The sequence below is a fragment of the Lampetra planeri genome, chromosome 30, assembly GCF_965212315.1.
Source record: "Lampetra planeri chromosome 30, kcLamPlan1.2.h2, whole genome shotgun sequence".
Lineage (NCBI taxonomy): Eukaryota > Metazoa > Chordata > Hyperoartia > Petromyzontiformes > Petromyzontidae > Lampetra > Lampetra planeri.
In genome coordinates, this window is record NC_136136.1 from 8,591,859 (window position 1) to 8,652,806 (window position 60,948).

The window sequence follows — 60,948 nt, forward strand, 5'->3', positions numbered from 1 at the left end:
GGCTGAGATCAGAAACTCACTCCGCTTGAAACCCCAGTTTAGGCACGGGCGGTTTAGTCACAGGCAGTTTAGTCACATGGGGTTTAGTCACAGGCAGTTGAGACATGGTCAGTTTAGTCACATGGGGTTTAGTCACAGGCAGTTTAGTCACGGTCGGTTTAGTCACATGGGGTTTAGTCACAGGCAGTTTAGTCATGGTCAGTTTAGTCACATGGGGTTTAGTCACGGGCGGTTTAGTCATGGTCAGTTTAGTCACATGGGGTTTAGTCACAGGCAGTTTAGTCATGGTCAGTTTAGTCACATGGGGTTTAGTCACAGGCAGTTTAGTCATGGTCAGTTTAGTCACATGGGGTTTAGTCACAGGCAGTTTAGTCATGGTCGGTTTAGTCACATGGGGTTTAGTCACAGTCAGTTTAGTCATGGTCAGTTTAGTCACATGGGGTTTAGTCACAGGCAGTTTAGTCATGGTCAGTTTAGTCACATGGGGTTTAGTCACAGGCAGTTTAGTCATGGTCAGTTTAGTCACATGGGGTTTAGTCACAGGCAGTTTAGTCACGGGCAGTTTAGTCACGGTCAGTTTAGTCACATGGGGTTTAGTCACAGGCAGTTTAGTCACGGGCAGTTTAGTCACATGGGGTTTAGTCACAGGCAGTTTAGTCACGGTCGGTTTAGTCACATGGGGTTTAGTCACAGGCAGTTTAGTCATGGTCAGTTTAGTCACATGGGGTTTAGTCACAGGCAGTTTAGTCATGGTCAGTTTAGTCACATGGGGTTTAGTCACAGGCAGTTTAGTCACGGTCGGTTTAGTCACATGGGGTTTAGTCACAGGCAGTTTAGTCATGGTCAGTTTAGTCACATGGGGTTTAGTCACAGGCAGTTTAGTCATGGTCAGTTTAGTCACATGGGGCTTAGTCACAGGCAGTTTAGTCACAGTCGGTTTAGTCACATGGGGTTTAGTCACAGGCAGTTTAGTCATGGTCAGTTTAGTCACATGGGGTTTAGTCACAGGCAGTTTAGTCACGGTCGGTTTAGTCACATGGGGTTTAGTCACAGGCAGTTTAGTCACAGTCGGTTTAGTCACATGGGGTTTAGTCACAGGCAGTTTAGTCATGGTCAGTTTAGTCACATGGGGTTTAGTCACAGGCAGTTTAGTCACGGTCGGTTTAGTCACATGGGGTTTAGTCACAGGCAGTTTAGTCATGGTCAGTTTAGTCACATGGGGTTTAGTCACAGGCAGTTTAGTCATGGTCAGTTTAGTCACATGGGGTTTAGTCACAGGCAGTTTAGTCATGGTCAGTTTAGTCACATGGGGTTTAGTCACGGGCGGTTTAGTCATGGGCAGCTGAGACATGGAGTGTAAAGCCACGAACTCCGCTGACTCAACACCGGGGATCTCCCGGTCACCCAGCCACCTCGACCTCCCCCAGGGGGACCACGAGTCACGCTCAAATCTGCGTCCACGTGCAGAGGCTGCGTTTACGACCGGGAATGAGCAGATGTGGAATCACCCGCAGCTCGGTCGTGAGTTCGTTCGTTTATGTGTGTGTTTATTCCCAAAGCGTTCACAGAAGTTATGGCCACCACCGGTCGCCCCGCGTGACAAGGGGATTTTTCTGCGCGACTGTTCGCGATATTTCACCTCGTCGGATGTGGAACCCCCCCCACCCCCCCAAACCGCCTCCCCCCGCCCCCCGCTGCCACCCGTCGGCAGGCTGAGTCACGCAGTGGCCGCACGGCACCGTTGACAAACCCGGATTTGAAAACCATTTCGCATTATTAATTTTCCCCCCTCCGCTCCCCTGCTCCCTCCTCGTCACCTGCAGCGGGTGCCTGTGACGCAGTTGGTGCGGCTGGCACGGAAGATGATGAGTCGAGAGGCCTGCACGCAACACCACCGCCCGCCACGAAGTGACTCCGGCCGCAGGTTCAAAAGGTCAAGCAGGCGGCCGTTGTTGTAACGCCATGCAGAAGGGCGTTGTTGTAACGCCATGCGTTGGCTCGTAATATCGATCGCGCGTTTTTGCTGTGGTCGTTCAAAAGCTGGCAAGATGACATCGTGACATATATCGAAGCTGTTGAGTAAAACAATAAACGGGGCTTTGGCCATGACTCGAAACGATGGATGGGGCAAAGATGAATGACGGAATGGCAGCTGAAGATGGACGGACGAGAGGACGTGCGCGCGAGGTAGCCGGAGCGATTCAATCAATATCGCGTGCAAGTGCTGGGCAGATTGTTCCATCGCAATGTCGCGAGACGTGGTGGCCGCTTTGGAAGGCCTTCATCCAGCAGTGGATGGACCAAGGCTAATGGTGAACAGGACATGTGAAGACCACACGCAGGATATCTTACACCCGGCGGGCGAGTGAGAAGCTGATGCACGAAGGGCTGTCGTTGTTTTACGTAACTTGACTTTAAATCTGACCCTGTTCACGGCACGTCAACGCAAGGCGGACCATTGTAAAGCCACTTAATTGATTTTCTTTTTGCTCACCGTGAGTTCGGAGTTGAGGAATACACCATGCACGTCAATTGAGCGGCTTCTAATAGTCATACTTAATTGGGCGGCCCCGTTCATTCTCCGTGACGCAGGATTGTCAAGAGGCATCATGCTAAGGTGGTCGGGTCTATTGGCGTTCAAGGCATTTTCCAGAGACCACACACACACACAAAAATCATTGAGTTGCACAGAACCCACGTGGTAATTCTCGCAGGACAACTTCGCCCACGTGGGAGGCGGTCGAACGCGATACGCATCGTTTCTAGCTCGCAGTGCATCACGCGAAGCACACGATGCACTGTCGGCAACGGAAACTGCCGAAGTCACGTCTCGTGATGTTCTTCGTTGATCTTTACTCCGCGTGCTGAGTGCGCGCTTTGGCGCAGCGGTGTCTCCGTCGGTGATTTGTGCTAAAAAAAAAATATCTGTCGACGAATGAAGGGGGCGCTTGAAACTCCCGAACTTGTGTTGTGCCGACTTGAATCCGGGGCTTATAATCGCCCTTTGCAACAACAACAACAAAAACACATTTCGATTTAAAGCTTTCGTGACTGCAGGGATTCATCTTCTTGGTTCTTTCGGTAAAGTCACGTAGGAGGGAAATAATACAATAATATTTTGGAGCGCTGTCTTTCAGACAGCTATGTCTTCACCTAAGGACGGCTGCTTGTGTTGTGGCCGAAACGTCGTGAGAATTTTATATTATTATATTTTTTATCATGTTTTTTTTGTATTTCTCTTCTACGTGACTTTACCGAAAGAACCAAGAAAACAAAAACACAATCAAGTTGCCACCGCTCTTTACTTAGAGGCGAGTTTGTATGCGACCACAATCGCCGATGTTAATAACTACACAGACAACTACCCACAATCCACGATGTCCTCTCGTGGTGTGACCCAGCCACGCTCGGCTCTCCCTCGACCTTCAATCTTCTGCACTCCAAGCAAAAAGTCGACGAGCGCTCTTTAACCCTGACGCTTTGAAGATCAATTTCTGATGTTTTTTTTAGCTCTCATCTGGTTGTTTTAATGTTTAAGTCTCAAATAATAATAATAACTCGTTCCGTGAGGAATGAAGTCGTGGACGGATGAACGTAGAGCATCTTCCTGACTGACACTCACTCAGACCCACCACCACTACCCCCCCCCCCACTACCCCTCCACCACCCCGTCCACCACCCCCACCACCACCACCACCACCACCCCCCCACCACCACCACACCCCCCACCACCACCACACCCCCCACCACCCCCCACCACCACCACCCCACCACCACCCCCCCCACCACCACCCCCACCACCACCCCCCCACCACCCCCACCACCCCCCCCACCACCCCCACCACCTCCCCACCACCTCCCCACCACCACCCCCCCAACCACGACCACCCCCACCACCCCCCCCCTCCTACCACCACCCCCCCCCCCACCACCACCCCCCCCCACCCCCCCCCTACCACCACCCCCCCCCCACCACCACCCCCCCCCCACCACCACCCCCCCCCCCACCACCACCCCCCCCACCCACCCCCCCACCACCCCCACCCAATCAACTCCAAACAGTCTCAACCCCCCGCTCAGCAGCCAAGACGGAACGAGACCGGGCGCATTGAAAACCGCTTCGCTCGCGAGCGCCACGATGCTCCGTGTGCTGCAAGGTGCCCCGCCAGTGGCTGCTCGACGATTACCCCTGCCCGCATCCGCTCTCAGACGCCTCTTAATTTCGCTCTCCCGGCGATAAAACAACAATAAAACCCATCCGCGCTTATTTGTCTCGCGCGCTTGGTTTTATTTGCGTGCGGGGGGAGACGTGGGGGGCTGGAGGAGCGTTTGCTCGGCAGAGGAAGGAATGCGTGAGCCCCCCTTTAACGACCCCAGCCACTGCCCCCCCCCCCTCCTCGCCATGCGCTTTCTTGAACCCTGGGGGTGGAGGGCTGTGGTAATTGTAGGCGGACGAAAGTTCGAAATTGGGGTCACTGCGCTCAATGGGACTCATTCCCACGTAATTAATAATTAAGTGTTCGTAACGGGGCTTTGTGGCTTGTGCAGCACACGGAAGACGCGACGAAATGTCGGGTAACTTAGTGGCACTTAGCCATATTCTTCGGGTTTTTTCGGTAAAGTCACGTAGGTAAAAAAATAAAATTAATAAAAGTAAAATAAAAAATAAAATTAAATCACGACGTTTCGGAGGCAACACAAGCTTTCGTCTTCAGGTGGAACCGTCACAGCACGATTGCTGTATCAAGTAAGAGAAATTCCAAGAAAACAGTCCTTGTATATATACTGGTTGAGGGTGAGAGGAGCCAAGGCAGGCCCCTGGATATTATTATTGTGAGGTTCGGTGCGGCTGAAGCACGCTGCTAGGAATGAGCCTTTGTTGTGTAGACTGGTTGAACTGGGAGGTTCCAACAGTTGTTAAGGTGCGGCACTTAACCAATTTGTACAAATGTGTTAAACAATTGCTTTGTATTTTTCTGGAAAAAAAAGACTTAGCTTCTTGTAACTTTGACACAGTGCCAAAATTTACACATGCACATGAGCTTGTACATACAAAAGTCGTTCGAGTTTGAGTTGCGGTAACACTCACAAAAACATGAAACAAAATGGAACTTCCAATATGTTCTAAATGTTCCCCCTGCTACACGAATGTCATACTGCAATCCCTTAACGCCAAGAAGCTACGGATTCTTTAGGAACGTGAACACGTATCAAGGTGCTCACATCGTTAGCAACTCGATACGTGTTTACAACCAACCACCCTTCTACATTAGGCATGCACCATCCAACTGTTACGGCCACAACTATACCCTTAACGGCCTTAACATTTTTCTTCATCGGAAACTTTACGCACAACTGCTGCCCAACAGGACACACCATTCATTAGCCACCCTGGCGATTTGTACGACCGGTGCATTAACTTCTCACCGGAGTTATCAGATGTCGCAACGAACTTCGCATTCGGCAGTCAACCTCACCCCGATGAGCCGCAACAATTCGTGCAGGTTAACCTTTGGACCCAGCTTCACGGTTTTAAAACAAAATTATGAAATATCAAGTCCTCTTCTTCGCGTGCCATCATTGCCATCACTCGATCAATCCACTGCTGAACGAAGGCCTCCTCAAGCTACGTGCGGTGCGAAAGAAATTCAACATCATACATCCCATGACGGCCATGCATGTTGGAAAAGTAGAGGGTGCTATCGTGAAAAGATTTTTATACTTTAAATTTACACCGCTGCAGACACCCCCCAGGCTGACGGGGAGCAGAATTCCATGCATCAAGTGCTTTAAAATATTATTTATCCCACAGCAATTTCGAGCTTGCTCAATCTTCGTGGCACACCAAGCCAACATATCACCGTGGGCCCTTCATCCAGTAGTGGATTGATCATGGCCTACCATGGTGTGCGCGTATGTTGCTATTTCTCAAGTGGCACGCCATCCATGATCTCGGTCTCGCCATAGAAACGTGTAATTCTCCAAATCGCGTGTCGCACTCCACAGACCTTTTTTGGCGACTCAATTAGAACCGCAGACGCGCGAGGCTCAGGTATTGGGGGGGGGGGGGCGGATTTCTAACGGTGTTCATTTCAACACCAACTTGTTTCACATTGGCGCGTGTCGGCGTTTGCTATATTGTTGCAGTCTTGATCAATTTTAAAAATACCGCAGCACACCTGGGGCACTCTTGCTGCCGATTCGGCACAACGGTTGCAAAGTGGCAACAAGATCAGTCCTTGTGGCACGGCTTTCCAAGGCAGGCAGCACAAAACCACGTGGTATGCATACATGAAAGTACTTTTTTTAAAAATCACACGCAATTATCACGAAAATACAAAATCAAAGAATGTTAACTTTATCTCTTTATTGTATTTAAAAGGAAGAATTTCGTATGCACATGCAATTTGTTTACAATACATTACATGAAAACCAATAAATGTTGTTATGGTCTGAGAAAAGACTGAGCTAGCACATGTATTTCATACAATATTAAACACTCCGATACTGCATGTAGGTAGAGCTCAAAAGAATGTACAAAGCCCTTAATGAAGTCATCACCTCCTAGAGTAAAGCTTATGCTCGTACGCATAATTGCACCAATTGTTTGACCAAGTCACTTTCAAACAGTATAAAACTGGCCGTGTTGGAACGACCCCTCGTCAAGGGCACGGGAGACCATCCAAGTGGGAAGAACACATCCCTTGCAATTTCAAAAATACTTCACGATCAGCTATCATCTACAGTCATCGCCATTTTCACAAGTGTGCGACGGCATGAAATGCTGACATGGCTACGCGTCTTCGTAGGCTTGAGGCTTTTTTACCAAATACGTTTTATTTATTCATTCACTTTGGTGGGGGGGGGGGGGCGGTGTTGTTTTGGGAGTGAATTTGAACGCGGAGGGGAGGGAAAGTGGAGGCACGAAACAGACGGCACACCTTTTATGAGGACGCTTGTGAACACTCATAAAAATACAAGAACGAGGCCAAAATGAGTGTTGCCCGGTCAACATGGGCCGTGCAGTATGGATGGCTTTGGCAAGGGAGGGGGGGCACGGCGAGGAGGAGACGCCCTCCTCCTCCTCCTCGCTATTCGTCGGCCCCATGGTCGCACCCCTCGGCGTCGCGGCTCTGCCCGTCGCCCGTCCCTCGCGGCTGCTCCTCTGCAGAGTCGGCTCCCCTCGTCTCCAGCTGCCTCAACTGAAGCGCCAACGTTCACGGGCGGAGGCGGCGGGCACGAGAGACGGCGAACGTGCGAGCGACACGAACGCAGGATGATGCACGCCACCAACACAAAACACACACGTGGCAACACAAAATCGTGACCAAGACGAACACTCCATCCCGGGCAGAACACAAAAACCACACACACACACACGACCAACGCAAATGCGTGATCAACTACTTAAAATGCATGAGGAACGCAAATGCATGACCAACAGAAGCACAGGCACAACAAAAACACCACCAACGCACAAAGCATCAGTCTGTCCTGTAGTAGATCTCATGAGATTATCATTGCAGAGTTTTTATTCGTACATCTATAGTCTATGGCCTGAATAAATTGTGCAAAAGTGCAGCAACAAATTCCATTTTAATGACCATTGGCTGCTCGGTTCTGTTTGAATTGCACCGTGAAATATCACCAATGTGGCAAAGCACGACACTAATACCAAAGAGACTAAATATTCTAAATAATGGGGGAAGTTGTTATGTGTGGGTGTGGAGCTGGGCAGCAGTGCAGCAGAATCCACTGTTGTTGTTTCTATACCGCTATACGCCCTACCGCCTTCACAAAACCGAACGGTGAAAAATGCACAGATAACCCCCCATAACCTGAATGGCCCTCATTCAGCAGTGGATTGACAAGAGGCCTCAGTGTACATATACAATAGAGAACGAATCTAAACCTTTCAAAAAATATATGAATCTGGATTTGTTTTTTTTTATATCAGAATCTCTATTTAGACTGGAGGAGGAATCCTGATGAGTTATGAAGCTCATTTTCACAGATGTCCAGTAGTGGTGGGTCAGCAAGTTACAACAAAACAATACAAAAACCTATGGGAGGACAAAATCGAGAAAAAGTTAAAATTTATAACAAAAGGCATATGGTGATACTCTTAGGTTGTTTCTGTAAAGTCACGTAGGTAAAAAATTATAATAAAATAAAGTAATAATAAATGAAAATAACTCAATTAAAATCACGACGTTTCAGAGGCAACACAAGTCTCTGTCTCCGAAACGTCGTGATTTAATGGAGTTATTTTCATTTATTATTATTTTATTATTATTTTCCTACGTGATTTTACCGAAAAAACCTAAGAATATGAATCCTTGCGGTCACGAAAGCTTCAAATCTAGAAGCATATGGTGACAGTGCAAAATGGACGATACAATTACCATGGATATTAGAAACAATAAATCGCCGAATTGCCGATCCTCACGATACCGCAAAGGGACCTTGCTAGGATGATAATTACACTGTGATATCGATTGGTTCATTGCAAAAAGCCAATGTGCCCAGTGTACTTGACCCCGGGGTCTGCCGTGCAGTCACTTACGCTTCACTCACTTTCGTCTGAAGATTCTTGACGTCGGTCTCGAGGCGAACGACGGTAGCCCGCAGCGCGCCCTGCTCGTCCCTCAACTCCTGCACCTCGGCGGCGAAGCGCGGATCGAACGGCGACGGCGGCGACGCCGACAACGCCGACGCCGCCGCCGCCTGCAGGTTGGCGACCTCGGCCCGCAGGCTCCGCACCTCGCCGCCCGCGGACGGCACTCGCAGCCGCGCCACCTCGGAGCGCAGGGCGTGCACCTCATCGCGAAGCTGCCCGCTTTCTGCGCGCGCCTTCTGCGCCTCGGCCAGCAGCTGCCGCACGGTGTCGCGCAGGTGCGCCAGCTCCCCGGGCGGCGCCGCCGCGGCCGCCGCCTCGGCGCAAGCGCCACCGGCGCCGCCGCCGAGGCCCTGGGAGACGCGACGCGCCGGGGCGGCGGCGGCGTACGAGGTACGGCGATCATGCGCGCCGCCCCGCTCCTGTGAAGGGGACGCGGAAACCGGAGGGACGTGTGGATTTAAGAAGAATACGTTTTGTTTTATGCAGTCATTAGCGTTAATTGCATTTGAACTAAAAAAAAACACTGTAGAATGCATAACACGCACACTTTTCGAAGCCACAGTCAAGCGAGAAGCTGCAGAATAGCGGGAAGGCAGCTAGAACGGAGGCCGACAAATTCCTGAAGCTCTGTGGTTATGTTGGACTGTTTGGCCAACTCCATAAACGAGCGTTTACACATGTAGGAGAAAACAGGAGCACCCGGAGAAAACCCACGAATGCAATCCCCGTACAGATGGAAATTAACCCACTTGCTGTATTCCGATGAGCACGGTTGGCTATGTACAGTGCAAAAGAAGTTCAACATACATATATATATACTGCTATCATACCCTGGCAAGCTAGGAGATGGCAACCTCCACGCCCACCAGGTACGGAGGGAGAATTTCACAAATGTGTGCGAACCCCCAACCCTCCCCCTGCCACCACAGTGCTGCATTGTGGGCATTCAAAAGGCACTAGCGATTAGCCCTGGGGACATTAACTGTGCCAGTCGCACCACTCAAATACACCGCAGGTTCTAATATCTGCTCCTCGCTCATTGTGGGGACGTGACAGTGCCCACGTGACCGTAAACATGAGTAAGAAAACTGTTTACTTTAAGACACAAAAAGAGATCGTGTTATTCACCCCCCTTACTCCTACGTAGGCAATAAGTAAAAGTTTCCCACCCAATTTACATGCTTTGCATCATGTGTTTTGATTTAATCAAGCCATCCCTTATTTTGACTTAAAACTTTCGTGACTGCAGGAATACATATGCTATGGTTCTTTCGGTAAAGTCACGAAGATAGAAAAAATGACATCAATAATATAATACAAATAAAAATGAAAATAAAGTGAATAAAAAATATCACGATGTTTCAATCGCAACACAAGCAATCGTCATCAGGAGAAAAAAAGAGGGGGAAAGCTGCTGAAGCAGGCTGTTTATAAAGGTTTAGAGATGGGCGGGGTAGCTAATGTTAATGTAGGAGAGGGCCCCAACACCGGCAGTAGGTCTACACCAATCAAAGAGCTGTTTACAAAGGTTTAGAGATGGGCAGGGCAGCAAATGTTAATGTAGGAGAGGTCTCGACACAGGCAGTAGGTCTACACCAATCACAGAGTTGGTTATAAAGGTTTAGAGATGGGCGAGGCAGCTAATGTTAATGTAGGAAAAGGCTCCGACACCAGCAGTAGGTCTACACCAATCAAAGCATTGCACCTCGCTCCACACATCCACACTGCTGACGGTGGAGGTGGACAAGAAAACACAAATCAAGTCATGACCCAAAGTGGTTGATGACATCTTTCCAATGATTGCTGAGCTTAAAACCGTCGTCTCGGTTGAAATTGTGTCTGTGTCTGTATATATGGATGGCTTCGTAAACAAATCTTTGTTGATAGCCAGTCGGCTTTCAAAGTATCATCGTCTTAGAGAAATCAATTTCACGTGAGCCAGCTGCATTAAAGTAATGATCAGCCACGGCAGAAGTATTGGTCCTGCCGTGTTTCAGATCTGCCTTATGTTCACGAACACGGTCCGAGACATGTCGTTTGGTTTCCCCAATGTAACTGCAGCCGCAGATACAGCTTTGTAGACGCTGGGATATTGCATGTCAGGAATCTTGTCCTTCATAGATGGGATCAGGTCACCAATTTTATGCACTGTGTTAAATCGGACCTCGATCTTGTGTTTGTTCAAGATTTTGGAAATCTTTTTGGTTATCCCTGCTATGTAAGGTGATGGTTTTGATTGGATCTTCAGATGGCTCCTTCCTCACAGTTGGGGTGATGGCTTTGCGGATTGTGTAGTCAGAATATCCATTCGCCTTGAGAGCCGGGTGTACGTGTTTGAGTTCACTGGTTAGGTGTTCATGGTCGGAGATACATTGAGCTCTATGGTGTAGCGTTTTGATGAGGGAATTCTTCTGGGATGGAGGGTGGTGGGAATCAGGTTTTAGGTAGGCGTCAGTATGGGTTACTTTCCTGTAGACAGAGTGGCTCATTAAGCCATCTGGTCTCTTTTTGATTAAGACATCCAAGAATGGTAGCATGCCATCCTTTTCTACATCCATGGTGAATTGGATGGCTGGGTGTATGGAATTGAAGTGGTTGAGGAATTGTTCCAGTGCCGGTCGGCCATGTGGCCAGATGACAAACGTGTCATCCACGTGCCTCTTCCACAAGGACGGGCGTAGAGTGGATGCTTGGATGGCGTCCGTTTCGAATTTTTTCCAGGAAAATATTGGCCACAACCGGAGATAAGGGAGAACCCATTGGGGTGCGTTCAGTTTGTTTGTAGAATGTTCCATTCCAAGTGAAGCATGTATTGGTGAGGCAGTGTCTCACCAGAGCCGTTACATCAGCATTCAGTCCTTGTTTGACCAAATCTTCAATTATTGCAATGGTATCGAGCACAGGAACTTTGGTGAACAAAGAAACTACATCGAAATAAACGAGAAAATCACGTGGGGACAGTGAGATGTCTTTAATTGGCGATACCAGGTGAGCTGAGTTAAGTACAGAAGAGGTGGTCTTACCAGTGAATGGCTGCAAGGTCTCACACAGATATTGAGCAGTTTGTAGGTGGGTGAGCCAATGTTGGAAACGATGAGGGACGAAGGGGTGTACCTTATTTATGGAGTTTTGGTAAGCCATATAATCTGGGTGGTCGAGCAGCAGAAGGTTTTAAGGAAAACCGTCTGGTCTGTTCAATTAATGAAGCTGAATCAGTGATGATACTGTTCGTTTTTGTAACGAGGCAGTTGGTGGGATCTCTTTAAATTTTTGTGTAGCTGCCGTCATTAAGTAGGTCCTGAATGTTGTTACTGTACACGTTTTTTGTCCATGATGACCGTGGCATTGCCCTTGTCGGCTGGGAGGATGACGATATCTTCATCCCTTATTATTGACAATAGAGCTGACTAGTTACGTTATCTTGTCATCTAAAAACTTCTCGCGATACACGACTGGGTCATCTATTTACAAGCAAGATAATACAAATACCAGACGTGACGCATAACTACATCATATCTATTTTACGCATATAGCTACTCACGGATATAGAGTGCACATCATAGAAAAACGAGAGCCCTTGATTATAACTTCTCAGTCAACTCAAAAACGCCCAATGTGACCGATGCGGCTAAAGTGCCATGTTCCTTACCATGCCCCCCGAGTCTCCCAGCGATCCGAGCTCCAGGCTGGGCACTTTGGGGACCCCGGCGAGGGAAGGGGGCACGTTGGGCGGTAGACCCCGGCGAGACGCGCTGCCCTGCGACTCCCCAGCCATCGGGATGAATTCTGCTTCTTCCAGTTCCTGACGGCATCGCAAGAGACGATCATCACTAAATCGCCCCGTGCAGGAACAAATATAAACAGTGTACCTTTGTGTTATGGTGGCCCTCCAAACAAGACCACTGGTTCCCCAAGCCCACCTCCCTCCCCACCGTACACAAGTAAACTTACGACGAACATGCAACCAAAGCTAACGCTAATAAGGCCACGCAACAGAAAGATCACATGTCCACGCCTCTAGTCAACGCGATGATCGTAAGTCATATTTTATTTTGTGTATGCTTGTCTGGTTTTGCCACACCGTGGCACCGAATTTCCCCACGCACGTTCAACATTGCTCCAGTAAGGTATACATGCCGCAGCCTGCGGCCCCCGCAAAAACATTTCAGAGGGGGGCACGGCCCATGGGCGGAGATCCACTGGCGTAAGACTAAGTGGGACATCCAAGGACATAAATCAAATTTCGATTTAAAGCTTTCGCGACTGCAGGGATTCATCTTCTTGGTTCTTTCGGTAAAGTCACGTAGAAGGGAAATAATAAAATAATAAAACATTATAAAATAATTCTCACGACGTCTATCGATAAGACGGACCTGTTCTTCACCTGAGGACGGCTGCTTGCGTTGTGGCCGAAACGTCGTGAGAATTATTTTATTATGTTTTATTTTTATTATTTTATCATTTCCATTCTACGTGACTTTACCGAAAGAATCAAGAAGATGACATAAATCAACTTCAGAAGCGCATTACAACACCGCCTAGAGGAGGTAGCATTATTGCATGAATGTATACTTTGACACTTAAGACTAACACCGCGATTAAAACAAAAACTGGGAAACGCCCTCGTGAATTTGAACGAGTCTCGCGACGGAGCGGGGAAAGAGAGCTCACCCTTCGCAACCACTCGGGACAGGAGCTCCCAGCCGTGCTGCTTTCGGACTCCTCGTAAGTTGGAGGGTCGAATTGGCTCTTGGCGCTGTCCTCATCGTACCCGGACTCATCCTCCGTCTCGCCCAGGGAACTCCGTGGGACTGCACGCAGAGGGGAGAAACGCGGCGCGGCTCATTGAACGTGCGGTCAGGAAGACGGGTGACGTTCATTGCAAAAATGGGACATTTTTTTCCTGTATTAAAGTATTGAAATATAAGAATAGGTTTTACCCTTTCTGGCAATAAAACAGTTGTGTTAAGATGTTCAAACACCGAACAGAAACATTTTTTGCAAGGAATCAAGTCTGTCTAGATTTGAAGTTTTCGTCACGTAGGTGAAAAAATCTTAATAAAAAATAAGATTAAAAATAGAAATAATGATTATATTATCGCTTGTCACAAACAGCTCTCTTTGCCCACTACAGTAATTTGTTGTTTTTTTGCTGCGGTTGTCCCACCTGATGACGGAAGCTTGTGTTGCTTCCGAAACGTCGTGATTTAATTAGATTATTTCTATTTATATGTATTTACTTTCACCTACGTGACTTTACCGAAAGGACCAATCAAGTCTGTATTGAACCACACGTACTTGTGGTGAACATGCAAACAAAATGCTCTGATAATTTCTGCATTGTCTTTGAAACTGATTGGTCTACACCAGAGACAAAATTCTTTAGGGCCTAGTCTCACCAGTGCCAAACCAGAGAACGCCAAAAGGAAAAAGTACAAAGACAATGCACTATCAGAGCATTTATAGCTCTGATAGTGCATTATGCTAGTGTATTATATAGGATTAATCCTATATGTAGGATTAATCCTACATAATACACTAGCATAATATGACTTTGGATTAATCCTACATAATACACGAGCATAATATGACTTTGAGAGCCACCCACCACCTACACATTACACAAGGAGTGACTAATCCCATATCTGCATGTTCCATCAATATGCTTAATTCCGCTGTTGATATGTAAACTCCTTTGTCAAGGCGCTCTCCTCCCCCGACCCAGCTTAAATATACGCTGCCAAGCATGGCGGTGTTCATTGGGACGCTGTCTTTCCGACAGCTCTGTTTCTTCACCTGAGGACGGCTGCTTGTGTTGTGGCCGAAACGTCGTGAGAGTTATATTTTTTTATTATGTTTTATTTTTATTATTTTATTATTTCCCTTCTACGTGACTTTACCGAAAGAACCAAGAAGATGAATCCCTGCAGTCACGAAAGCTTTAAATCGAAACCTATTCTGATGTTCATTGCGTTGTAGAATGTGTGTCGCTGCAAATTCACGCATCTCTTGGTGAACTCACTTGATCTGGCTGAAAAGTTCCCTCCTGATCGGATGGTCTTCGAAGTTAACACTTTTTCTGGAATACAAAGCGGAAATGTAATTAGCTACAACATTGCTACAAAACAAACAAATGATAATCAGTGTAAAAGTATTTACTTTCATGTATTTACAACAAGATGCAGAGTTTTCATTTAACTACAACAAAAACTACCAGAACATACCAATATAATTTTTTCCAAGCCATGACTTAACTCCATTCTCAATAAAAAATAATCAGACATGCCTCCCTCACCTATCCACCTCGCCACGTAAATAATCAAAGTATTTCTTACACAATCCATCAGCCAAAATGGACTTTCTAGGAGGGCATAATTTCAGCAGCATTGTTTCAAGACAAGCAAACTTTGGACCTGTTTTGACAGTGATCTGGTGTCCTGCCGACTCTACAGGCAGGGACCCTCTCTTAACGATACGGGGTCCTACTTAAATGCAAAAATATATAATACACGACTCAAACTCATCTTTAGCATAATTGTGGAGAATATAAATACCAAAATAAATAACCAGTTGCGTAGGAATTTGTTGTACTTTTTACGTGGAGATAGGTATATGAAAAACGTATCATCTGCTTATTTATTTTCCCCACACTAAAATGGATGAGTGCTGGCCCTCGGCAACAATAAATCGACGGCGTGGTTGCCCCAGGATGCAGCACTGCACAACATTACAGCACAGGCTGCTCGCCTGCCGAGGCACAGCGAGTGATGTAGAGACGTCAGCGAGCGAGCCGGGTGGCCATGTCTGTGTAATGGGTTCCGGAGACACTTGTAGAGGTAACTTCTTTATTATAATACAACTCTCCAACAGTCCTGATACTCTGTTACAGCCTAGGTACACAGCCTAGGTACACAGCCTAGGTACACAGCCTAGGTACACAGCCTAGGTAGACAGCCTAGGTACACAGCCTAGAGACACAGCCTAGCGACACAGCCTAGCGACACAGCCTAGCGACACAGCCTAGCGACACAGCCTACTCTTAGCGTACCTGACTCTAGCTACGCTCTGGGGTCCTCCGGCTACAATTACCCTAGGGGAGGCTACCTGACCCAACCCAGCCAAGGTGCGGGTCTAGACTCTGGCATCCTCGGAACTCGCCCTTACAAGGACGTAGAGCCGGGAGTCCCAGAGTCCCAACACTGGCCCGCACAGCGTCCCGGCCCTTACAAGGACAAGCGGGACGAGGGGGTCCAGAGTCCTAAGCTAGCTGGTCTTGGGTCTTGAACTGCGACTGGCCCTGATCGGCCAGGGAGCTGCCCTTTTATGCCTCGTCCCCATCGAGGGGTGGGGTTGTGTGTGCCCCCAGATACCCCACAGAACACACACAGCCCCCCCGTTGGTGGCGCAAAGGAGCTTAGCTGTCTGGGATCCTGGGATCCCAGCGCCTGGCGCAGAGGGCTTAGCTGTCTAGAATCCTAGAGCCCCCAGCAGCCCCTCCCCTCTTGGGCTGGCACAGTGGCCCCTCCCCTGGGGGTTCGAGCTACCTGCAGATGGGCCCTGTCCACCACTGCTGTTGAGTGTGGCCCATCTATGGCACTACATCTGTCCCATCACCGCCCATCCAGGTGGCAAGGGTGACAACTTCTTTCCATATATTTTCACGATGTCCAATTAGTCGAGTAAAACGAGCCGACGATCGTTCAAGTAGTCGATTCGTAAATAATGAATCTCCCAGCCGTGCTTGCGAGCGTGCTGCCCTGCGCGCGCACCTGCGATGAGGATGGTGTGCCACCCGCGGCACGACAGGTCCGAGACGACGTGCAGCGAGCCGAAGATGGGCCGTGGCAGTGCCAGCGGGCTGTTGCCTGGCTTCTCCGAGGGCATCACGCCCAGCCGGCCGTTATCCGTGTTTCCCCACGCGTAGATGTGGTTGTCTGCTCAGAGGAAACGTACAAAGCAGGTGCGCGTTTTGTCACTCCGTTGCTTGGATTAGCGCCTACATCAGGCCGTGCGGGCGGTATGAGGTTTATTTGGTCATGCGACACGTTCTAGATTTGAAGTTTTCGTGACTGCAAGGATTCATACTCTTTGGTTTTTTCGGTAAAGTCACGTATTTAAAAATAAAATAAAAGAAAATCAACTGAATTAAATCACGACGTTTCGGAGGCAAAACAAGCTTCCGTCTTCAGGTGGAACCGTCTTCCATGATTTAATTCAGTTGTTTTTTCACGTATTTTAATTTTAATTTTAACTACGTGACTTTACCTAAAAAAAACAAAGAGCATGCTACACATTGATCACTGCGGAATTGTAACAAGGTGGGGAGCAGAGTAGTGCGAAATACAATGGATTTTTTTCCCCGCACTGCCATCTGTGGCCCACCATGTCATCCTGCGACCGACAAACGCTCGTTTGTACATGACACCAACCAGACTCAACCCTGCTTAGCATCTGAGATTTGACAATTTCGGCCACATTCGAGGTTTGGGTCATAATATCGGAGAAAGAGTGGAATGTAGCAATGTACGAGATCACCAATTCGACTGCACTTAATCTTTGTACATTGGGAGACACCGTAAATAAAGTACTCAAAAGTCTGTCAATGAGCTACATTATAAATATTAAACAAGATGTGGCACAACACAAACACCTTCCTGCAGAACACATTAGAATTCCATCTGGCTCATTCAATAATCATATCAAACCCAAGGCTAATTTCATCGTAACCAATGGGTGGCACGGCGAGGCATTGGTTTGGGATTTCTGCGGCATAGATAGCCAGCTCTCAAGAGTGATTTTCATACGAGGGGGCAAAGGCGCTGGGCCACAACGTGGGAGGAAAATGTACAGGCGGTCCTCCCCCATTCAATCCTTGCACCAGGGGGCCCATACCGACGACATTCTGCCACTGGATTAGAGATTGGGAGTGCGTTTGGCCGACTTGCATGCTTCACCACCTAACAAACTGCCCTCTCCTGCCCCACTGCCAAGACCCCATATTTTCACTTCTTTGCTTTTCTGGCTTTTCCCCCGTTACAGCCCCGACTGGCCCGAAGGACCCACCTTCCGTGGCGGCAATTGTGAAGCCATCCCCGCAGGACACCATGGTGATGAGCTTGCCGACGAGGGGCCCCTTGTGCAGAACGATGCCCAGGTGCTTCTTGAAGTCGCCCGTGCCCAGCTGCCCGTGCTTGTTGTGCCCGAACGTAAGCAGACGTCCGCACACTGACGGGACAGCACACAACAGCAGCACGTCACACTGGCCACTTGAGGGCGCCACGCTAACACAGCAGCAACGGGCAGCGCCCACATTTTAACTTGTAATACTTGTTCCATCACAAAGACTCGGATGAAAGCCTCCCCCGAGCTGTTATTTCTCAATCAGTGGAGCGATAATGCCTGAATATATGACGACGATGGTTGTTTATCAGTGAATGTGCAAATAAACAATTCACTGCCATCAAAATGCTGCACAGTGTGGTGTGTGCACACGTATGGGTGCGCAGGCATTGTATTCTACAGGGTTTTGGTGGTACATGTTGTTAATGTCGTTTATTGTGAAATTTCGGTCACAGTTCCTATGATCACTCTTACATTGCTTTTATGGCTTTATTTTGGTGATTTCGAAAAGTTTTTTGGTTTGGCCATGTTTGTTTGTTGTAGTACGGAGTTAGAATGATGGCTTTAATCTAAGTTGTCGTTAATTCTAGATAAGTTGTCGTCGTTGTTGTTTGACTTGCATCCCACTGGGATTTTTGCACAGAGCGTTGGTGTACGGTGTTTTTTTCTGGAAGATTTTTTGCAGTTTTTTCCTGGATTTTTCTGTTTGCGCTTAATCACTTTAAGATGTTTTCTTGTTCATGTTTTCATTTTATTTTTGTTGCGGTTGCACCCGATTCAAGAGCCGAATGGCTCACAGGGCTATACCAAATAAATGAAACTGAAATTCGTATGGTTAAGGTGGGCTCATATTCATCACAACATTATTATTGGATAACGCCAAGGTGTGCGTGTTGGTGTGTTTGCCCCCTAAAAAAAAATGTATTCGTGAGTCCTATTCAGCTCCCTTTAGGGAAAAGTTTCCCTGCCCCTGATTGAGTAGGTAATGATTGCAGCTGGCACCTTTTCCTACTGCCATTACAAGAGCGGGTAAAATCATGCCAAGGCTGCTGTGCCCACACACCGTCAATAACGGCGCTGTGCGTCTTGCCGCCGGAGATGCTACGGATCTTGTAGATAGACAGCTGCTTCACCAGTGTTGGCATCAACTTCATTATCACCTCGTGGAAGACCTGTGGAGGCAGTGCAGTAATCTTGTCAAAATTAAACCTCGGCTGTCCAACAAGGTGACATAAAGCGGTTTAATGTTACATACCCCCACTTCACTTAACCAATTGGAAGTAATGCATTAGCACAAAGGGACACGTGATCACCTCAATAGTTCATTCTAGATTTGAAGCTTTCGTGACTGAAAGGATTCATATTCTTGGGGTTTTTCGGTAAAGTCACGTAGGTAAAAAAATTTAATTAAAATAAAAGTAAAATAAAAAATAAAATAAAAAAACACGTTTCGGAGGCAACACAAGCTTCCGTCTTCAGGTGGAACCGTCACAGCACGCTTGCTGTATCAAGTAAATGAGAAATTCCAAGAGATCCGACCCCGTATATATACTGGTTGAGGGGGGAGAAGCCTACGTGACTCAATAGTTCAGTTGGTCCAATGGCTCCCAATCCAGTCCCAGATCAATTTCAAGTTCACCGTCTCCTACTGTACTCCTCCAATCCACATTTTCTATCCTCCAGCAACCAAGGCTTTCTGTTGAAGGCCCTAGAACAACCCTTAGTCTCTGCAGAAGGTCGCTTACTCCCCTCTGCTGCCCCCATAATTTGGAACACCATTATTGCCAGCCATCTGTGTATCTCCCCCATTCCCATTCCCGCACCCTCTGATCAAGTGGATATGGCCTCCCAAAAACCCCCAAGACAAGCGCCACTCAGTGGTAGGTTGCAGCTTTTCCGCTGCTGCCTCCACTATCTGGAAATCCCTCCCCTTGTCATCTCCATTCCCCTGTTCAGGCCCAGACTCGAGGCCTTCCTCTTCGCCTTTGTCTATAATTGCCCTTTCTATCAATCCTGGTACCTTGATTGTCATTCTTGGCACAGAATGTTCTTTCCTCACATGATCCTGTCCTTAACCTCATCCTTCAATAAAAAACGAAATCCTCACAATCTTATCACACACACACACGTCTTCCTTCCGAATGACGTCCACAATTTGGTGCTTTATAAATCTACACTGAGGTGGAGCAGTGGCACAGTGTTCAGAGCAATGTACCTGGATCCCACTGACCGGAACTTAATTCCCGGCCACAGTGAACGTCAGCAGCGACCAAATGATATCCAACTGGTCCTGGGTTGCCCATCTCCCTTGACGACAGATTCACTAACTCGCACCGACGAGTGTGGTAAAGTAGGGTCAATCAACCACCAGGGGACTGACAGCGGTGCAGGCAAAACATTCATGCACCCGGTTGATGGACAATCGTACTAAAGCTACATGGCACTGCAATGTAATCGTGTTATAGATATAATGCTGCGAAGCTCCCGAGGAAACGCCCATGGGGACGTGCGGAGCCCGCGCGGCGCCGACCAACTCACGGAGGTCTCACGGTTGCGTAGGCCCGACGTGCACTGGTTGAGGCCCAGCTTGTTAAACTCGTTGTTGCCGCACGCCAACACCTTGCCCTGCGCCGTCAGGAAGAACGTGCCATCCGTGCCGCAGCACACCTCCGTGATCTTCCACCGGTTTGACAGGGGCACCTGCCAAGGAAGCACAAGCACGTTGAATAGGAGGCGAGGATTTTGCTCACAGATGTAGACAATTGAGAATTTATACTGGTAGGAACCTCCTGGTTACACCAGCCCACAGGGGATCATTGTGTCCGTCCGTCGTGCAGGGAGGGGCTGGGTGGGGAGGGTGGGGAGGGTGGGGCGAGGCTGGGTGGAGCGGGGCTGGTCACCCCATAGTGCCCTTATAAAACTCAACGTTTAACCTACTCACGCCGGCTTGTACCCGCCCTCACTGTCGGGCATATTTGCGGAATACACAACGCCGCCGTTGACCCTTGCCATTGACCGAGCAACCCAACGTTCATACCAGCTCCCACCGCAGGAATGTATTTCCATCTTACTCATATCATTACCCTAACGAAGCGGTTCTCAAACCGTGAGGGCGCATACCCCTAAAAGCATTTCAGGGAGAAACAGGATGCAAATGGATACTGTGCAAAAGAAACGTAATGCTAGTGGAAGAACATTAGCACCATGTTGCGGTGAAAATATTTTTTTGTTGCAATGAATTGCTAAATCATTACAAGCCTATTCAAATAGACAGATCACCATATCAGCATGGACTTACTCGTTTAGGGTAGAACTCCGTGGCATCAGTCTCCAATCCCAATCGGCCTAAAACAGAAGGAAATTAAACGGATCTGCGGTGAGACAGCTCACGCCACGGCTCACGCCAGAGCTCACGCCACAGAGCTCACGCCACAGAGCTCACGCCACAGAGCTCTCACGCCACAGAGCTCTCACGCCACAGAGCTCTCACGCCACAGAGCTCTCACGCCACAGAGCTCTCACGCCACAGAGCTCTCACGCCACAGAGCTCTCACGCCACAGAGCTCTCACGCCACACAGCTCTCACGCCACAGAGCTCTCACGCCACACAGCTCTCACGCCACACAGCTCTCACGCCACACAGCTCTCACGCCACACAGCTCTCACGCCACACAGCTCTCACGCCACACAGCTCTCACGCCACACAGCTCTCACGCCACACAGCTCTCACGCCACACAGCTCTCACGCCACACAGCTCTCACGCCACACAGCTCTCACGCCACACAGCTCTCACGCCACAAGCGTCTGCTCACCGGGGTAGGAAGACCCTGAGGGCGGTTGTACAAAACAATTGGCTACATTTCCCCCAAGTAGTTTCCCATTCCACTGTCGTCTTTTTACCAAACTTTATCCCGAACTACGTTATCAGTGTCATGACATAAGATGTATAATCCATACAGATCTCCCAGAGAGCAGTGCAAACCTTCGTTTTAGAGAATAGCTCTGATATCAGAAGCAGATAGAGCGACATCTGAGCTCCCTTCACGTGATGTCTGGTCCACAAAGTAAGGGGCAACACTTTCCCACCCGCCCTGCCACAGGGAGTAATGTTTGGTCACATAACGTACAAACAAAACATACAATTCTCAGGAGCTAGAATTATGCCAAATTAAGCACGGTCAAAATGTAACACAACGGTTTTTTCTCATGTACCGTCGTTGGCTGCCAAACTCAAACTAAAGGCTGCCGACGCTCTTCACCACGGCTGGGCGAAGCCTCACCGTACTCGCCGCAGCCCCACGCATAAACGGCGCTCGACCGCGTGAGCGCCATGACGTGGCAGTCTCCACACGAGATCTGCGTCACAGGGTTGATGTTGAAGAACTGCACGGGCATCGGCTCCAGCACCTCCACACCCAGCTCCCCATTGCAGCCCATGCAGCCGTAGTAGTCGGAGCCGAAGCTGAACACTTCACCCTGCTCTGTACGACAAACACAAGACATACACACACGACAAATCCTGTTTATAGCAATACACACTGGTCGGGTGAGTGCTGTTAAGCGAGCGCCTATTAATAAGTACGGCATGGCAAATGACACATTCCAAAATAAACACACAGACACAAAGACCTCCTGCAAAATAATACAGACTGTCGTGGGAAACGCTGACCCGCTGATGTTAGCCATGGCCAGGATTCAAACCAACGTCGCCGGGTTCTTAGCGCAATAAGCTAACCATTACACACACACACAAACACAGGTGACTACGTGAAAAGCAGCTTCCTAACCGCTACACATGCACGTGCACATGCATGCACACAAGAGCCAGTGACATTCTTGCAGACAAGCGTGGCACTGACTGCGAGTAGCACATTCACGAACGATTTATTTTCATCTTCAGACACTGACTTTGTAATTACATTTACCAGCGTAGCGAACATGTGAGCACCACATTAAGTTGCTGGGTTTACATCTTTTGTTGAGATTTACTTCACATCATTTGTGTTTAACCAAAATCAAGTGTATTTGGATCAGAATATATTGTATTAGACTACAGTAAGTGAACACAATCACCAACATTACATTCAAATAGAATATTTAATTTAGTAGTAATTTATTTCACTTCTAATTGTCTAACTAGTGGGTAATATAGGCTACGCTTATTGCACCCAACTATTCTCGTGCTGTCCAACAGTCGAGCAATCGAACCGGTAACCAGTCGAGTAATCAAAATTGAGAGAGCCCTCATTTAAGGTGGAAGAGGAGTTCCTGAAAAGTGCTGTGTTGAGCGAAAAACACAATACGCAAAAACAATTTTCCAATAAATAATGTAACGATAAAAGTTTGGCAAGATACGATTTAGGCACACGATGTACAAACACACAGTAAAGATGGCGGGACGAATAACCGAGGGTACGCCGCAGCGTTACTGTATCATTGCGTACGTTACAGTACCGCTTAGTCACGCAGCTCAAGAAAGAAGCTCGTCGTCGACCGCTCAGAAACGGCATTATAACGGTGCACGTTCCACATTGCGCGAAGTGTTACCCCTCACGGTAGAACCGCGTTACAGTGAAAACGTGTTTTGCGAACACGCGTTAAACGAGGACTTACCATATTTCATTCATCAGTGGCATCAGCTACATATGCAAGTGTTTTCAAGAGGGCAAGAGAGCAGTACCTGTGAGACAGACAGTGAACTCATCCCCGCAGGCCACCTGTCGCACAGCGAGGCCCAACAGCTTGTCTACGCGCTTGGGCTGCCGGTACGATGCCTTGTCCTTGTGTCCCAGCTGCCCCACCATCTTGGTGCCGCCCTGCACATTCTGCAAAGGGCGAATGACCCAAAACAAATTATAAACAAATGATTCGCTGCCCTCTTTGGCTTTTCACAACTCGTCCCGTGGTCACGCAAGCCCTGTGCGCAAGCTCCGCTGCAGCTCTTGTTTTTACATTTTATCCGAATTGTACTATCAGCGTACATATTACAAGATGAAAGATCCATTAGGATCTCACCAAGAAATACAAACACCCCAAGGTAGAGAATGGCCCATAGAAGGGAATATTACAGAGCTAGATCTGAGATCCCTTCAAGTGCAGCCAAATAAACATTCTGACAGAGCTCTGTTCCATACAAAAGTGTCCTTCACATATCCATCTCTCCACGTAAAAAAAAAGTATTTCTTTCACAACCAATCAGCTGCACGGATTCATGGGAGAGCATAATTTCAGCAGCATTGTTTCAAAACAAGTAAACTCTGGATCGGCTTCAACATAGAGTCTCATCAGCAGTTATGTTTGCTTCAATCAACGCTGGTGAACTGCCACCAGCGTAAGAAGCAAGTACCCTCCCCTTAGAATATGGGGTCCCAGTTCCAGGATGAAGCACTTTCCCACCTGCTCTGCCTTTGGGGAGTAATTTTTGGTACTATCAGTCAAACAACTTTTTTCTCAGACCAGGATATTAGACAAATTAATAACTAAACTAAATGTAATACAAAAAAATTTGCAATAATTGGCAACCAGGCTGAGACTATCACTTTACTACACTTGAGAATCTGATTTAATCATATATACAACTCCACAGGAAAACACACACACACTCCACAGGAACACACACACACCACTCGAAAGACAAATCCCCCCCCCCCATATAGCCTTAATCGACTGTTGGAGCAAGTGGTTTTAGAGTATCTATGAAGGTCGGCACAGCACACGACACGGTGGCGGGTTGCCAGCACCACACCCGGCCACCTTTGTATCGCTGCACGAGCTAAAGGAGGCCCAGGTCTAGTCCAGATAATTGTCACCGATGTTTGGCCATGAGCGGGAATCGAATATTGGATCGCCGCGTTTGTAGCAGTGCCCAAACTACGACACTATCATTCCCCACAAAGACAAACACCACGCCACACACCACCACCACTGCATATGGAGGAGAGGCAGTGACAGACATACCGCCCAGGTGTACAGCTCCTTCTCAACGGTGACGGCTGCGAAGTGGGTGTTGCTGGCGCACACCCGCAGTGCGCTGTACCCGCCACGAAACTGGTCCAGCATCTGCGGCGTGCGCTTGCCACCGCCCCAGTAGTAGACATCGCTCGACCGAGCAGTCACCACCGGCACCGCCTCCGCATTATCGCTCCTGGCTCACGCACTCCGGCTCGTTAGCGTGCGCACCTCCACGCATCCCGTGCCCATGGGGCCCTCGCAAAGTGCTAATGCTACCTGCACCACCCGTACCGGGTGGCTAGTTTACACTACCCGGCTTGCACTCAGAAGAGCAATGACGTGGACACACGGGGCCACCCCTCACCCCGTGTAGGGATTTTTTTTTCCGCGTCTTAGCAAATGCCAGTGATGGTAGCCTGTCCTAGTATGGCATGTAATCACATGCATTAATTTTAGAAGCATTAATGAGTTAAATTTGACATGTAGGCTTTAGCAAACAATATCACCCATACTGTTTTTTTTGGGTTAGATCGCGTAAATATATACGTGCCGTTAAACCCGCCACCACCCGACACAGCCAATTGATAAGGTTTGTCACGTAAACAGAACATGCCAATTTCTAACTAGTACAGCACACCGGTGTGTTGGAGAGCCAAGCCACGGGTTTAACGACACATTTATATATGTAAGTGATCTAACCCAAAAAAAAACTGTATTATGGCGTTAAATTTGGGCAATCAATTTAATGGATAAAAATTAAGTATGGTTAACAATTCTTGTTCAGAATTTATTGGGCACTGCCCCTCCCACGCCCCGCCCTTGGACTCATTTTTTATTTTGCCCTAGGTCACTCGTCCCAGCAATTGGGCCAAATCACCTCATCCACCCAGCACAGTTCATTCCATATTCCACTTACAATGGCCCACCATGTGACACGAGCCCTATTTAGAAGTAATTTAATAGACAGGCATAACCCAACACGTCCCACGACTTAATTAATATGTAGTGTAGATGTGCTTAGAATATAGTGTATTCATCTCACCTAATGCAGCAATGTTAAATACAGTTGCCATTGCATAGCGTGCTCTTTCGTGACACAAATTTATGTTTATGTAAAGGGCAGAGAATAATACGAGGAATATTCAGCTGTTGAATGCAGCGATTGCTGACGATTTATGCTCCAATACCATTTGAATGCGTCACGTTAACGCCTCATTCTTCACCGATGAAAAGGAATGCAAGCGATTCACGTTAAGCTCATTTAAAACATGAGCGCGTATCTATCCGTACCAATTTTTTTTTAGAAGTGTAATTAGTGTGCGTTTACACTCAAGTGGATTTGTGTCGACATCTGATAATTACCTTATGCGTCTTGCAGGCTCGTTTAGCCGCCAAACATTTTTCTCCATTTCCCTGGTGGTGGAACGGGCAAGGGAGTTGAGCATCAGGCATCGATGAAAAACAACAACAGCTACAACCTCACCATATCACAGACCATCGGGTAATTTCTTAAGCGATAAGTTTTACTTAAATTAATTTATTTAGCAATACATCTTTTTGAAAGTCAGTGTATGTGCACAGCGCCGTATTAATAAAGCAAGAGGTTTAGAGAATTAGAACAAGAGTGTTAGATGGTTAAGTGTGGCTTGGCGGGGACTTCAGCATTGTTAGAAATGAACATGAAAAAAGTAATAATACTTTCTAAAAGTTGTATAGGCCAAATTATGTATAAGAACATTAAATAATTTACAGCCATTTGTCAATCCAATTTTGGATAGCCTCCCCACAACGTATTGGTCATGGGGGTTGTTTTGGCCATACGTCGCCAAGCTGGTCAGTACCAGTTGGAGATTGGGGTAACGGAGGGGGGGGGGGCCGAGGTGGTTGATGGGACACAGGCCCAGCTCCGAATATCACTCGCCAATGATGTTAGTCATGGCCAGGAATAGAATTTTAGTCGCCAAGTTCATAGCGCAGTGCCCTAAGCACTGCTCCTCCACGCCACCCACTATGATCTATATTGCAGCGGTTCCAAACATGTGGTCCATCAGCCTGGGGGAAGTGGTCCACGGAACGGAGGGATACAATTACTTTCACTGCATGTCAATCCGAGAACATTTTAAGTGCTCATAGGTGATCCACAGATCGAGAAACGTTGGGAACCATCGATCGATACACACAAAGTAATCTAAAGAGAAGCAAAGTTCTTGCCATCAAAACAACACTAAACCCCAGGCCAAGCCAACAATACCATGGTGTAATACTACCGGACTCGCAGGCAGAGAAACTACGCCAAGGTTCCAGCAGCCAAGCCAGCCCAGAGACAGGCCAGTGCAGGTAGGCAGATGAAAGCAAGGAGAGGCAAACAAGCCGAGGGGACAGCATGCAAGCCGGCAGCAGGAGAGGGCCGTGTCAGAGTTGGCCTGAGGGGAGGAACAAGCACAGCCGTCCCCTTGAGCTGTGCACAGCACTCGCCAGCCGCCTCACCGACAACAGACGGCCGCCGCCAGTTGGGTTACGTTCAAATTCGTAGGGTTGCCGCAATATTGGCGTTTCACGATGACGATTATCGACAATATCAGTTTCCTGTAACTTCGCAATTGTATTTAGCACGTTTATTGTATTGTTTTGTGCGTCGCTGCACTTCTGGTATGAATACAGGATTTTAAAGTTACTCAACTGCAGTTCACGGAATGCAAGCCTGCCAAAAGTCTCTTAATTTTCGTTGCCAGATTACAATCTGAATTGCTTCTAATATACATACCGTTAGTTTAACACGTAGGCTTTCGCGACCAATATTATTCATAATAAACGTTTTTGGGTTAGATCGCGTTATTTATAAATGTGTCGTAATCCTCCACCACCCGACATGGCCAATCAGTAAATACTGTTAATTAAATGTTCACATATTACTGCTATGCCATGGATAACAGCACTCCAATGGAAAGCACCGTTAATTTATAACTTTAATTTATTGCGTTATTTTAAATCGGGGAATAACATTTAAAATAAATAAAATCAATCATAAATGACAATAAAAATGAATCGGTACGACAGGCAATATAATAGCGGACCGTGTATTGTACGATATATATTGTAGTTTCACCGAATCACGACAAACCCAAGTAATTAATGTCCGAAAGTAGAATTGTGAGCACAAAGCCAAACGCAGATGAGTGGACTGGCTAAAAATCCCTCTACAGATCCCTCCTGAAAATAGTCTTCAGTAAATTGCTTTAAAACTGCCCTGTATACAGAGTGGGAGTTAGTATACAAGCATTTTGAAAGTTGTTTAATAACAGACGGAACATTATCCCAATGTAAAAAGAAAGTAAACTCGATCAAGCATTGGAAGACAAGCAGGGCATTTCTCTCGTATGATGCTACCTTTCTAAAGCAACCACCTCATTAAATATTAAAAGTATTTGTCGTGTTAACCACAACATGAATTTCCAAAGAAATACGAATTTCATTGGATTACACTTCACAAAGGGAACAAAGGCAGTTATGTAACAGACTAGCAGGAAGTACCCGGCTTTGCCCAGGGAAAAATACATATTATTTCAAACTTGTCTTCTCTTAAAAAACATAACATATGCATACACAAATACTAAGCTATTATAAAAGCCCGGCATTCTGTTTGTCTGTCCCTTTGTCCATTAGGAAAATTATAAGGGCCTTACAGAAGGCCTGAATCAAAACGTTATAGAAAGTGGGGGGGGTAAACAGTTGATCTAAAAGGTTTCCAAAAATTCGCGACCATCTCCCCCCTCCAAAATGTTTTTACCCCCCCCTCACCCAATTTTTATTTTGTAGGCATATAAACCTACACACCCTACATACAATACAGCAGTATCGACAGACTCTACAGTAGCATCTACCTACTCTACAGTAGATATATAGTAGATACTACTATAGAGGGGCAACCGCGAGTTGGCGTTCCGCGCATGTGCAGACACGTGCTTTGCCACGCTCAAAGTTATAATTATGATCAGCGTACATTGTTACAAAGTGTGATTTTCTTAGTTTAGATTGGACCAAGGGCAAAAACAAACAACAAGTGTTCATCCGGGGGCTTAGTTTGTTGTATGTGTGTACTTTGTTAAAACGGAAACAAAATAGTTTACCACACGTAGGCTTTCGCGACCAATATTATTCATAATAAAGGTTTTTTTTGGGTTAGATCGCGTTATTTATGTGTCGTAACCCTTCCACCACCCGACACGGCCAAACAGTAAAAATGTGTCACGTTTACAAAAGACAAATCTTTAATAAATAACGCGATCTAACCCAAAAAACCTTTATTATGGAGTAAACAAAATAGTTTGTCAGTTAAAAGCGTTAGAAGGACATGCATACACAGAGATAGACACACAAAAAAATACTTTTATAGGCAAGATAAGCACAATGTAGTCAGAGTACTCAACCCTTCCCTAGTCAGCTCATAGTTAATGCATCATATGTTCCAATCCAGATCATGAAGGAATTGTGAATAATATTGCTTTTTGGGAAGATTCTTTTTTTAGAAAACATGGTATGAACACTCATCAAAATTACCATAGGGGTTTATTTGTCACATTACATTTCTTTTACCACTGTTCATTATCAAGCATTACTCAACAGCAAGCCATGTACTATCAGTGCTAAGGGACTGTGGCTTCACTGCAAAGAAAATATAATCTATGAAATGCACTGCGATGCTAATTATAGTACTTCTCCAAAATTTTTAAGTCAGTGGTTTCCTGCTTAAATGCACATGGGGCAATGTTGATTTTGTTGTTTTTGTTGACAACCCCAAGCCCAAAGCGTAAAATTCCACATTTCTGTGGTGGTGACTCATTCGTAGCAAAAAAGTCACCGTTGACTCTCCACAAAATGCGACAAATGTATCCAATCCACACCCCCTGAACGGAAATACAAATTTAATTTGTGAACCACTCAAAAATCGGTGCACCACACACAAGATGGTGGGAGCCAGGTGGGTCGGTCCACGCTCAATGGTTTCTGGCGAGCATGTACACTGTTACATTGCTTATGGCTTTATTTTGGCGATTTCGAAAAGTTTTTTGGTTTGGCCATGTTTTTTTGTTGTAGTACTGAGTTAGAATGATGGCTTTAATCTAAGTTGTCTTGTGGTTGTTGTTTGACTTGCATCCCACTGGGATTTTTGCACAGCTTTGGTGTACGGTCCTTTTTTTCCTGGAAGACTTTGCAGTTTTTTCCTGGATTTTTCTGTTTGCGCATAGTCACTTTAAGATGTTTTCATGTGTTCATGTTTTTTGTTTGTTGCGGTTGCACCAGATTCAAGAGCCGAATGGCTCCCAGGGCTTTACCAAATAAATCAAACAGAAATTAAACTGAAACTAAACGTAGCCATCTTCTTGGTTTTTTCGGTAAAGTCACGTAGAAGGGAAATAATAAAATAATAAAAATAAAACATAATAAAATAATTCTCACGACGTTTCGGCCACAACGCAAGCAGCCGTCCTCAGGTGAAGAACAGGTCTGTCGAGGCTTGCGTTGAGGACGGCTGCTTGCGTTGTGGCCGAAACGTCGTGAGAATTATTTTATTAGGTTTTATTTTTATTATTTTATTATTTCCCTTCTACGTGACTTTACTGAAAGAACCAAGAAGATGAATCCCTGCAGTCACGAAAGCTTTACATCGAAATTGAACGTAGCCAGTTCTCCTCAGCACCGAACCTCCTGATGCCAGTTACAAAATATTTAAACCAGTTTTGCCATCCCTATAAATAGGGGGGGGGGGTAGCAGGGAGGATTCAGTGACGTAGTGGTTCAAGCACTTCGCTATGAATGTAGCAACCTAAGTTCCATTCCTGGACATGACTAACACCAGTGGCAAGTGATATCCCAACTGGCCCTGGACTCTGACCCTTTTCACCAAGCCAGCTGACCAGTGTGGTGAAATATGGTCAAACAGCTTCCCATAACGAACACAACATGGGGATGCCTTCATTAAGAAGTAGAATGACAACATTGTTATATCAAGCTAATCATTATTCTCAACCCGCTTTATATAACGTTTCCTCATCATCAGCCATGGTGAATCCAATGCCGTATACACTCCTCTCCAAGCCACCTCCACAATCCTGCAATGGAGCAATTCACCTAACCATTCATAGGTCTCAATGTAAATGCTTACCCCGAGCTCTCAATACTCTGATGGTGCGTTGTCTTTGAGTTGTGCGCCTTTTGGCGTCATCTGGTCCAACACCATGTAAGAATGGGCTCCAAGAAAAGCTGTCTCGGGTGTGGACCAATCAATTTCAAGGACAGTGCATACATTATCAGAGTTGTGTTTTTTTTTGCATTTTGACCGCAAGTGTTGTGGTTAATGCAAACATAATCCCTTGTAAAAAAGGTGTCAGTTATGTTGCCAGATAAAAGGGTAAAAACCTTTTACAACATTCATATATGATCGGATTTCATTGCTCCACTTCCTCAGATGCATTTCATTGCTTAGCTACCACTATTATTCTTGACCATCGTCCGTCTATGATAAAGTAATGTCTCCAACCCAAGTCTGCTACCTGTACTGTATGTATATAATATCATTAAGCTGCATACGATCTGTAACATTTTAACATGCCAAAGCTAAGGGACTGTTATAGCCCACTGCACACACACTTAACATGCTCTTTGGTTCTTTCAGTAAAGTCACGTAGGTATAAATTAAAATAAATGAAATCACGACGTTTCGGGCGCAACACCAGCAGTTGTTTCTTGCCGTGGTTGTCCCACCAAACGTCGTGATTCGTTTTATTTTATTTCCAACTATGTGACTTTACCGAAAGAACCAAAGAGTATGGGTCCCTGCAGTCACGAAAACTTCAAATCTACGCTTAACATGGTGCCATGTGGGAATGTTTTCCGATGATGTTCAGACCTCCTACGCGTCTTGATGGGCGACATCTCCAGCAGATCCTCAGCCGTAGGCCTCTGCTCCGCGTCCTATGGAACACGACACAGCCACTGCTGTCATGACAAGGTGGCGACATATCCGGGCGGCCAACGTTTGCACTTCTCACAGGGGGTTCACACGGTACGAGTCCAGTAGGCCGCCCTCATTAATACTGCCAGTGTATTGACCACACACAACAAACACACACCAGTCTGCTTCGCAGTGGATGCAAAAAATCCGGTGATGTCATTCGAAAAGAGTGTGCCATTGTGTGCCTGCATCTTTGTCCAAATTTAGCAATTTTTTACATTTACCAGCAAAATACTCATTGGGATTGCACATAGCAGCGACATCACCCCCTAAAGCAAAACTAACGAAAACCGTTCCATAATTTTGAGTTCGGCTCAATGATCTGTTCACAAGATGCTCCGCGACACGTCGTAGCCAAACTAATGAAACTGTGACATGGACAAGCGTTTAACACGCCAATTACTTTTGTTCCGGCTCACACACCAGTGAGTTGCAGGACTCTCAACCAAATTTACAGGAAAAAAAAATCTAGGAAGTAATTTTGACTTCCAGATTCCTGGATTTTCCCCAAAGATACTTGAATCAATCTCAAGTGAACTGTCAATTGTAAGTGCTAGATTTGGCTGCGCGAATTTGCTTTCAAACTCATCGGTGAGCTAAAACAATAAAAATTGGTGCATTAAAATTGTTTCATACACGTTTGGCTATGACAGGTGGAGGCTGGGTCTTATGACAGAAATTTGGCCTGATTACTACAATGCACAACCCAAAAATCGTTTACAGTTGTTTCACAGTAGGGGGCCAAGAAAAAATGTGTTACGCTTACTGAAAACGAGTCGTTAAACAGTATTGTGCTATAAATAAAGCCAAGATAAGGGATTTTTTTTTACCACAGCCATCAGAACCCTCAAGCAATGAGGCGCAGTCAGATTAACCGGCATGTGACTTCAATGCCAATGCCCGTCTTATGTCCAGGTGCTGGTGTGATTATTATGGATAATGTAAAAAAAGTGTTGAGTGAGAGAGCATGAATACAAGCAAACATTTATGAAAGGTCGTATGGGAAAATTTACAAAAGGTAAACTGCAAGAGAAAAGGGGGAAAACGGAGGAGATGAAGCGGCTGTTGCGACAACTTGTACATTTGGACTAAGGGAGTCCCCTCCCCATGAGTTATCTGATTGTGGAAAATGGTTAAGAGCACCAGTCACCGGCACCAACTGTGAATTTAAAAGGTGGTGTAAAACACGGACGTACACACAAGAGTGCAGATGCCGAATCAAAATCTACTCAGGTGGCGAGCACAATTCTAAAATATTTGGAAGGCGTTGTCGTTAAGCCCACACTGGACGATGAGAAACCGTAGCCACACTTGAGCCTCGTGCGCTGCTCACGGTTCCACAGCAGCTGTCTCAACAGCGAGCTCTTATTTCCAGTAGGACCAAATTTACCCAAATATGTCACACACTAAAATATTAAAACACTACTGACACTAACAAATATCCCAAAACAATTCTTACAATTGTGAATGCAGAAGACAGTACTTTACTGGGACTGTCTGGCACGATACATTTCCATGCAGTGAAGAGACAGCCGGACAAGTCAGCATGGCTTTGCACGCCGTTACATTCGAGCTTTGAAAATGGGATTTGTATTATATGCAAGACATGAAACATTTGCCCGTTGTATTGCAGACACATGGTGCAAATGATCCCAGGGCTGAAGACGAGAGTGGGCAGGGAGCATGGTGTCCCACAGACATCACAGACCTGTTGCAGACACTTCTGTACAACTTCCTTGATCTCCTTCGAGTACTGGTCATCGATTTCCACCTGCTTCTTGCCGTGAATGATCTCATAGCACAGCTTCAGCGGGTTCTAAAAACGGAAAGAATGTCCACATTTCATACCTTTACAGCACAATTTTCCTTAGGTTTCACACCCATACATCATTAAAAATTACATAACTTTTTCAAACAACTGCTGGATGAAGGCCTCCCCATGCCATGTCAGAATCGGTTCAGATATCGCTCACCACTGACAGTAGCCGTGGCTGGGTAATGAACTCCGCGTCGCCAGGGTCATAGCATAACAACAAACAATACCACCACTCCACAGATACCAGGTAATAAGTGTTAACACACACACATTACAATGATACCCTATTTTAACCACCTCTTGGCTACCATGTTGCCGTAAGCCTTCAAACACATGGCATTGCAAGGCGCTCACTCAACCAAGTATGAACCAGGCAAAAGCCTGCTTTGCTTCCGAGATCCTGAACAGTGCAAGTTGGTGGTATAGTTAACTCTCGATTATCCAGGTTGAAATTAAACATGCTTAAGAAAAAAAAAAAAGTATAATTGGGCATGCGCTGGGTTATTAGCTGCTCTTCGCTCATGGGGCGGGGGGGGGGGTGGTCGGCCTCGGTAAAATGTTTGCAGTTTCATGGGCACCAAGTAAAGGATACATCTCCCTCCGCAGTCTATGTAAGTAAACAGTGTTTTTTTTATAGCCCAAGTTACACACCTTTGCATTATCCGCATTTTCGTCTTACTCAGGCCACCCCTCACCTCTTTTAACGCACCTTCAATTAGCATGGTTGGCTACGTACGGTGTGAAAGAACTTCAACATACATACATAACCCCGGACAACAGAATTAAAAAAAAGCTATATAATAGCAACAGCAGAATCCTCATATCTCCTCCTCACAGTGGCATCGAAGGTGCGGGTGAGTGTGAGCAGCTCGTAGAGCACACAGCCCATGGCCCAGATGTCCGACTTGGTGTTGTATTTGTCTCCACGGATCAGCTCCGGAGACATGTAGTAGGGAGTCCCCACGTACTGCAGAAGCACACAGTCACACACGCACCGATTAACCCCCACACGGTGGCTTTAGACAAATCTCAGACCATGATTTTACCATCTTACAATTTCGGTTTTCGGGGATGGGCTACGCTTTGAGCATTTATTCTCTCAAAGCTTTCACCGCGAATGCGGCTCAACATGCGACCGACGCTGGAAAACCTCACTCGGATTACAAGCGGCTGCGAAATCTTTCGTGCTTTTACCATCTTGTTTGTTTTTCACGTCGTATCGTTTGAACAGGTTTGTCTACTAACATTAGCTTAAATGTAACATTAGCATAGAATTTGCATTGTGCATGACACGATACCTTGACAGTGTAGGAGTTCGATTGATGGACCGAAGAATCGGTTACATGCAGAGCCCCGAATAAACATCACTGGGCAATTGACTATATCAAGAAAATATGACTTATGTTCAACGTTCAATTCTAACGCGTAAGAAACACAAAATGTTCAGCACAGCTCTTGTTCACATGGCAAAAAAAAAATATGCGCAGTATATACGAACGACAAAATGGGAGTATGAATTAGAGGATCGCCTTTTTTAAAAGAGAGTACACCATGGAGATGAGGACAAACTCACAGGTGTGAATTTAATAGCAAACCCCGACTGTGTTAGTAAAACACCGTCAACTTAAATCTAACAACATTATTCTGGTTCATTATTCCGCGCTAGAATAATGAACCAACAGACTTCGCGCGCACCTCTTCACCTTCTTGGTTCTTTCGGTAAAGTCACGTAGAAGGGAAATAATAAAATACAAATAAAACATAATAAAATAATTCTCACGACGTTTCGTCCACAATGCAATCAGCCGTCCTCAGGTCTGTCGGAAAGACTGGCCGAAACGTCGTGAGAATTATTTTATTATGTTTTATTTTTATTATTTTATTATTTCCCTTCTACGTGACTTTACCGAAAGAACCAAGAAGATGAATCCCTGCAGTCACGAAAGCTTTAAATCGAAACCTCTTCACCTCTTCATCTCGAGCGAGTGAAAATAAGGTGCATTGCTCTAAACCACACGGGTGGAGATACCGCATCTCACAGAGCACGGGGATAAACATTTTTGAAAAGAGGAGAAATAAAAATCGCACTCCAAGCTCAAAAATGTAACAGCATGCAAAGCCAAGCCGACGCATTTGCCAGCCGAGTTTCTACGCTGCACACAAACACCGTGTGCCTACCAGTCCAAGGCTAGTAGCGTACTGTCGTCGTACCTGGTGTCGCATTGGATTGTGCAGTCCAAAATTAGCTTGGCAGGTTTTATTTTTAAGGTTTAAATGGTGTTTGTTATCATTATTTTACATTGCTTTTGTAATACAAATATACAAGCCCGTATTTTTTTTACTATGTAAAATAAATAATAACATTAGAAGCTGTAATTGGGCTAAATTTAGGCTTCATTTTATTAACAATATGGACATAGCAGGGAAGAGAAACCCCTGAAATAGCCCAGTAAAATCGAACATTAACTATGACTCAAGGTGGCATTAAATTTGAAACAAGCAATACACTCGATGGTGATGAACAACTTTAAATGGTATCCAGGACACGACAACTGGTATGAACTGCCATGAACTACACGAGACACCAGAAATAATGTGACAAGGCCACATGTATGTATGTAGAACTTCTTTCGCACCATATGTAGCCAACCGTGTTAACATGTATGTGAAGGCTTTGCTTGAAACATCAAAGATACACGTTTTGTCATTACTAGAACATAAAAGGCCACAGATGTCCACACTTTTCTGTGAACCAACGGTACACTTTTCAAGATCACTTCACTTCAATAAGCTCCTCAAGTCAGACAATATACACCGTAATCATGTCAGCTGTATTCGAGGATAACAGCTGGCCACAAATAGGGCTCCTCCAATTCATCCCTTCGGCTACTATGTGCGCGTCTGCCTATGGGTTGTCGGCACCCTAACATTGGAATACGTTGCCAAAGAGGGTAGGTGTACTTACGCTCTCCGCCATTTGACTCCTTGAGTCAAGAATCTTTGAAATGCCAAAGTCGCCGATCTTGATCAGGTCCGATTTGGTAAGGAAAATGTTCAATGTCTTTATGTCCCTGAAATAAAACAAAGACAATTAAAATTGTTGCTAAGAGTTTATTTTCATATATCCCTTTAACTTGGGGGGGGGGGGGTGGGGGGGGAAATAACAACCACAAAAATACACTTTCATTAATCAAATCAATTCTAGATTTGAAGCTTTCGTGACTGCAAGGAATCATATTCTTAGGTTTTTTCCGGTAAAGTCACGTAGGTAAAACAAAATTAATGAAAATAAAATTAAACAAAAATCACGATGTTTCGGAGGCAACACAAGTCTCCGTCATCTGATGAGCCCCCCCCCTCTCCTCCCCCCTTCAACTTGCTTATAAGGGATTACATCTTGAATCATTGCCTCACTTGATGCAGCTAATTCGGCTGTGACGGTCCCACCTGATGACGGAGACTTGTGTTGCCTCCGAAACGTCGTGATTTTTGTTTTATTTTATTTTATTTTCATTAATTTTGATGTTTTACCTACGTGACTTTACCGAAAAAACCTAAGAATATAATCAAATCAAGATTATGGAAATTCCAAAAAGGCAAGGAAGGAGTCAAGAGAGATACCCATCTCAGACATTCTGAAAGAAAATCGACTCTGATGGCTATGACAAGATGAGAAAAAAGCAACATCAGAAGATGGGAGGGCGATCATAAAAGCAGTAAGGCCAAGACAGAGAGATGTGGGTCCAAGCAGAGAGCCAAGATATGAAGGAATGTGGAGGAGGCATGGAGAGGACCCAGAACAATGATGAGTGTAGAAAGAAAAGCTTGAAGAAAGACCAATTCAAGGAAGAAGATGCAAGTTCTGATTCTACCTGGTTAGACAGAGCAAGGAACTCTCACCTGTGAAGAATTTTGAAGTTGTGGATCTGCTCCACTGCAGACACAAGTTGGTAAAAGTACCACACGATGTCCTACAAAAGAACATTTGAGAACCATTTCATTCTCCGAATTTTAAAATGAGATGCACGAATAATCATTTACATTCCTTTGTAAATCCACTGCTGGATGAAGGCTTGTCCAAGCAATGTTGGTCAAGGTGGTTACTTTACCATGCTGGTCAGTGAAGGTTGGCCAAGGAGGGGGTGGCACAAGACCAGTTGAGATAGTACTCGCCACTGCTAACCATGGCCGCAAAAGGTTACAGAGTTTGGCAGGTTCATAGCACAATGCACAAAACACTCTGCCACAGTCCTGCCCCCACTGAGATACCGCCGGTAATACCCGCATTAGCATTTGCAGAACTGCCATCTGTGTATGTATAGAAGCCATTGTGTATCACCATGTGTGGGTTTTCAATTCATTTTTCACTTGAGAGATGTGTAATTTACCTTTTCTGGGAAAAATGCTCCATGTTGCTTTATGATTTTCTCATACAATGTGCCACCTGTGGAGCAAATATTAAGACCTTTCAAAAACAAAACAATGCAACATTCACTCTACATACATCACATTCATGAAATACACTTCACAATTCCGTTACGCACATTGTCACCATTTACACACAATGTATACACAGAAATACTTATCATTAATAGTAATATTGAGTTTATATACAGTGTCTTAGATGTAACTGCATCACACAATGCTGCACAATGGGCACATTGATGAAGATGTTTTCAGCCAATGAATGACCGTTTGTGGGAGAAAGCCCACACAAGTGGAGGGGGCCAACTCTCCAAATAAAGAAGCAAGTTCAGAGATTATTCAGCACTTGATCGTACCGCCTTCTCGTGGTGAGGCCAGGGCATGGCACCTCAACGCTCAATGGGAGGGGAGAGTTTCACAACACGTGATTAGTATACAGCACAAGTAAATGCACATGCATTTACCACATACAGAAGGTTGTTTCAATTGCAAAGACACTTCATAATTCTATAACCTGTCCGTGTCATTTTGGACAATATTACATGGTGATTGGTGCATTATGCTGGAAGCCATGTGCAACATTTCTTTTTCGGATTTTGCTGCAAGATGTCAGTGGGATCATGCAAAGATGGAAGCAGCCTTACACAAGTGGACATGAGAACGGTGTTTGACGTTGTTATTTTTTGTTCTCCCGATAATGTAAAGACAAGAGATATCTTAATGAAGCTGCAAAAGGGCGAATTGTGGCAACATGATGATGCACACCCACACTGTATTTGGAACTGATAAGAAAGCCTGAATGGGAAGCCCACATACAGCCCAGACATAGCCCTCTTCAGAATGCCATCTTATTCTTGGTTCTTTCGGTAAAGTTACGTAGAGGGAAAATAATAAAATAATAAAAATAAAACAATACAATTCTCACGACATTTCGATTGCAACACAAGTAATCTTCAGGTGTGAAAAACCACAGCAAGAACATTTTTGCATTTTTTTTTTACATTTTCTTGCTGTGTTTTTCACACCTGATGATGATTGCTTGTGTTGCAATCGAAACGTCGTGATAATTATATTGTTTAATTTTTATTATTTTATTATTTCCCTTCTACGCGACTTTACCGAAAGAACCAAGAATACGAATCCGTGCAGTCACGAAAGCTTTAAATCGAAATAGAATGCCATCTGTTCGGACATCTGAATGAAGCTCAAGGTGGAAGATTGTGGCATGGTAATTAATCTTGTGAAAGCAGTGGTGGTCACTACTTAAGGACCAACACAAGACCTCAGATGTTGGCATGAGGAAGGTGTGTTTCAGTAGAGGGTGACAATTTACAGAAATGTTCTATAGGTCATCTCAGTGGTAACCAATATTGCTTGAAGATTAACTTTCGTCTCTTCACTTAATGAGGCATTCGTGTGTATGCCTCAAAGTAATTCCCCACAATGGGAACACAGTTGAAAAAAGTCATGAGAAAATACTTGATAGCCCACATACATATGTTAATGTAACCCAGGCTAGCCCCATTAGGAACACTTCACAATCCAGTTTCAATGGTTTTCATTGTATCATCTCCCATACAAATAGCCAATTAATGAACTTAATAATGCAAGTCTCAGTCACTTCATATGTCTACTCTAAATCAAAAAGCATACTTTCTTCAGAGTGAGAATGTGTGTTGTCAAGTTTTTTTCCCCAGGATATCACGCCAAAACTGGGGCCCCGAGGGCACGTCACAAACCGTTGCAATACTCCAGCTCGATGAGCAGGACATTGCCGTCGAGGAAATGGTTGTAGTAGGAGATGATGTTTGCATGCTCCAGCAAGGACAGAATATCGATCTCGTTCTGGGAGTCGCGCCGCTCCTTATCACTCAGTCGTGTGAGGTCAATCTCCTTCCACACCACCAGTGAGTTGTCCTGGAACACACAAAGACAAAGACACGAGTGTAATCTTAAGACTATTTGGGGCAAGTGCTACTAACAAGCACGAATCAAGGCTGGCAGAGTGCACGAGGGGCATGGTGTGGCAAGCGCCATGCTCAGCCATCTTTGTCTCTCTAGTGCTGATGTTTTTAGACTCCACGTCAAGTGTACATTTAAGGCTGTGTCGACCTAGGGGAGGGAGGGTCAGCAACACCTTCAGATACAACTGGCAAAAGGCTTTATCTGGGGCTGCGTATCGAACTCTGGTCGATGGACTTATAGGGTAGGGCGTGTACCACTGTGCATTTGCGGCCCACGCCTCGCTTCAGTACACATAACACAAAGACAGCACTGTCAGAACAAACACTGCAAGTTTCTACAGTTAAAAAAGGTCCACGTGTTATCAAAAACACCCATCACGATCAGCAGCAATGATCAATCCACTGCCCAAAAAAGCCTCCAAACCACCGCCGCCATCTGTCACGGTCTAGCGAGTCAAGATTCCATCGCGCCATTTCCACGGAGGACGACGGACGTACACTAGGGCATATTGCTGATTTTGGCTGCCACTCGGTAGTTTGATTACCAGCCATCATCCCTTCTAGCAATGTGTGCTGCCCAAGTGCAACTACAAACGTGCACCTCTCCATGTTTCTTTGTGCACTTTTCAGACTTTGTTCTATGTTTAGCCCTCCCCCTGTCCACATTTTCAATCTGTCATGGAAAGTAACATGTACTGTTGTCATTTACATGGCGACGTCTTGACATCCTGGTGCTTTGAATACTTCTCCTTTTCAAGTAAATTGTAAAAAAAAATATATTTCTACGTGGCATTGGTGCGAACTGGGTTTACAAACTAGTATAAAGCAAGTTGCTCGTGGCTGTGCGCCTTCTAAATCGAACACTAATACAAGTCAAGTCATAATTAGACAAGCAGCACTTGCCATTGTTGCAACCATTCTAAAAATAACACGGAACACTCACTTTTGAAAAAAACTTATGTAACGTGTATTAAGTGTACCTTGGTCAAATACACCCTTGGACGCAGCAAAACTGGTGCTGCGTGGGCTTCAAGAACATTGTGCTAACTGGAGCAGTCCTGATCTGTATTCCTAATAAGCCTCCACAAAGGGTTCATACACCCACTTTCTCCTATTAAAACATTGCTTAAGCGAATGCACAAAGCATTCATACAATCCAAATTAAAAACAAACTTCCTTTTAGATACTGGTTATCATAATGGATGTAACAAATCAATTTGTTTTACGCAATATCATAAAACACACATGTATTTCACTTGATGATCCATTTCATTTCTGCCGGGAGAGTTTAAACTGCGTAGCATCATTTTGATTTTCTTCTTGGTTCTTTCGGTAAAGTCACGTAGTGACTTTACCGAAAGAACCAAGAAGATGAATCCCTGCAGTCACGAAAGCTTTAAATCGAAATCATTTTGATTATTTTTACTTTCTACACATAACTCAGTTAAGCTGGTTTTAATTCTCGAATCTTTAATGCTAACTTAGCCGCTGCACTTGAAGTAAAACAGTCTCATTTCCATCATACTTGTAACTCTCTTGCTTGTTCTTTAATTAGGGAAAAGGCTGGTCCTGTGCAAGTAAACTTCAGATATAACTTGAAGTTTACCAACCGCGCCAATCGGTGGCGATTCAGGAGTTTAAGCGGCATTCCCGTCTACTGGAACCCTCTGTGCCAAACATTTATGAAGACAAGTTTACAATGTTTCAATTAAGAAAACTTATTTCATTGGAAGTACAGGTAGTCCCCGACTTACGATGGAGATGCGTTACGACGACCCCATCGTAAGTTGAAAATATCGTAAGTCGAAAATGGCCTAGCCTACCCAGGAGCCTTAAAGAATGGTGATAATTTAGCAAAACAGAGAAATTTACAGTACCGTATTGTAAACTATATACTGTATGTATTTATTAATTACAATACTGTATTACACAGTAAAATGTAAAGTAAAAAAACAAGGTAAATTCTTAGCCTACCTATATGAACTGCAATTTAATAGAAAAAAATTTCAGGAAACAATCCAATCTGCTCTAAAAAAAACTTTTAACATGCATTGAACGTATCGTGGTAACCCTAAAATGGAATCACTAAAGCTACGTATCATACATGCATTGAACGTATCGCTAACACCAAGACAACGTAACTCCACCGACCGCTGGTGAGAGTGAGAGGCATCACCACACAAGGCAGGAGATGCGTACAGTACATCCCGGCAGCGTCCCAACGTACAGTAGCGTACCTCGTACGCTGCTGCGTTTGCCTGCCGCGCGAAATGTAAAATATTTTACAATTTTGTCATATCGCTATCGCCATCGTAAGATCGAAATATCGTAAGTCGGACCATCGTAAGTCGGGGACTACCTGTATTAGTTATTTTGTGGGGAAAAAAAATTCAACATTAACTGGAAAAATATTAATGTTGAAATGTCCTTGACAATGTAAAATTAACTACCAATAAGTAGAATTTAAATAACTTTATATTCTGTTTGGTCTGTCATTTTCACTACATTTACTCACAATAAATGTTCCTTTATAATGATTTACACAAAGCAATAACGAGCAAATGCATTTATTTATTCCAATTTTCTGAGCGTAAGGTCGTATTGACAAAACTATTAAGGCACAATACTACAAAGCATTAGAGCACGCTAAAAATAATGCATATTAACGAAACGATGGATTAAAGTACGACATAAATAGAGATGACGTAGATTGGGAAAGCTCGCTAATGTCTTCCTGAGACATGATGAACAAACATTGGTGTCACGGTGCCCTCTTAACCATGCGCCCACGTAAGAATAACTATTAAAAGACACAACAAGGTAAAATGATTAAATTGCGAGTCGAGTTTTTATACCCGAGACCATTTGACATTTCTCAGAGGGAGTTTGCATTAAAGGTGTATTAAACCTCGTGCTGTAACAGAGCCAATGTAATTATGAACATGCATACCTTGGCCTTCCGCTCCCATCTAACAGACCACACTTCCAATGAACCCAAAACGCACAATAGGTGTGTAAAGAGCGTCCGTCAGAAGGTTACGCGCTTGCATTTTTGATATCAACGAGCAATGGATAGCTACACCATTACTCACGCTTTTATTAAATAGAATTTGACCAGTTATTGCCCAAAAAATTCCCTAAATTTTAATCATAATTACATTTTTTATTAGGTCATGCAAAGTTTTAAGGCCATCATCAATGAATCAATCAGATGCCCATCATACCAAACATTTGATTCATCCACTCACAATTCTAAATTTCCTGTGGAGTCTCATAATAACGGCATGGTAAAACACGATTGAAACACAGAGCTGCCAAGGGGAAAACACTTAAATGGAGGTCCCTTTCAGAAAAGACTCAAATACGACACACAATGTTTACATATTTTCTATTTTATTTTGGTAGCCTGCATGAGCAACCCAAAAAATGTATGAGAAAGGACTAGTTGACATTTATGGCTGCAACAATAAGCTTCAATTGCCGGTCATTACCCAAACGGGCATGACAAGATGCGTGCTTGGAAGTAGAACAGAGGCAGGAAGAGGAACGCATTCATTCGCACAGTTAGCTAGTTATGGTGCGAATTAAGTTAAAAATACATCGAGAACATACGCAAGTCAGACATCATGTTGACTTGAAAAAAGTCATTGGGTTTTGAGGACGCACACCGCTTGATGGACGATGGCTCATGGCAGAGTATGACGAGAGTGGCAGGCAAAGGAGGGAACACCCCTGAGACGAAGTGAAATCATCTCTTTTTTTAAATCCTTTATATTAAGTTCACTTGCTTGCTTGCGCGCTTACGACCGTGCAAATCTTTCGGTCGTTTTTTAACCCACTTCCCGTGATCCAATCGAGCTGACATTTTGCACACACTCGTTGTGCGTGACAATTTATTTTCGTGAAAATTTTTTCCAAAATTTTACACTTTTTAGGGAAAAAAAAATTATATTTAATTACCAATTGCTTGATGGTGGCAGGCAATCATCTGACCCATAGGTGGCAGCCATCTCAAGCCAGAGGACGAGAGGACTCTAGCCGCCCGTTTCAAAGACCAATGTGGGCTGGGTTGTGGCCCATTGAACACGCATATAAAGGATTTATAGTGAAAAACTTTGTTTTTACGGGTTAATTTTTCAGCAGGTAGAATGAGTATTGCATTGCAGGACTGGGAGAGATGGCGACAGAAGAGAATGGATCATGGCTGATAACCAGAACAGACATTTACCAAATACCTGTGGCCATACAAATATCTGCACTCCAAACTGCCTAGGATGCCTAGCACAACACCAGCACATCTGTGTTGGAAATGGGGACTTGGAACAATGGACCATGAAAATAAAGTAAAAATGAATTAAATTTTCGAACTTAATTACCATGCTTGCATGAAGCCATCTAAAATGTTACCCAAGCATGAATTTTGATTTACAAACTGCAAATGACAACTTTCAAATGTCAAACATATGTAGAACTTCTTTTCACACTGTACATAGCCAACCGTGCCAATCCAGATCCATGTACATTAACTTGCTTTCATTCCTATTATAGTTGCTTAAAATAAATTCGGTAAAATCATTCCGAATGTGCCAGTGTAAAAATGTACTCCGTTAAAATGTATTTCATTCATAGTGTTGCTTAAATTTGCGTGTGGCTTGAATCTGCGGGACTTTGTGTGTTCTCCATTCAAATGTGGGTTTTCTCCAGGGATCTCACAGACTCTCACACACCTGAAGCTAAAACACCAATGTATGAAACGGACCAAACAATACCATTTAAGACAAGAGGGGAGTAGTCTCCCGACTTATGGAGGCCTTCCTGGGTGAAAAATTGGCCTTGTTGCGATCCCACAAATCGACATTCAAATCGACATATTTTTGTATTGTTAGTAACTTGCTGATCCACCCCCTACTGGAAATCTGTGAAAAAGAGCTTCATAGCCCATCGGATTCCTCCAGGATAAATAAAGATTCGGATTAAAAATCGGAAAATGAGGGTCAACAATTATTTAAAAAATTTGGAAGCTTTCTCATTGAGAAATGTTTAACTACACTGTTAATAAACAGTATTTTGATATACAGAAGTAACGGTGCTAACCCTTACACCATGGCATCTCACTACATAGCAGTAAGAGTTAAAAATACTTAACAATTCACACCTCAAAAATTAGTGTATTATGCACAGCAGTAACGATATTACACTGTTATAAAACACAGTAACAATGCATCTGTTGCATCGCGGGACAATGAAGGATGGCGGGCTCTTGGGGATGCCTTCATGTAGGAGTCAATTGATCATGGCTAATGATGATGAACTAGTTGTAACGATTGCAGAGAGTTTGGGAATGAATGACACGAGGATGAATGTGGTAGTTAGTCCTCTCACAGCCAACCGCGTGAACAGACCTAGCTTCTCAAATTGCAGACTGTAAGAGTGGCAGCAGCATCGTTGCATGGAAGAAGGGTCTGGCGAAGACTCCATCAACAGCCACTATTCTACACAGCGCTTCCAGCTGGCAGCCAGACCCACAGGCCACGTAAAGCTCCGTGATTTAAAGACCCTTAATTTAGACTCAATTAACATTTTTTCTGTGTTGAGCAGCAAGCCGATTTTAACATTGCAATTGCCTGGCCGTTTTGGACAGCCCCCCTCCCCCCACTAATCCCCACCCCAATGTCCCCCTCACTCCCACCTCCCACCAAGTTCCACTTACAACCCCATCGACTACAAGGAGTTAATAGTGACGGGTTAAGATTAACACAACAATGACATGTCATGTGCAGGAACATAGATTACATATGCTCGTGGCAGTCACCATTACCCTAGACTTCGCTCCATAATCGCCCACTTGTACTCCAAAATTAAGCACGCCCACTTGTAATCAGCTCAGAAATGCCACGATTACGATTCTGTACTAACGTGGGTCTGTACATTTTGTCCATTATTTGAGTTGGGGTTTTTTTCATAGCCATGTGGCAAGCAGCACATAATGCCCCTTTAATAGTTATACATTATTTCAAACGATGTTTTTTTTCCATGTTTTCCCATAACGTTATATTGTTGTGTTTACACGAAGACATTCTTTGCTTATCCCATTTGTTTTATCTCAAGGAATTGTTTGTACACCGAAACCTGTTGCTGTGAAATTTAGTTTTATACAGGTCTGCCTTGAAAGGCATCTGGTCTCAAATTGGCTATTGCCTGGTTATAAAGGCCACATTTAATACGGAGAAGAATGGATATGGCATGGCGATGCCTTCCTCAAACAGTGGATAGATAATTACATAATTAGACATCATATGATGTTGAAAGCCTCCCCAAGCCATGGCCACCTCTCAAGATCTCGCGCCATACAAAACCATCTAGCTCCCGCACACAAGCTAATGTACCACTCCATCTCCACAGAGGACAGCCTGTTGGGGCTTGTCCCTCCTTTGACTGCCACTCTCCTTAGCCTCGGCCACTAGCCATATATTATAATAAACATTACAAAGGTGTAGTTTTTTCCCTTGGAGCCAAGTATCTACATGGAGCTTTACTGTAATCTTAAACTGCCAATGACCTTTCATTACCAGAACCTAAACAGGTGCCCTTTCACTCTGGCAAGTGTGTCAGTTCTCTGCAAGATTCCAACTTTCCAACCAGCATGCAACTATTTCCTGCCACCCTTGGTGAAAACCGTCACCTTCCCTCTCTGAAAAGTGCTTTAAACTTAAAAATCACTATCGGATTTATTTGTTATCAAAAATAATCTTTAGAAAATACAACTGCAGACAATGACTAAAGCAGACACAAAACTGGAAAACTCTTGAACAATTGACACCTGAAAATCAAATACTTTGCACTTCTATATATAAAGTAAATGCCCATCTGTATTGTACAGCCCCACTGCTTTCTTATGGCATTTGTAGGGATTGCAACGGATTAGAAATGGATGTCGAGATTTGATATCCGACTGCTTCAAGAGTAGCCATGTGTATTTGTTTCAGATCGCCGTTACAAAAATAATCCGATTGGGCAGTCCGTTCACGATATCTTGCATGGTCTGAGAAGTCACACCCACAGCCCCATTGCTGACCAAATACATTCCCACACTATCGATCATTGGGGGTTGTTTGACTTTGTTTCACTACACTGGTCATTGCAAATTAAAGGGTGGGGCCCACAATCAAACTCAGATATTAAAATCACCACTAATGTCAGACTTGGCCAGGAATCGAACTCAGGTCACCGGTTTTCCAAGTGCGTAAACCACTGGACCTCCAATCGCAGGCCCACGTCCATGTCAAGCTTAGTCAACCGAATTCAGGTGGCTTGTATGTAGAACTTATTTTGCACCTTACGCAGCCAACCATTAGTTTGGTTATACAACATTTTTTTAGTTCAACTATACACATTACACTCACATTCAATTGTGACCTCAAAAAGGATTACACTAATCATTTTAGAAATGTACACAGACGGAATAAAAATATTTGCAAACAATCTTTTAAAATAGGATATCCGCTATTTTTAACTGATGCAGAGCAATAATAATGGTTCTATATAGAATATGTATTTAATATTTACTGGTTTACATTAAAAAGTCGGTAGAGTTTATTTGAATCAAAATTGCCCCGATTTTACTCAAGTCACTTGAGTAAGTTGTGGGTCGAGCCGGATCGCTACTCCAGGATTGCAAATTAAAACTTTTATTATTTTTCTATCTACGTGACTTTACCGAAAGACCCAAAGAAAATGAAAACTCATTTCTCCAAAACTGCTTTTTGCGTTTAGATTGTTGTCCTTCCCACACGCCTCAAATTAGCACGGTTGGCTACGTACAAAAGTTCAACGTACATATACGACGTCCGATGTGTCGCTCCACGTATTGGGAGCTTCTACAAAACTGATTCAATTCCTTGCAAGCAAGCACCTCACTTAAGCACCACGTTTTCAATGTTAACAGCTGTAGATTAATAAAAAATAAATGGCAAGCATTTGTAAGAAATGGCTATTCTAACACAATTGATTGCATATCTTGAAAGTAATTCTACTAGTTTGTATTTACGTTTTACTCAGGCAGAGCTCCTGAAATTTAATTTTCTGAATATTAACTCGGCACTCCAGATAAAGGTTTTATATCCGACTAATTTACACTCAAATTTTGACATGATGCAAGTGAAATGTATTTTCAGGGCAATTATGGAATTCGCATTAACTTGAGCCTAACATTTTATCTGCCATGTTATTTGTAAACTAAACTCTAAACTAATACATTTTTATTTCAACAGGCAAGGCCCACTGAGCATTATAGCTCTTTTTTTCAGAAGAGACCTGGCCACAAATGAAAGCTCAATGAAGTGGCTCATCATGTGGAAATGTATAGCAGCCAGTCTGAACACATGCGTCTAAATATAGAGGGAAAAACCGGAGGACCTGGAGAAAAATCCATGCGACCGCGAGGACATGCAAACTCCAAATATACAGGCATTAAGGGTCACGATCAAACCCATGGCCTCCTGCATACCAGGCGAGGTAGTTAACATATAGCTACCATGGTGTCCTAGTGTACAAACTATTTAACTTCTGTATAAAAACTTGGTAATGTATAAACATTGTTTAGTCACTTCAGGTACACTGCTCAAGAAGACTCTTGAATAAAAAGTGTTTTGTTATAAAAATAAAACTACATGATTTAATTTAGCGGCACACAATACCAAATTTACCCTAATAGGGTGAGGATAATGCAATTTCCCCTTCACCGCACGTGTCAGTTTTTACTATCAAGTGAACTCAACCTGTGCAGAAGAGATTATATACGTACAGTATAACCACTCATTAAATACAAAAAAAACATTCGCAATTCCATATTTTGTGCGTAGATTTCCCAGCAAGTGGCCTATTTGTAAGCCAATGCTCGAGATGTCACCCAAATGCTGCACTTGTAAATACGCGATGGTAACTTTCTGTTCCTGTCAGACGAGAAAATCCTCATGCTAAACATAAAGTACCGTGTTACACGTATACAGTACTCCGACATTGCCCCAAGGAGATCATGTGCATGTAGGTGAGGAGCAAAATTCATGTTTACAGATACAGTCAATTGTATCAGCGTCTTTTAAGCACACATCAAGTGTCATGCCAGAGTAAAACCAGTGACGACAGCCAAGTCGGTAACTTCAAAGCTCTTTAAGTACCGGCGAGTGTAACGTCAAAACAACCCTGAAGGTGACATGAACAAAGCAACATTTCCTGTTCATCCTTGACTCATCCATTCGATGGCATTTTTAATTGAGGCGGGCTTCACTCGGTGGTCAATATTGCATGGGAGTATGGCCGCAAATGCCCTTGTGTCAGAGAGATGCAGACAGCTACTGTATGCTGACAGATCACGTGCTGTTAATAATACATGGGGATATAAAGAGCTGCGGTCAAAAAACGTTGGAAAGCAAATTTTAAAATGTTTTTAAACACGCGACTGAACAGTTTTATCCATAATAGAGGTTTTGGGTTAGATCGCGTAAATATATAAAGGTATTGTTAAAACTGGCCACCACCCGACACAGCCACTAACTAGTAAGGGTTGTCACGTAAACAGAACTTGCCAATTCGTCACTAGTACAGCCCGGTGTGTTGGAGCCAAGCCACGGGTTTAACGACACATTTATATACGCAAGTGATCTAGTGTAGTGTATAGTGTAGTAGTGTATAGTGTAGTATACTAGTACACACACCGATGTGTTGGAGAGCCAAGCCACAACATTTACAATCTGAGTACGACGTTTCGCCAGTAATTACAACTAGCTTCATCAGGCGACAGCCAGATTTGTGGAGAAGTCCACCTGTTTTGTTCCTTATATAGAGGCATACATGTGTTGACCACCCTTCTGCGCTTTTGCACAATGTGGGGGGGGGATTACTCAGGCAATGTACTTTATGCATGTGCAAATATTAACTTCAGTGAAGCAGAATCCTTAAGAGAATTGAGAGCAAATAAAGATATCCAAATTCTTGCTGCTGATAAGGGCCGATCGACTGTTGTGATGCCGCGTGAGGACTATGATCATAAAATCAAGGATTTACTCGATTAAGGTACCTACCTTAAAATTAAACGAGACCCAACCAGCACCTTGGAACGTAAAACAATGGCAACCATTGCCAAGTCATCAATTCCCAAGGAAGAGCAATACCTGATCAAACCAAGGGCATCAAATAAAAAAATTCACAAACCTGATGTCCCATTAAGACCCATAGTTAGTACAGCAGGCACTGCCACATACAAATTAGCACAATACATAACGAAACAAATACAGCCCTACATCGGTAGGACCTCTTCGTTCATCAAAAACTCTGAACATCTCGTAAATATGATTAAAGACATTAAGTTTCGATTTAAAGCTTTCGTGACTGCAGGGATTCATATCCTTGGTTCTTTCGCTACTTTTTTCTAAATTTCTTGCTGTGGTTTTCACACCTGATGATGATTGCTTGTGTTGCAATCGAAACGTCGTAAAAAAATTATTGTTTTATTTGTATTATTTCCCTTCTACGTGACTTTACCGAAAGAACCAAGAATATAAAGACATTACGCTTAATCCTAATTATATTCTCCTAAGTTTTGATGTGACCTCTCTGTTCACCAGGGTTCCGGTCAACGAGTCAATTAAATTACTCGACACTGGTAATGACCAACGGTTTTGCCAAAGATATCCCAAGACTAGCTGAACACTGTCTAAAGAACACCGACTTCTTGTGGCAAGGTGACTTCTATAAACAAAGGGAAGTAGCAGCAATGGGCTCTCCTTTGTCTCCTGTGATAACGAATTTGTACATGGAAGCTTTTGAAACAAAAGCAATAGCTTCAAGCGCACTAAAACCATCTGCTTGGTTTAGATATGTGGATGACACATTGGTGGTCTGGCCACACGGCAAAAATCCACTGAACGCATTTCTAAATCATCTCAATTCACAAAACCCATCCAGTTCACCATGGAAGTGGAAGCTGACAGAATTCTACCATTTCTGGATATTCTGCTCGGACGGGGTAGAAATGGTGAAATAACAGTGTTCACCGAAAGAAAACGCATAATGACGCCTATCTGAATGCAGTCACACCATCACCCTGCACAGAAATCTGCTTTTATCAAGACGCTCATTCATCGAGCTAAGAAAGTGTCAGATGGTGACAGTCTGAGAAGTAAAATTCAACATCTTAAAGAAGCACTGCAAATGAACGGTTACAATGGTGCACAAATCAACAGGGCATTGAATACCAAAACAAAATCAAATAACAAGAGCATTGGAACTGCCCAAGTAATTAAAACGATCAAAATACCGTGCATTGCGGGAGTAACTGATAAACTAGCCATATGTTTGGAAATACAAAACATCAGTCAGATTTGGCACGGTGCATAAAATACAGAATTTAATATCTGGTACAAAATATGTATTACCGAAGCTATCAACAGAAGGTGTGTACAGGATTAACTGCACGTGTAGTAAATGTTATTTTGGGCAAACAGGACGAATGATCAGCACGAGACTAAAAGAACATCAGAGAAATATTAAATTCTCCCAAATGCAACTGTCAGCAGTAGCATAACACGCGTGCCAACAAGGACACGCAATTGATTTTGATCATGTTGAAGTTTTTGTGCAAAACTAGCTACTACTGGCCAAGACTAATCAGAGAATCTATCGAAATTGAAAGAAATCTAAATAATTTTAACCGTTCGGATAGCTACCGTCTTAGTGCTTCGTGGAATCGAATAACCAAATAATACATTATTTAAATGCATGCCTACAAAGGGCAGCGTACTTCAATAGGGATTGCCATTGGTATGGCTATTTTAATAAACACAATAGACAGAAAGGACAAGTTCAAAGGGCTCGGATAATGCACATGCATAGTGTACGTTGCCTCAGTAATCTCACCCCCCCCCCCCCCCCACATTGTGCAAGAGCGCAGAAGGGTGGTCACCACATCTCCGCCTCTATACAAGGAATGAAACAGGTGGACTTCTCTACAAATCTGGATGTCGCCTGATGAAGCTAGTTGTAATTACTGGCGAAACGTCGTACTCAGTTTGTAAATGTTGTGGCTTGGCTCTCCAACACACCGGTGTGCTGTACTAGTGACGAATTGGCACGTTCTGTTAACGTAACAACCCTTACTAGTTAGCTGTGTCGGGTAGTGGCGGGTTTTAACAACACAATCTAACTCAAAAAACAATATTATGGATATTGGTGGCGTGTTAAACCGACTGGTTTTTGTTACAGTACAGGCCGGTTATGGTGCTTAATGATGGAGTGGGAGTCAAAGGAGTGAACACCCCCAAGAATACATCGGCCATGGAGATGAAGCAATACAATCAGCTCATGTGCAGGTGCTAGATTATTGTTGTAGAACTGTGAGATGGCGACAGATTGAAGATGGCCCCGACGAATGACAACCAACCCAAAAACAATTTTTATTATAGGCTTAATTGCCGATAAGAACCTTGCAAGTTAAAATCAGTCCAGAGTTTACTTACCTACATAAATTCAGCTGGAAAAAAAGTGTGTCTATAATACCTATTTGACTTAAAATGTCTTGTTTTTTGCAATGTTTTGGTTTTGGCGTGTGTGTAATGAAACATACAAGGGAGTAGAAAAATGGTGCAATGGTTCGCAAACTGCAACACGAACCCAGCCTCCTGAGTTTGACTCTGGTCCATGGCTAACAGTGGTGAGTGACATCTGAACAGGTCGATCGTCATCATCACCAGCGATTGTCGTCATCATCATGACGATCGCTTGTGTTGTGATCGAAACATCGTAGTTTTTTGTATTTTCTTTGAACCATCTACGTGACTTTACCTAAAGACCCAAAGAATATTAATTGTTGCAGTCACAAAAGTCAAGATTTCACTGGCTATCGTCTCTGAATAGCGACGTGTCCCCTTACCCACGTCCACTTGCTTTTCTTAACATCCAATCTTCTCATGCACGTACTTCCTCCATCCACCCCCATTGTAATCCTGAGCACACACATCTCTCCACGCTGCTTTGACCCCCCCACCGCCACTGTCGAACTTTTTCCCCTTTATTAATTGTCATTAGTCCTATGATCACTGTTTCATTGCTTTCATGGCTTTATTTTGGTAATTTCGAAAAGTGTATTGGTTTGGCCATGTTTGTGTTGTTGTAGTACAGAGTTAGATTGATGGCCTTAATCTAAGTTGTCTTGTGGTTGTTGTTGGTTGTTTGACTTGCATCCCACTGGGATTTTTGCACACAGCGTTGGTGTACGGTGTTTTTTCTGCAATATTTTGCTGTCTTTTCTTGGATTTTCTGTTTGCACTCAGTCACATAGTCACATTAAGATGTTTTTTGTTCATGTTTTTGTTTTTTGTTTGTTGCGGTTGCACCCGATTCAAGAGCCGAATGGCTCACAGGGCTATACCTAATAAATGAACTTGAACTAGCCAGATCACTATTATCTGCTATTGGTACAATGGTACAGTAACGTTGTTTTCCATCAAGGTTCAAAAATAACTCCTTCCAGACTGCTCTCGTTCGCCCACTTTCATAATTTTGATCGTGGTTCGCCTTCAATAAACTACCTCTCGTTAGACGAACACCAAGGTATATTTGCCGAGCAAACTTGATGAAGGCGACTTTTTGTTTTGCCCATACTAAAAACTAAAAAATTTGCCCAACTTTGAAACCATTTCAAAGTTTCCTGTAATTTAACTCCATGCGGTGGTTATAATGACTATGCAAATCAGCTAATTATCATTGGACATTGTAATATAACTAGAAAATAACAAAGTTTCCTGTAATTTAACTCCATGCGGTGGTTATAATGACTATGCAAATCAGCTAATTGTCATTGGGCAGTGTAATACAACTAGAAAATAACAAAGTTTCCTGTAATTTAGCTCCATGCGGTGGTTATAATGACTATGCAAATCAGCTAATTATCATTGGACAGTGTAATAATACTAGAAAATAACAAAGTTTCCTGTAATTTAACTCCACGCGTGGTTATAATGACTATGCAAATCAGCTAATTATATTGGACAGTGTAATATAACTAGAAAAGAATAACAGAGCTACTGTATGGAAGTTTATGGTTTGTAAAATACAAACGTCGCAACAGAAACCACATCCTCCTACACAACCCGCTGACACAATCGCGTTCAAAATTAAAAAATAAAGCCACAAGATTCAATCATTAAAAATAATTGATTGAAACTTAACGAAACCCCGCGTCAAAAAACCCACCACGAAACATAGTGAGCGAGGAGGGAGAGAGGGGGGGGGGTGACAGCGCCATTCTACGACAGCTTCTCGTCGCCTTTCTCCGGCAGCGAATCTATCCGAGCACCGCTACCCCCGGGGGAGGCCCGCGCGCGGCCTAGCGCACCGCGGAGCCTCGGCCTAACGCCGCACTTTCCTAACCTCGTTGCGGCGGTAGAGCGCGGCTTCTCCGAAGGCGCCCCGACCCAGCACTCGCACGGGGATGTAGTGGCGTTCCTCGGGCTCGCACACCACGCTCCCCGGCCTCCCGCTGTCCATGCACGTCTCTCCGTCCGCCTCGGCGTCGCGGTGATGGCTCATCGCCACGGCATTTGATGGGACACGAGCGGGGTTCGAACAGGAGGACGACGGCGTTCAGTCCGCCCGTAGCCCAAGACGACCTTGTTACTGACTCACTAAAGATGCTTACGTAGCCACTACTTGGACTAACTACCAAAAGGTTGCTCGTTTAACTCGGGACAAGGGCAGCTACCTCAATCTTACAACGCTTGGGTTACTTTCGACACGGGGAGTCGGTCTCTTTCCCTCAGCCACGCAATTACCTAATCAGTTATATATATACACACACGCTCGCTCTCTCATTATTTTAGGTTGTGGTCACTTCGATTACTCAAACTTAAGAGTTACTCACACCGTTCGCTCAATTTGGGTGTTCTTGTTACGGAGGTATTGGCTCAATTAAGTTGCTCAATATAATTTAGACACTCGATCGTTTTAGGCATTCGAACACTTTACGGTACTCGCTAAAGTTACGCTGCTAACTCAAGTCCAAGTTCTCGCTCAAGTAGCCGCTGGTCTGAGGGAATTGGTCCCACGAGGGAAACCACAACTACAGCAGTCACAGGAGAAGTCACTGCTGCTTGCAGACTATTTTCTTATGGCTACCCCCCTCTCTTGCCGGCGGAGTTGTGGCTTGATGTTTATTTCTGCCGATGTGTTGATGTTGGCAGTGATGGTTCTCGTGTCCGTGTCGATGATGTCGTCGTCGTCGTTGAAAGCGAATGTTTATGACGTCCGCGTTGAAGTGGTGGCCGTCGTCGTTGTTGATGTTTCACGTCGCTGTTCAAGTTGTTGTGTTGATGTTAAAGTTGTGTTGATGTTAAAGTTGTGTTGATGTCACCCTCCGGCTGTCGCAGCACGCCAGACCCGCACGGAACCTCCAGAGCAGCACAGGCCACGCCCCTAACCATGCCCACGGGGCAATTCACGCACGCGGGCAATGCATTGGTGGTGGGGTGGGAGGCAATTTATACACAGGCGGTGAATGCCCTGAGGGCAATATACACACATTGTGGATACACATACGGCGCGTTGTGAATGTGCTGGGGATTAGTTCACACAAATGGGCAATGTTCAAGGGGTGATGAATGCCCTGAGAGCAATTCACACGCGGTGAATTATGTACGCAGCTGTGAATGCCACGTGGGAAATTCACACGCGCGAGTAATATTGAATTAAGGAATACCCTTGGGGGCAATTCACGCGAGAGAAATCTGCAGAGGTGGGTAATGCCCTGGGAGCAACTTACCCGCGTGGCAAATATAGGCATCTGGTGAATACCCCAGGAGTAATTGGAACACGTGTGGGGGATCAATAGCAATCGGTAATTTCCTGGGTGGCAACTAATAGATAGTAAATATGAGACGCTCAGAAATTCCGAGGCGAAATGCTTTAATGCGCTAGGGGAATGTATTCACATTGCCCTTGGGACGATGTGAACACGATCGAGCAAAACGTCAACAAAAAAATGACCGAACCCCTTTTACAGGGATTTTACTGCCACCTGAAATGAAAGCAGACAAAATTAAATTGGCCGGAAGTGCTCATTTAAAGGATGCGTGGTACGCAACATAGGGGCAGTACATCATAATCCACTGTTGCACTGTACTTCTATTCATCAACCCGTACTGACCAGCGTGGTGAAGTATGGTCAAACAACCCCCATGATCGACACAGCGTGGAGGAGGCCATCACACTGCTTTTGGATTGACATGTAGGCCCATACGTACCGCTTGATTAAAGTGTCGTGGATCTGCAGGGGGCAGGGTATGAATTGGGTGATTCGGTACGAAAAGGAAAAACAATTTCCAGCATCTCCGTTGCCCTTGAAATAATACCTGCAAGACAAGGGCATTGGCGATTGGCCAGTGCCAAAAGAAGCCGGCATTTACTGACCAGGGTCTTGGCAGAGAAATATTGATTGGCTGACACAATCGATGAGCGCGAGTTCTAGTCTTGGCCGTGGCAAATAGCGGCGGCGAGGTAACATCAGAAACCGGTCCTGGGTTGCCCCCTCCACCAATCCACATGACAAGGTTGACGTGGGTTAAAACAATCCCCACGACCGGCACAGGCATGTTGGGGGGGGGGGCTGGTCTCTGTCTAGCAGCAGTGGTTTGGCGTTACAATGAATGTGTAGTGGGTTCTAGTGACGTCGGAGACGGATATTTGGAGGCGACACTTTATTCAATACAAATACTCGACAGTACAGTCTCACACAGGGCAACGGTCCCTCTAACTCCTTCCTGGGGAGAGGTACTGCCTCTGGGCTAACGTGCCCTGGCACGGGGCTACGGCTCTGGGTCCTCCGACTACAGGTGCCCTAAGGGAGGCTGCACTAACCCGACCCAGCCAAGGTGCGGGTTCCGACCACTGGCCCACTCGGACCCGAACAAGGACGTCGGGCCGGGGGTTCCCAGGGTCTCACCACTGGGCCACACAGAGTCCCGGCCCTTACAAGGGCAGAGGGGTTAGGGGTCCCAAGGTGATATCTAGCCGGTCTTCTGGCTTCTGTCTTCGACTGGCCTCGGACCCTTCCCGGGGTACGGCTTTTATACCCAGCACCGGTGCGTCAGCCCTGGCTCCGCCTACTTTCCAGAGACTTCCAGAGGGGGCTCCGGGGGATCCCAGGACACCCCGTAGCCCCCTCCTGCTTTCGGGCCAGGGATATAGCGACTACCCCTGCTGGACCCTGACTGCTCCTGCAGGTAAGTGTACACAGCCCATCGACATCGCTACAAATGTTTATCAAACAACCTTCAAGTGCCGAATGCAAGCCGCTTAATAATGTGACCCTGGAACCAGATGTCACCACCCTGCTTGTGGTGATGGGGTCACCACTGCATCGCTAATTTCAGTAATGTGACTCGCACATCGTGCACAATCTTAAACACGAAACATAATTGCTAATTCCAAAATAAAAGCATTTCATCTGGTATCAGGATGGAGGGTACAGTTCAGATATCCTTCACCATATGTTAGCCGCGGCCGGAAATCAAATTCCGTCAGGTTATCGTAGTGCTCTGACCACTGCACCACCGCATTGCTCAACATAGACAAAGTGATAGAAAAACAAAGATCCCCCAATTAGCCTTAACAGACATTTGGGGCAAGTGCTGTTCACGAACACCTATCAAGGCCGGCATCGTACAAAAGGGGGTAGGTGGCCAGCACCACGCTCAGCCGCCTTTGTCTCCCTATTAGCGATGGTTTACACACCGCACCGGCTTTAAGAGCTGAGTCGACCTAGGGGAGGCCCAGAACCAGTTTAGATAATCATCACTGGTGTTTGCCGTGAGCGGGAATCTAACTCGGATTGCCGGGTTCATAGCGCAGGGTGCTGCTCACCGCTATGCTACCGCTCCCCACAGATAAAGTGCAGTGACGTGCGGTGAGGTCAATGGCTGGGGAGGCACTGGCTAGTGTCAGAGCCAGATTCAAACACTGAGGGGGGCGTGGCCTCACGGAGGGGGGCGTGTTAGACACTTCCCCCTCAGTGAGGCAGATTTGATAGCTGCCTCCCCTGGTGCCTTTTCATTGCAGTTTCATGACGAGACCAGCGAGCCGAAATATCTTTATACACGTACGTGAACTAAGGTACCTGGAGTATGGAAGGCGAGGACATGAAATGAAGGGGTCTACAAACATTACATTGGTGACATACTGAGATAGTAACAGGCACGCGCTTATTGCTCGCGCTCCATCCAGTTAATGAAGGGTTGCGCAATCAGAGGGGAGGCTGAGCTCGTCGCTGCCTCACCTCTCGTCTCTCCCTGTATTTGCAGCGGAGCCCTGCAAATTTGTCGATTTTGACTATAAAAATGATTGAAATCGTACAGAAATTACATTTATAACACAGATCAGTGTGGAAATCTTAATATCTATTTTATTTTTATTTTTTTTACTTTTCGTAACAGATATTTTAATTGGAGTATGACAGGTGAGGCTCTGCCTCCCCTGCCTCCCCTGACCACACGTCCCTGATAAAGTGATATGTACATAGTGGCTTGGAATTTGACTAAATATTGGATGATGCGCCCAGCCACTGTTAACACCTGCAGTGGCAGTGAGGAAACCCCGACTTTCACCAATCCGCATTGGCCAGTGTGGTGAAGTATGGTCGATCAACCACCCCATAATTGCATTGAAGCCTTCATCCAACAGTGGGTGTATGAAGGCATGTGAATTATTATGATATATATTGGCAGAATATGCTACCAACATCATATAATGCGAGGCATGGTGTACATTTAGTTGTTCATATAGAAAATCGTTCATATTTCTGCTCCACCTATGTACGTGTTGCTGATTATGTTACCATATAATTCCCCATACGTCGACACATGATGCTGTACGCTAGTAGTTTTCACGTCCAATATTAAATAGTTTTGACAGTCTCACAATTTAAAAATTTCATTAAAATTGACATTTACTGCCTCAACCAAACAGCTCCTCCTTGCAAGCACAGACCTGTCGTGAATGACGTGTCAGAGTCCTTGTTGTGCGAGTAATGGATGTTTTATCTGTGCGGAGCTTTGAGTTTTACCCCTTCGCGTGTGGCTGGGTTTGACCAAACTTCGCAATGCAACAGGACCTTGCTGAAAAAATGTCTTGCAGAGATCAAGTAAGGCCTTCCTGGGCATTTAATTTCCATTATTTATGTTGTTCAAAAACATTGTCCAGATCAAGCGACAAGTCTCTCATCTTCATCTTGTCACTCTTTGCCAAAATTGCTCAACCCCTCTCACTCCTCGACTCAACCCCCCACACATTCGCATTCCACAGGTCGTGGAACAAACACATTATGGACAAAGGGCCCTCGGCCCACGTCACGCTTGTTACCAGTGACGCACGCCTCATGCAAATTGTTGGCTCCTTGCTATCCGCGACACTTCAACTACACATCGAGAGGAAATGAATACACGTGTTTTTTCCCCGCGCTTGCGTTCTGTGCAGCTGTGAACAACAATATCGGCGCATGGGACGGAGAGCTGTGTGCGGTGTGTGCCCTTTACAGAATTCGCAATGGAGCAGACATTCTGATTGGTGTCATCATCAGCCGTGATGTAACCGCTGCTGTTGGAGGCCTCCCGACGCCACCGCCATTGCTCATGTTCTTGCGATGCAACGTTCCACCTAGCGCCTGCAATTATGTGATTTCATCACTCCATCTCCCTTCGTTTGCCACCCTGTCGTTCGTTCGCCTCTACCCCACCGGCCATCATCCCCTTCTAGCGACATGTTCTGTCCAAGCCCACTTACGTTTATTGACAGGTAAAGTAATGTCTTGTGTATGTTCTCTCTCTCAGTACAATTCAAAACATGCACCTCTCCATGCATCTTTGTGCACTTTTCAGCTTTGGTTGCATTTGTTTGTCTTTGTCCATACGTAAATGTGTCCAAAGAAGAACGTATTTTTAATCGGTATATATATAACCTGCTTGTGACACACGGATGGGATATCTGATGGAGATCAGAGGGCACAGCAGCAAAATGAATTTGAGACTTATTTTATGCTCCCATCTTAGCTCCCCGCCTTCACCAACCCGCACTGAGCAGCGTGGTGATGTATGGATAAATAATCCCCACGACCCACGCGGCGTGGGGAGGCCCTCAACCAGCAGTGGATTCACAAAAGAGATGCACGCGTACATTCACACGCATTGTAACATCTACGTGAAAATTACTTCCCCACACTCGAATATTCTCTTGGTGATGCGCGCTTTCAGATGCGCTTCTGCGGCCGTCTGGAACGCTCTTCCTTCCGATATTAGGAAGCCACTGGAGCTACGCACTTTCAAATCTGGATGTAAAACTCATTTCTTTAGAACTGCTTATTTTGTTAAAATTTGTTGTCATTCCTGATTAGCACGGGTGGCTACGTACGCTACGAAATAAGTTCAACATACATACGATCCAATATTGACTATTGCTCCAGTCCGCCCACATGTTGTCGTATTTGTCTCGTCGCGAACTACGTATACAGCACCGCACGCTTGAACCTTGGAGCGATTCAAAACGTCCTCTGCGTGGCGCAGATCGACTCTATTCAATGCCCTCCAAGACAGGTGTGAGATCAGCGTGATTCATTATCGCCTTTGCAAGCAACACCTGGGTGGCTGTCGCTACGCACGAACACTGTGTGTTTTTGCACTGGGGCTGTGGGCAATTTTCAAATTAGAATTTCGGCTACGGAACCCGCGGCACAAAATTGTCCGCTCTCTGCGGATGACGTCAGATAAGCCTTAGTGGCGATTTGAAACGTACAAAGAGCGGTTCTGTAAATAATAATAAAAACGCTGCCTCCGTAGACATTATCGACCTGGCGGTGGCGGAAATCAAACCGTCGGACCCTAGTGAGTCGTTCAGAGCCGGGAGAGTGGTGAAATTTAATTTAGCGCACCCATTTCGGTAATCAAGACACGTTTCAGATTAATTCTGCCATTACTCACCGTTTAGATTTATCGAACTACAAGC

The 60,948-nt window shown here is 45.0% G+C and overlaps 1 protein-coding gene across 2 annotated transcripts; it reads right to left on the reverse strand.

Moving 5' to 3' along the window:
• Window positions 1-6,347: 6,347 nt before the first annotated feature.
• NEK9 (NIMA related kinase 9) lies at window positions 6,348-55,420 on the reverse strand. 2 transcript variants are annotated; one of them, XM_078608671.1, is made up of 22 exons: window positions 54,334-55,420; window positions 39,685-39,862; window positions 37,909-37,964; window positions 37,421-37,491; window positions 36,486-36,591; window positions 34,356-34,487; window positions 33,413-33,520; window positions 31,600-31,664; window positions 26,055-26,105; window positions 24,699-24,885; window positions 23,422-23,566; window positions 22,022-22,222; window positions 21,039-21,085; window positions 20,279-20,440; window positions 18,804-18,912; window positions 17,684-17,845; window positions 16,390-16,554; window positions 14,643-14,699; window positions 13,292-13,431; window positions 12,270-12,422; window positions 8,578-9,039; window positions 6,348-7,202 (listed from the first exon to the last, which is right to left on the reverse strand). In XM_078608671.1, exons 1-22 carry the CDS (start codon window positions 54,490-54,492, stop codon window positions 7,092-7,094), a joined length of 3,027 nt encoding a protein of 1,008 aa, XP_078464797.1. In that variant the 5' UTR covers window positions 54,493-55,420; the 3' UTR covers window positions 6,348-7,091. The 2 variants fall into 2 exon arrangements, with proteins under 2 accessions (XP_078464797.1, XP_078464799.1); XM_078608673.1 differs by having other exon boundaries at window positions 7,096-7,202; window positions 8,567-9,039.
• Between the last annotated feature and the right edge of the window lie 5,528 nt (window positions 55,421-60,948).

Coding starts and splice junctions, on each gene's coding strand:
- NEK9 (XM_078608671.1), bottom strand. CDS start 54,492: ATGAGCCATCACCGCGACGCCGAGGCGGACGGAGAGACGTGCATGGAC. Junction 33,521..34,355: donor CCCGCACCTTCGATGCCACT/GTGAGGAGGAGA, acceptor TTCCGTTTTTAG/AACCCGCTGAAGCTGTGCTA. Junction 16,555..17,683: donor CACAATTGCCGCCACGGAAG/GTGGGTCCTTCG, acceptor TCCTCTGAGCAG/ACAACCACATCTACGCGTGG.